The following is a 72,089-nucleotide window of genomic DNA, read 5'->3' on the forward strand; positions in this document are numbered from 1 at the left end:
GGTGGAGTTCCCGCAGAGTGAAAAAGCATACTTAGATTGCCGATATGGTTGTCGAGCATGTCGACGACCGTCGAAGTACAAAGACGACCCGTCGAAAGGCAAGCCGAGCTGGAACAGGATTGGGATTGATTATTCTGTGTTTGACTTGTATAAATACCTGTTTAGGTTTTATTTTTCAGACATCTAGAGTTTTAGACTTGTAGTAATTACTTTTGAGTTATTATTGCTTTTGAAGATTTCCAGACAATTACATTCATTAATTTCAAGTTTGATTCGTAAGTTCAATACAAAACTTCAATTATGCAATCTTCAATCTTTTATTGTTTTCTTGTTGCCATGAGTAGCTAAACACCTTTACTAAGGTTGTGAACCCAAGGATGGGTGTATTGTGATTGGGGATCGTGAAAGATATACACATAATGGATTGTTAGGGTTTATTTGTTCTTCGTTTTCATCATATAGTTAGTGGTTGCAAACATTAGCTAACGCCATAAACTTTAGTTTATTTGGGAAAATAGCTAGGGTTAGGTAAGAACAAATAACAAGAACTCACGGCTTTAAACCTTGTTTAATAAATTCACTTAGGAATAAGAGGAATTTACTTGGCATAATTAACCGGTCTTCATGCATACTTTCTTATCTTTGGAAAAAGCATAAAAAGAAATAATCTTTTCTTATTGGGAAATAGTTCAGATTCACATAGAGGTTAAGTGCATCCATACAAACAGTCCATTAGAAGTATATCAAGATCGATACCCATGATCATATACTTTATCTGACGGGGACACAACCTTGGCTCTTTTTACCCATATCTTTACAACTTTAAATTTCCAGTCACTTTAAATTAGTCCACAAACCAAAACAACTATAAAACCCTTTTCTAGAATACACCAGGACCGCAAGATTAGTATAATACTTGTTTAGCAAACTTTTCACGCCATATTCTCTGTGGGATTCGACCCCAACCTCGTTGGGTTACTATATTTGACAACGTCCGCGTTATACCATTAATAGGTGTAATTTGAGCGTATCAACTAGCTCCCTTTTATCTGGCTGCACATAAGATAAGCTACCCATGGATTTGTGGCTAAGGGCATCGGCTACTACGTTTGCTTTCCCGGGATGATACAAGATGCTAATATCATAATCTTTCAATAACTCCAACCATCGCCTTTGACCCAAATTTAACTCCTTTTGCTTGAAAATATACTGGAGACTCTTATGGTCTGTCTAAATATCAACATAAACGCTATACAAGTAATGCCTCCACATCTTCAATGCATGAATCACCGCGGCTAACTCTAGATCACGGGTCAGGTAGTTCTTCTCATGCTTCATCAACTGCCTTGAATACACAACCTAACCCAACACTTGAAGCATCACAATAGATAACATAGCCTTCCGATCCCTCCGGAAGTATCAGAACCGAGGCCGAAGTCAATCTATTCTTCAGCTCCTGAAAATTGCGCTCACATGCATCCGTCCATTGGAACTTAGCTGATTTCTGAGTCAACTTCATCAGTGGTGCAGAAATGGATGAAAATCCCTCTACAAATCTCTTGTAATAACCTGCCAAGCCTAGAAAACTACGAACTTCCGTGGGTGTTGTAGGTCTCGGCCAAGCCTTTACGGCTTCAATCCTCTGCGTATCTACCCAGATTCCGTCAGCTGAAATAATATGCCACAGAAAAGTCACAGAATTCAATCAGAACTCACATTTAGAGAACTTTTCATATAGCTCATAGGCCTGAAGAACTCTAAGGATGGCACGTGAATGATCTGCATGTTCCGTTTCTGATCTAGAGTATACCAGAATATCGTCGATAAACACAATCATAAACAGATCTAAGAAGGGTCTGAATACGCTATTCATCAGATCCATAAATATCGTCGGTACATTCGTCAACCCAAACGACATTACACGAAACTCGAAGTGACCATATCTAGTTCTGTAAGCTATCTTCGGAATGTCTTTCTCTCTAACTCTCACCTGGTGATAACCTGATCTTAAAGCTATCTTTGAGAACCATTTAGCACCCTACAACTGATCAAATAAATCATCAATCCTCGGAAGTGGATACTTATTCTTTATTGTCACCTTATTTAGCTGTCTATAATCAATACACATCCGCAAGGAGCCATCTTTCTTCCTCACAAATAACGCTGGTGCTCCCCACGGTGACGTACTAGGCCTAATAAAATCTTTCTCAAGCAAGTCCTTCAACTGCTCCTTTAACTCCCTCAACTCAGCAGTCGCCATTCTATAATGAGGAATAGATATTGGCTTAGTATCTGGTAGTACATCAATGGTAAAATCAATCTCCCGCTCTGGTGGAAGACCTGGAAGCTCGTCCGGGAATACATCTGGAAACTCATTAACTACTGGAACTGACTGAAGAGTCAGCGGCTTTGCTTATGTATCCTGAACCCAGACTAAATGATAAATACAACCCTTGGCAATCATCTTCCTTGCCATGAGATAGGAAATAAACCTACCTCTTGGCGATGCTGTATTACCCTTCCACTCTATAACTGGCTTTCCTGAAAACTGAAATAGAACCATCTACGTTCTACAATCAACATCAGCATAACAAGAAGCTAACAAGTCCATTCCATATCTAACTCAATCAGATCTGCCATAGTATGTCGATCACAGATCAACATCAAAATCTTCAATATCTAACTCAATCAGATCTACCATAGTGTGTCGATCACAGATTATAACCACACAATTTCTATATACCAGTCTAGCTGTCACTGGGTCACCAACGGGGGTAGACACCTCAAAAGGTTTAATTGACTCGGGTTTCACCCCAAACCGACCAGTAATAAAAAAAGTAACATACGACAATGTAGAACCTGCTCTGATACCACTTTTGTCACAACCCAATCGGAGGGCCATGACGGGTACCCGGAGCTAACCTACCGAGCACCACATGATATACATGCATCACATAATCATACCTAAGTCGGCCACAATGTTAACTTATAGATATCATCATAAATTGTAAGGGACATGAGCCTAAGAGATATATGCATATATATATATATATATATATTTATATATATATATACGTCATCAAACTGTGCCCATATATATACAAGCCGACAAGGCTGTCAAAATGATATGACAAAATATGGACCGAGAAGGTCATAGGACATCTAACTGTACGAATCTGTCTACGAGCCTCTACATAGGGTACACAATATAATAAGGACAGGACAGGACCCCGCCATGCCCATATATACACAAAAGAATTGTATCAACTGAACTGCAGCTCTGGAACAAGTGGAGTGCTCCTGTACAAACACTGAGAAAGTAGCCTAAAGGTCTGATCCATCTCCATGTCTACCTGCAGGCATGAACGTAGCGTCCACAAACAAAAAGGACGTCAGTACGAATAATGTACTGAGTATGTAAGGCATGAATAACAACATAATAAAGATATGAAAGAAATATGAGATAAGAGAAATAACATGTACATCTGAATGCCTCTTAAGGCGGATGACATGCATGCTTTCTTTAAAAAAAACATTTTTCATACACATATATATATATATAACACCGTACCCGGCCATATAGGCTCGGTGTTATTCATACCCGGCCATAATAGGCTCAGTGTTATACTTACCCAACTGCAGTGGTGTGCGCAATAGGTGTCATACTCGGACGACTATCGGTGTCAGAAAATAGCTACACAATATATATAAGCATGCATGAGAGCCAAGGAAACGTTATGACTCTATCGGAGTGACGTAAGGTCAGTAACCTCCGATTATCATTATGGAACTATCATCATCAGCGTATCTCACCTTGAAGGAACAATAACCATAAGATGAGATTAACAACAATAAACAAGATCAATAACTATAAACAAGATCAATAATCATGAGACAAGAATCCATAATATCATAAGAACATCAAGTGACATGAGCTTCTAGTATTTCTCGGAATAGAATCACTTTGGACATCATTTGTATAAGTTTTGTATCAATATGACCATGCCTTAAGAAAGAAAGGGACAGCCTTAACATACCACGTCGTCTACTTAACCACTCGACGTCTATCTTCCCGACCTCGCAAATCTACATTCAAGATGATTCATACTTTGGTTAAGTCATGGAAAATCTTATAAGGTCAAACCAAATTAATTGGTGAGCTAATGAAAATCGGACAACATTTCCATTGTATCATCTACTTCCACCAAATCCAAAACAACTTCCAAACCCACAATAAAATTTCAACACAACACCTTATACATTTTCTCCAATTTCTTTTCCTCAAATCTTAGCATAATTACCAAATAAACTCATAAGCATGAAACAAAGATGAAATCTTACCTCAAAATTCAAGAACACTTCAATTCCAAAGTCACTTCATCTTAAAATACCCTCCAAAGCTTTTACAAGAAGAAGAGACAAGTTTAAACCTCACTTTGAAACCCTCACTACTTTAATCTTCACTTTGATTTTTGATTTAGACTTGGAGACGTGTTTGAATATGTTTGGAGAGGTCTATAGAGCTTTCTTGAACTTAAGGTTATGTTTAAAATGATTAACATGAACAGGGTTCGTCATACTTAAAATCAGAAAAATTCCACCGACATTGGAAAATACTGGCTGTATAACATTATACGGCCAACCTTTTGGCCGTATAACATTATACGGTCTGTATAGTTGGTCGTATAATACCACCTCAAATTTTTGCTTCTCTGTAAATATTTAGAATCCTTAAATACGGACCATATTCCAATTATACGGCCCATATCCTATATTTTCCAGAAACAACTTTTGATGAACCTTTCCGCTTTGATTCACTTATTCTTCAATCCTTCCATAACTTACCAAACATGAACTTAAACACTTATAAGCATAATGTAAGCCTATCCAACCTCATATACCTTCGAAGACAAATCCCGGTGTCCAAAACTAAGATAACTTACATACGACGATTCTAAATGTATAGAACCACAAGGTATAACATTCCACTCAAGAGATGAAAGGTAAAATAATTTTTTACCTAAAACTTCTTCGTTAATATGTGATATATTTTCTTGATTATAAAATTTTATTAAATTCTTGAAATAGAGGGGGCAATGAAAGGAGAAAAATACTCATCATGAAAAATGTGATTTCTGCATCTTTGGGAATGCTTTAACAAGAGTGTTACAAGTGCATCTATCATAAGTATTAGAATAATTCACATGTTATTATTTTCATATGATTTGATGATTTTTGGTTCGAACATAGATGCTATCAAAGAATCTATAAAAATAAAAATAAACTTGTTGAGTTGCCCTTTTGACCAACACATGGTATGTTTAAATTCAAATATCTATAGAGGACATGCTCGAGGGTCAAAACAAATCTAGATCCACCACTCCGTTTGAATTTCTTATAGTTAAATTTAACACACACACAAAAAAAATAAAATCAGAGTATGTGAAGTATGCCCTTGTTCATTCAAATCATCATTCTCCCTCCAAGCTAGAAGAATTAGTCAGGGAGAGTTTTGATTACTTCACATTGTAACAGGATAAAACCAAGCTAATTAAAACAAGTAGGAGTAATAAAAGTCCATTCTTATTAAAAAATTTGAAGAGTAGACAAACTTGAACAACATTTCCATGTTCCAAATAAGTTAGCCTAGACAATTAATGAATATCTAGTCAATGGTCCATGGAAGTGACGAGAAAATATTATCTAATATCTCAAAAAGAATTATTTTGTGCAAGACAATTATTTTCACTCCTTCAATAGACCACCATTATTTCTCATCAGTGTTTTAAAAGGCGTTTTCGGGGCGAGCCCTGGGGCGGGGCGTACCAAAAATGCCCCGGGGCGATGGGTCGGGGCGAAAGTCTCCAAAGGCGTACGCCCAGCAGTTCGGGGTGTACGCCCGAGCGTTTGGGGTGAGTTTTTTTTGTTGGGGCGTGTTGGGGCGTAAGCCCAGAAAACTTCTTCAAACTAAAACGAAATTTGTTAAATAAGTCCTTAATATAATGCCCAAATTCTCAAAAGTCAACATATAATTACTCAAATGCTATAAAAAGGAACTGGAACATTAAATTTAAAAGTCAAGAACTTTTTTTTATTGCTAGAATGCCTAATATATATTCTTTTCCAATTATTTATTTTGTCTTCTACTATCTCAAAAAAATAACGAGCAGTCACTTGTACTTGTAAGTAGCATATAACATATTGTTCTAATTAGTTTTTTTGTGGGGGTGGAGCATATATATATATATATATATATATATATATATATATATATATATCACTTATTTATAGTTTTCTTCAATTTTTTACGCTATTTCACCTATTTAAAAGTATTTATTATAATTATATCATTTTATAAAATACTAAAAATTAAAACCCCATGGGGTTTACGCCCCGTGCCTCGGGGCTTACGCCTCACTGAGGCAGACGTAAAACGCCCCGCCTTAAGCCCTCACTGTTTCTCATTCAATTCTTTGAACGTTTAATTTGACCAAATGCAACAGAATAATATCCACTATTAATTGTCTGTAATATTCTTAATTATCTTTTGCCTTTACTCCTTATTGGCATTTAAATGATTTTGTCTGTTGGATATATTTTTTCGTTGGACTACTACTATATATTGGGAAGTCTTCTTCCACACAAGGATAGTGATAAAAAAGAACCATATTCCTTCTTCTTCTCATTTTCTTTTGCTGGGTTTTCTACTTTGTAAAATCTTTATTAGATTCTGGCTCCTAGTTTTGTATAAAAGAGTTTGTTGAATCCTGGGGAAACACCCATATTAGGTGAAATATCCTTAAGGACAACGTCTTAATTGGCATGCCTCAAGCTTTCAAAAATTTCCTGCAAGGTTCGAGATCAAGTATTTTCCGTAAGATTTCCAACAATCTTAAGGATATTTCTCAACTATGTTCTTACGGGGAATATCAATTACGAACGGACGGTAACATCTTTCACTTAACTTGTTTTTGTGTAACATTATATCTAAGTACCAGGTATGCTTAATTGAACTAATATATCCTCAATATTAATTATTTCATGCTTATTCTCGTGAGAATATAATAGGTGGATAAACTTTAGCCTCAAGATGATACATGTAATCTCCTTCTAATTTTAGTAGTGTCCGGGGTTGTACGTTATTTACTGATGTGGATTTACATAGCAGTTTATTATTTGAGTTTGGGAATTGTTAAAGTCACGCAGAAAAAAAAAGAATAAGAAGAAGATTACCGTTTTTTTGATCTGTTTAGTGATACAAGAAAGTATTCTTTAAATTAACTTTTGATTATCATATATAACTGTTAGACAACATTTCTGTATACTTTCACTATGATTTTGATAGTCAAGCATAATTAAACTTGAATTAGAAATGAGTTACAAGAATGGGTAAGAAAGTGATTCATTCTTGGACCAAAATGTGTAGTTAATTAAGGGGCGACTTAGCCGTTCTTTTTTACAAAGGTATATATATTTTGTTTCCATGTAATTATCAGTTATGGCTAATTCAAGATGATTATTATTTTGGGTGTAGCAAATCAAGTCATTATACCCATACATGTAGAGAAGATTCGAGAAATGATAATCTCGCTAAGTAAAAGTAAATTTGATTAAGCGGGTGATATAATTATTGTGGTCATTTCGCACGCGAATTTTGTGGCTAATGTGAGACACTGGGCGTTGGATGACTTTGATCCTACTAATTTGTGCTAATAAATAATTTTGTGTTTTACACCCAAGTTGAAGAAGAAGAATGATTTAATTATTTATCTTGGTGATTCAAGAACTTGAGTAGTCCCTGAAAAAGTTCTTCTTAAACTCATATTTGAAAAAAAAATGGAGTGAAAGTTTTATTTGAGTATGATAAGGTTGTGTCAACCAAAATAATATTTTTGTGAGCAATATTGTAACCATAATTTATTTGTGTTTACTATGTTTTTAATTTAAATGACAAAAATATAAGTAATATTGATACATACTTTTCTCATATTGCTTTCTTAAAATATTTGTTGATGATGACATAGTGTGAATAAATTTTACATAATTATTTGGGTGAAGTTATATTATTAGATTGTTATTTATAAGATGAAATATTTTTATAAGTCATGAAAATATTATCTCCATACCTTAAAACAATTTAAATTGTGGGGGTCATGGTATCTTATTAGAGTTATGTTGAGAAAGTTGTTTTAAAAAAGTGATAATATTTTATGTGATCTTATTGTTCAAAATGTTTTTGAAAATAAAGTTTTGGAAAGAAGCCATCGATGATGAGATCAATTCTAATTTTGAAAAAATAATATTTGAGAGGTATCATGAATTATGTATTAAATGATTTTTTCCCTGTATTAGAGAGATACAATGATGATAACTAGATCTTTGATTCAGATGAGACAAATTCAATAGAAACTATGTGTTCACCTTTTGTGGGTGTGAAATAACATATAAATCAGTCAAGGAAAGCATAGTTACTATATAGATAATGATATTTGAATTGAGGCTTTGGAGTTGGCTGGTTATAACGCTGAATGGTTTAGAAACTAATTAACGAGTATTCAAATTGAAGCAAAATCAACTTTGTTTGAGACATATTGTGAAAAGAGCAGCTGCTGTGAGATGTGATAATTTCTATATTTATGTGAAGTCTCAGGTGAATTTTGCCGATTCACAAGACTAAAAGAAACATCGAGGGGAATGAGACTTTTGTCATTCAAGAAGATTAACAATGATGATAACCCATGTGATTGGAGATCTCATGAATTAGGTTCATATGGGTAATAACAAGTCATTAATTGATCAAAAGTGCACTATTAAATTATGCCTCTTCCTATGGTGTGTGAATATAGTGCAAAACTGCAAGGCAAAGTGAGGTTGAGCTATAAACTCTTAATCCATTATCATATCATTTATAGGTGGTGTACTGCTCTGCAGAATACACTTGATGGGTGGACCTATATGAGTGTGAAGTGGTGCCGCTCTTATGAAATTGTGACTGATTTCTAGAGCACTCAGGAATACCAGGACACACGCATGACCTCTTAGGACAAAACCGCGATAACGACAAAGATTGTGCGAGTATAATGTGATAAAATAAGAACCTGAGCTTACAAAAGAGTTCTTGGTTCATAGAAGTTTCAAACTTCACCAATTATTTTGTAAGTTTAATCTTATTTTATCTAGGTCTGGTTCATAGTCTACGCGACATCAGATTCTACGCATTGTATTCATATGTGAAAACTCAGCAAAACTTCTTATTTTATTCTATTTCTTAATATTCTTTTTGAGATATGTGGGGGATTGTTGAGAAAATATTATCTAATATCTCAAAAAGAATTATTTTGTGCAAGGCAATTATTTTCACTCCTTCAATAGACCACCATTATTTCTCATTCAATTCTTTGAACGTTTAATTTGACCAAATGCAACAGAATAGTATCCACTATTAATTGCCTTTAATATTCTTAATTGTCTTTTGCCTTTACTCCTTATTGGCATTTAAATGATTTTGTCTGTTGGATATATTTTCCCGTTGGACTACTACTATACATATTGGGAAGTCTTCTTCCACACAAGGACGGTGGTAAAAAGAACCATATTCCTTCTTCTTCTCATTTTCTTTTGCTGAGTTTTCTACATTGTGACATTTTTGTTAAATTCTGGCTCCTAGTTTAATATTAGAAGAGCTTGTTGAATTCTGGGATACACCCATTCCGGGTGAAATATCCTTAAGGACAGTGTCTTAATTGACATTCCTCAAGCTTTCAAGAATTTCCTGCAAGGTTCGTGATCAAGTATTTTCCGACAAGATTCGTGATCAAGTATTTTCCGTAAGATTTCCAACAGGAAGTTGGTCACAAGAACTTTCAGCTTTTATCAATTGTATAAAACTGTTGAAAATTCTCAAATGATTGATCGGACTCAGATTTTATTGGTAATATTCTTGCTATAATTATAACCATAAGCATTCACGTTGCCCGTTGAACAATAGACCTTATTGCATCTATAGACTTCAGGTTAAGAAATAGGAGATTGGCCTTTCATGTTACCCTCTCCTTTTGAGAATGATAGAGGGGTGGATCAATTATCCATCGAGTATTGAACTGTTTGCCAATAGGTCTAGCACTATTATAAAAAAAAAAGTATTACCTTTTTTTTTTCCTTTAATTTTGTAAAGAACAATTATAATAAAGTGCAGTGGTTCATCTATTAAATGTTCAAATGATTTACAACAACAACTAGCCAATGGATCCTGGCTTGATAGCCTTGCACGCTAATTCATCTTATGTTGTTTATTAGGAAAGCACATGAGTGCAGCTTCCACCCTAAACAACGCAAAATTGAAGTTACTTGAGAGAGAAACAAATACGTTGACTTGAATAACCTTTATTTATTGTTGAAGTATGAGCTCTTTATTAAGTTCATAGTGATTCAGTTGACTTCATCGCCATCATTTTTCCCGTAAAAAGCCTCAAACAAGCTGTAACCATTTTCCCCGTAAAATGCAAATGTTCTTCCTCATTTTTTTCTTCCTAATCAGCCAGTCTTTCCAAGAAAATTTACAATTTTCAAGCGCGGAACAGTCCGTATTGCTAAAATTGAAACAACACTGGAGCAGTTCGGAGTTTCTCCAATCATGGAATTTAAATTCTTCAGCATGCAATTGGTCAGGAGTTTCTTGCATCGATGACAAGGTAGTGACAGAGCTACATCTTGGAGGAAAGAAAATTACCGGAACAATTCCATCAATAATATGTCAACTCAACAACCTTACTTTCATTGATCTCTCCAACAACAACATTTCAGGAACTATACCAGTAAGCCTGAAAGATTGCTCAATGCTACAACATTTGGACTTGTCCAATAATTCTTTGAGAGACCGGATTCCAGGTGAGTTGTTCGGGATGGAACAATTACTCTATTTGTATCTTAATGGTAACATGTTGTCTGGTGAGATGCCAAAGCAAATATCAGAATCCGAACTAAAATATCTTAATCTCTCTGAGAACTACCTGAACGGTTCGATACCAAAAGATATTGGGAACTTGAAAAATCTTGCGAAATTGGACCTGTCACATAATTCTCTAAGTGGTTCAATTACAAATCAGTTGTTTCAGTTGCATCATTTGCGACACCTGTCACTAAGTTCCAATTACTTGTCCGGTGTGATACCTAATGAAATGGACTTGTTTAGTTTGTATGACATGGATCTTTCTCATAACCAATTGACTGGTTCTATACCAAAGGGATTTTGGGATTTACCTGGATTGCATACTCTTGATTTGTCTAATAATCAATTATCAGGAGACATTGCGGAAAATATAGAACATCTTAGGCCTAGAAATACTTTAAGGCTTTGTTCCAACAAATTCTCAGGGAGAATTTCTGCTGAATTTGTTAAGCTAACACATGAAGAGAATTGCTTTGACGAGTCGAATCTTTGTACTACATCCAAGAACTTATCTATCTCTGGCCTACCAAGCTGCTCCTCTGGTGGTGAGGTTGGAAATATTTCGAGATCAAAACACTTGATTATTATAATTCCTGTTGTAGGTGTTGTAATAGCTATACAGCTAATATGGATCTTTTACATGGTCAGAAAGCATTGGGGGAAAAAGGAGTGCATATATATGCAATTAGCATGGATCTTTTCGTTGATCAGAAAGCGTAGTTCAAAAACAAAGAAGCAGAATGTCAAAGATGACTTGAAGTTTATTTCATTTCAAAAGTTGAAGGTGACTATGGAAGATATTTTGTCTAGCTTGAAAGACGAAAACATCATAGGTAATGGAGGATCAGGTAAGGTCTATCGAGTTGTGATTGACCAAACAGGCAATACTTATGCTGTTAAAAGCATAGGGCATGGACAAAAAACAGGTGGAAGACCCCAAAAGGAGTTCCTGGCAGAAGTTAGAATACTTGGTAGCATTCGACACAACAACATTGTCAAGCTCATGTGTTGCATATCAAGTGCAGATAGAAAGCTTCTAGTCTATGAATACTTTGAAAAACAAAGCCTGGACAAGTGGCTTCACAGAAAGAAACGAGCAGTATCATCTAGTCAAAGTAGTACCCCGGCCCTGGATTGGCGAAGGAGATTAAATATAGCCGTCGGTGCAGCTCAAGGACTCTGCTATATGCACCATCATTGCACTCGACCCATCATTCATAGAGACATAAAGTCCAGCAATATCCTTCTGGACTCCGAATTCAATGCAAAAATAGCAGATTTTGGACTAGCAAAAATACTAGCCAGGCGGGATGATGATCCTGAGACGGCTTCTCCTATTGCTGGAACATTTGGTTACATTGCACCAGGTATATTAATTACAGTTCAACCGTCTAGTTTCACCTCTTGAATTTTTCAAAGAAATTTGTCCAATTCTAATATATTAAATTTTAATTTTTGGCCCTAACAGAGTATGCCTCAACATTCAAAGTGAATGTAAAGACTGATATATATAGCTATGGAGTGGTGCTTTTAGAATTGACAACAGGGAGAGAAGCCATTAGCCGGGATGAGCAAATCAATCTAGCACAATGGGCTCTACAGCGTTACAGAGAGGGGAATTCCATTCTCGAGGCCCTTGATGAAGAAGTCATGGAAATAAGTAATTTGGAACAAATGAGAAGTGTTTTTAAACTAGGAGTGATGTGTACTGGAGCATCACCATCTGGTAGGCCATCAATGAAAGAGGTTTGCGATGTTCTCCAAAGCTGTTGAGACCCCAATTTTTGAGGGAGTAGCATGTGTAGTTCTTATATTGACAAACATAGTTGTAATTTGTAAACAAAATAGGATGCAAAAGCCATGTGGTAACTATATATATCTTCCAGCGCTATGCACTCTTCACAGTCCTATGCTTTGTAAACTTCACTGATATACTAACGGAACAGGACATTTGTATCAGACAGATCAATATATAGCCCCCTCAGCTACATATTTGAAATTAAAACTAGTGAGACTTCTGGAGTTTAATATTCCTTTGAGAGTGACATACTTTCTTACTACAATTCATCAAATTAGGCGGGGAATCAGCATTCTCATAGTTTATCATGTCAGATGTATATTTGGTCCAAGATAGTATTGTTTCTGATGTAAGTGCAGATCAATTTATCCACAAGGTATGCAATTCAAAACATGGATTTCTTTTCTATGATTTCATCATTTAGAATTATGTTGGGCAGCCTAGTAATCATCATATCTCATATTATATGAAAAGTAGGACGAATCTAAGGCCAAAGTTGAATTACCAAAATGCTCTTAAAAAATTGAAAGACCATTGTTACGTCCCGTATTTTTATACATTGGGACAACCCGGATTAACTATGACAATTAAGGGCCAAGACTATTTCGGGATTTGAAGTCGGGACTTTTGACCATTTGATTTTATTTTGAGACATAAGTTGAATATGAAATTGAGGGCATTGGACACTTAGGAAAAATTGGGACCACAATTCATAAAATTGGAATTTAAAAATCTTGCACCAAAAGCCATGGTGGCCGTGTGGACTTGAAATGGTCCCACACATTGTGTGGCCAATTTTAATTGGTCCAACACATGTGTGGGCCATAAACAAAGGGAGATATTTGTGGATACTTAAAAAAAACAAGACTAAGTCATCTTTCTCATTTCCCACTTCTACACTTAAAGAAAAATAACAAGACTTGGAGAGCCTCCACTCCCCCATGGTTCTCGGCCACAACCAAGAAAAATCAAGTCCCATTTTTGCCTCTCTAAAATTATTTCTTTGGTATAAACCCACTATTTGAAGGTCCCTAAGTAGCGTGGAAGTATTGTTTGGGTCATTCAACCACTCATTTTGCCCATTTGCAAACCCTAGCCTATTGGTGGATTAGAGAATAAAGGTGAGTTCTAATCTTGTTTTTGGAGTTATAAATGTTGTATGCATATTGTAGTATGCTAAAATGGATAAAAATCATGAAATATGAAATGTTGAAGTTGGGTCTTGTGTTGGGTGTGTTGACCGTGTGAAGTATATGTGTGTGGTGTGGTATTGGGTTGATGAATTAATTGCTTGTAGCATATTGATTGTCGTAGAGTGGAGAAGAGAATAAAAATCATCGATACATGTATATGTGTAGTGTAGCCGTGTATATAGCCTCCAAATGGTAGCAAAGAATGAATTAATATCGCTTACCGTCGTAATGGTTGTTGTGATGATTTGTATGTTGGAAATGAGAGTTAAATGTCCCGAATTGATATAGTAAGCGTTGCAGACTGATTTGGAGAACTTTGTGCATTTAATGCAATCCTTATATATGAGAACCATTAACATATGAATATGTGTAGTGTGAACGAATGTGAGTCATAGATTATGCCGAATATCGCATTATTATCGCTTAAGCGCTTTCGTGTCGTCGTTACGAATTCTAGTTTGGAATTGAGCATTTAATGACTTAAGATTGATGTTGAGATTGTACGGGTTGATTTGAGGGTTATTGTGCATTGATGTAATTTGTATATTTTATGAAAATGGTATCGTTATATTGTGAATTGTGATACAAAACATGAATTGAAAGTCGGAAGTGTGCCCAGTGGGCTGCTCACGGGTAGGGGCTGTTTTCGGCCAAAAATTTGGAGAAATTGTGGATTGTTGGAAAAATTATGTGAATTGTTTAGAATGTTCTCGAATGTTGTTAGTATGAGTTTGGGTTAATAATCGAATGTACGAACGATATTGTGGCTTGAAAGTAAGCCATTGAATTGAATAATTGGAAAGTTGTCGAATGGTGTAAAAGAGAGCTACTTGTCACGACCCAACCCCGTGGGCCGCGACTGGTACCCTAACTGGGTACCCGTACATACCTACCCGTCCGACTTTCGAATCATACGGATTTTTTTTTTTTTTAAAACAGAAGTTATAGAAGTAGGCCGATACAAATACGGCACGCGCGCAAACATATATATACATACCTGAACATACAGACATTTACAGATAAGCCTATAAGACTAACATACAGACGAAACCCGTAACCCACACATCTATCCACAGGCCTCTACAGACATACAGAATCATATGACGGGACAGGGCCCCGCCGTACCCAGAATATCCATACATACAGAGTATACAGAAGACAGGAGATATATACCAAAAATATACGCTCCGGATCAAAGGAGCTCTTCAAAACAGCTGAATCAGAAGCCTACGCTGGCGGCGTATCACCTGGCGCTTCTGTACCTGCGGGCATGTAGCGCAGCCCCCGAAGAACGGGAGTCAGTACGAAAAATGTACCAAGTATGTAAAGCAGAAACATAACAGATATCAGCTTAGTCCGAACCGGAGTCACAGAAATATAACGGACAAAACCATAAATCAGACTGACGGACAGAGTCATGATCCAGACAGACATACAGAATCGTGTTCCATACAAATAAATTGAATTATGGTTCGGACAGACAGACGGAATCATAATACGGACAGACGAGCAGAATCAGAATCCATACGGACATACAGACCTAGTCGTAATTCAGACGGACAGACAGAAGTATGTCGAACAGAATTATGCATGCAGAGTAGTACAGAGTCATACAGAATCATACAGAGGCATGTGCTTATATAAATATAGATAGCACACGCATACATTCATACAGATCCCGGCCCTGTCTGGGGGCGCGGTAACAGAACCCGGCCCTCTTAGTACGGGACGCGGTGGACAGACAGAATCAGATCAGATCATATGCCATCCTGGCCGCCATCCCCATACACAAATCATAATATCATACAGACATACAGATCCCGGCCCGTACGCCGAGGGACGCAGTGAACAATGCAGAGAAATATGCACGATAACAGAACCTGGCCCGGGTCGCAGTGAAAGAATGCATTGGGACAGACACGAACCGATAAATGAGAAACTACTTACATACAGACTCAATCAAACTGAAGGGTGCCAAACGGCGAGCCAAAATCAGAATATCCAGATAGTATGCATAGTACGCGCCTATGTCCTAGTTGGGAAGGCACGACAGATTATTATCAGAATCGGATTCTCAGATGTTCAAAAATCCTTTGTATAAATTACACAAAAATAGCCATATTATACACAAAATAATAGTCCAGAAGTTTTTAGAGAAAATCGGACCAAAACGGAAGTATTTAAAATTTTACAGAAGATATCGGGCCTTGTGGGCCCGCCTCGGACCAACTCGAGGCTACATAGGTAAATTATTGCTAATAGACCTTATGAGGTCGTCCATAGTCGTTTGGGAGTGTTCCGACTCCGTTTAGGGAAGTTTTGTACAAAAATTCACTTTAAAGGCAATTTGTAAGAAAATAGCTTCAATTGAATTGAAGGAATTGGAGCGGTTTTCCGTCTCGAATTCCGGGGAACGGAGTCGTACTTAAGGCTCGCGGCCGAGCCTACCACATCCAGAACATGCCTAGGAACATAGGGAAATGCTTCACATACCTCGATGGCGCCTTATGCTCGCTTGGCGTCAATCCAAATTTCGTCCAAAATCTGGAAATGGTCAAGTTTACCATTTGTTAGTTTCATTCTTTCCATATTCCAACTTTACACATACTTGCCTACCGAAGATTCGGCAGCATTTCCTCTGTATATACGACATCCCCGAGACTTAGCTCGGCTCAATTCATCAACACAACAACCCAGGAATGACATCAAAACATCAATGGACATTAAACATACACTAAGGCATCATTAGCCATCTTTCGACATAACGAAACATTTTTCGTTTCAAACTTGCATTTCCAAACCAAACTTATTATTTTCATATTCATTATCCATCAAAGTCATTACGACATACATCAGAGGCATCCATACCATTTTCACATAATATTCATAAGATACACAACATTCAAACTTTCCATTAAGTCACTACTTTTCCAATCTTTTCCTAACTTTCAACATACAAGTTCATTATACATTTCCATCCTCCAAATTCATCAACAATAATCATAATTTGCCTCTTGATACATTCTTTTCCATTTTTACATAAATCATAACAAAGTTGCATACTTTCCTACAACAACTTGATAACCATTTTTCCAAAACAATAAAGATTGTTATCTTTCCATTCACTTCACCATAACATACTTAACATACAAACAAGATCAAATTCATACTCCATCAACACATAACAATACCACACGGCCACCTCCTACATTCTTCAATTTTCACTAATTCATTCCACTTCCATTTCTAATAAAATTTCCACCATACTATAACTAAATTACAACATGAATTCAAATCATCCAAGACATGTAATACATGTGCATGTATTCGGCCAACATGCATATTTTTCCACACACAAAATTTCCATGTTTTTCATTCATTCACACATACCACAACATACATATACCATTTATAACATAACAAAATCATTAAATCCTCACCTTTCTTCAAGTTCTTCACTTGGAGGATAGAATTGCTTTCTTGCCACAATACTTATACCAACTTGTAGAGGGCTTTGCACTTGGTAATATTCCCACAAGAACTTGATTTTTAAACCAAAGATTAGGCCTCAAAAAAAAAATTTCTTTCTTTTTCTCCTTCAAACCCGAAATGCCTCTTTCTCTTCCTCTCAATTCTTTTTTTCTTGAAGCTTCTTTGGATAAACATGTATTATTACCTCTTTATATTAACTAGTCATGTGACTAATCACATGACTTATGGCCATGGATTTTGGGCCAATATGGCCGGTTGGGCCTCCAAGTTTGGGCCTTGTTCTCTTTTTTTTTTTTTTTGAGTCCAACTTGGCTAATTTTGTAATTTATGGAACAAGTTTCCAAAATTCCAATTTTGCCCTTGGCCACCTTTCGTAATTCCACACCATTGAATTCATAACCTACACATTCATATCAAGTAAGGTCCAATTGTGGCCTTATTCATCACACGTCAATTTGTCTTGGATCTTTTTGAATAAGCGAAAATGTCGGATGTAACACTACTATTATTATTTTGCCTTTCGAATTGATTATCGATGTTGCTAGGTTGGTTATTGTGGTTGTTGTTGTTGATTTTGAGCGAGTTAAATTCTCGGGATGGCCTATTTACAGGGGAAATGCTGCCGAATTTTCTGTAGAATTTAATGTTAGTTGGAATAAATGGCTTAAGTGCCTATGTTTAATATTGGATATTCGTTGGCATATTTGTAGACCTTGGGGAGCCCGAGGCGTAGATTGGAATTTACTTTAGATTGGCCATCTTGGAGTGCGTACGAGGTATGTAAAGCAACCTCCCTTCTTTTTGGCATGTCTTAGTTTTACATAGGCTAGATTAGAGCCTTAAGGAAATTCCAAATCCGAAATCCGAGCATGATATGATCTATATATGTTCCTTGGCACTCTTATGTATGATTTGATGAAATATGAACCTTTATGTATTTGAAATAATCGCTTTCCGAACTTTGCGCAAAAAGGTTTCACTTTAAAGAACTTCGAAATTTCTGAATGCCATACATTTCACATAAATGCTCGGATTGCTCCAATATTTTTATAAAAGTTTGCATTATGTATGATACGTATGTTTTCCATAGGCGGGCCCGACTTGGGTAAATACCCGTCCGTGGGTCCCGCGACTTTCCTTTATGTAATTCAGAGAATCTTTGAAAGAATTTGGTATGATTATTATTCCGATTTCAAATATGATCATTTTACTTATGTTTGAATTTATGATAATGATTTTATGCATATGACTACTCACGACTCTACTCGTGCATTCTGTTATTCCTTTCGCCGAGTCCCGGGCCGGTTCTGTTGTCGTGCGCATTTTGATATACTCCGGAGTTATGCTGTGTTTATGGTTCACCGAGCTACTCGCAAAAGAGGGTCGGGTTCCACCTATATTTGGTGTTATGCTGTGTATGGCGTTATGTTGTGATGTGATATGTGACGGGGATACGGAGATTTGAAACTTTCTGGTGTTATGCTGTGTTATAGCGCCATCGACGGGTGGGCGACCATATTCTTCTGTACCCTATGCATTACTTACATATTTTTGAAAGTAAGCAAATTTTGATATGTTGGATTTGCACTTATGTTTGGTACTTCCATTTCGTTTATGTCTCAGATTTGCTTTCTGTATATTCTGCTTTGCATACTCAGTACATATTTCGTACTGACCCCCTTTCTTCGGGGGCTGCGTTTCATGCCCGCAGGTACAGATGCACAGTTTGGTGATCTACCCATTTAGGACACCCTCTTCTGCTGTTTGGAGTGCTCTTCTCATTTCAGAGCACACATTTTGGTATATATTCGTTCGCTATGTATATATGTATTTGTTCAGGGGCACGGCGGGGCCCTGTCCCGCCATATGATTCGGTTTGTCTGTTTAGAGGTCTGTAGACGTATTTGTGGGTGTGTGTGCCTACTTCCGTACGGATGTGTTTGCATGACTCTATTCGTTATGGCAGCCTCGTCGGCGTGCATTTTGTATATGTTTGTGGCAGCCTTGTCGGCGTGCATTTGTATATGCGTTTTGGGCCGTTGTGCCATTTGACAGCCTTGTCGGCTTTTGACATATTTGATAGCCTTGCCGGCTTTTTGATATATGTGCATATGTTCGGCGATGTATATTCCGCTGCCTCTTCTGATTCTGATATAATCTTTTGTACACGCAATCGCGCAAGATAATATTCGTTCTCAACTCTGTTTAAAAATGATGATTTAGTTTGTATGTCCGTTTGGGTGCCCAAGTAGGGCACCAGTCGCGGCCCACGGGGCTGGGTCGTGACAGAAGTGGTATCAGAGCGGTTTGTCCTTGGGATGTCTACAGGCCGTGTCTAGTAGAGTCTTGTTTATCGGTGTGTTGTGCACCACATCGATAAACATGAGGCTACAGGGCATTTAGGATGTTTCCTTTCTTTGAATCTTAGATCGTGCGATAGAGCCATCCGTAGGAAATGAATCTTTTTCTGCTAACCTTTAATTTCAGCTGAGGACGGTATCGACGTAAGAAAGTGACCGATGATATTGGAAGCTATACCGTACACAGGTAAGAAATGGTATGAAAGATGTATGTCGGTGAAGCTATTTGAAGTATGACGGAAATATAAAGTTGAAGATTGAAAAGAAAAATAAATAGGAAGATGTCACCGGTGCCGTTTGAGTTGGGCACGTGAGGTAAGTCTCGACATCTGTGTACTTTTGTTTGCAATTGTTAGCCCTGTGTGGCTACGATATGATATATAAATACGTATATGTGTTGGCCCTGTGAGGCATGGTTGGTATTTCCTGTGTACAGGTTTTGGGATAGTAAGAAATACAGAGGAACTTCTGCCCAAATTTTGCTAGAAATATAAAGAGAGAAAATGAGATATAAGTTCTTAACATGTTTTGAAAGTCGATACCGATAGGGTGAATCTGTTATGTTGGATTAAAGTTAAGAGGTACCCTCCATGGCATTCGTAAGAAGCATTATCCTTGATTGGGAAATTTTATTCCGAGAAAGCATATATGAGTAGCAAATTCGTAATTTATCTAAATGAATCAGAATATGTTCCAACCACATGTTGCTTCAGAAAAGCTTATATGAAAGGCAAAAATGTCCAACGATTAAGTTTCGATTCATTTGAAGAATACTAAATGTATAACAGGCAGTTGGGAATTGAATGATTCGCTTACGACTCAAATATATATATATATATATATATATATATATATATATATATATATATATGGAGGTAATTATGTGAATTAAGTACCAACGGATTTCGCGATGTTCGTCGGATTTTAGTGTTCTTTTGCTGGTGGTTGGAGAATGCCTTGCAGTAATATTTTATCAGCCTTCATCGACTAATTGGAGATGGAATTTGTAGAATAAAAACTTAAATTTGTGGGCTGTTTAAAATTATATATGTATATGCATGAGGAGAAAAATATTGAGGATTTACAGGGGGCGACACGGTGACTATATAGTCAGAAAAGTAAAAGAATTCTCTCTAGATCGGGGTGGGACCCGCTACGAGAACGTTTTGAAAGTTGTTAAGACCCCGATTTGCCTTAAATTACGTGATAAAAGTCGTGCGAGGAAATTGATGCAATTATACCGGTCTTAACGTGTCTAAATGCATTAAAGTTGTAAGGTTAAGCGTGCCAGGGCCAGAGCAATTCTGGGATGGGTGACCCCCTGGGAAATGTACAAAAAATTTCGCAAATATGGACATAAGAGACAAATAGGAAATTTGGAGTAACCAAAAAGGAAATTAGAGTATGTGGAGTGATTAGAAACTTTATAAAGGTCGCGTGGGCTGAGACGGATTAGATTAGTGAAAAAGGGAGAAAGAGCAACGCAACTCCAGAATTAGAATGAGTTTGGACAGATGATTGAAGACGCTTTGTAAAAGAAATGCTAGTGATATATATATATATATATATGTATAGGACTCCCCATTATGACTATGTCGATCGCTTAGTGAACCTTAATAGTCAGCGTTATAATATATGGGAGACATTAACAGAATAGAATTTATGAGACAAAGTGAAAGGTATGATACAGATGTTACGAGATAAACAGATATTGGTTTTGCTATGGGTTGAGATTGGAAGATGCTAATACGACGATATTTTGGAAGGAAAAGAGAATAATTGAGTGGAAGGTAAAGAGATCAAAGTGTTAGCAAAAGTGAACCGTAAGAAACGTAATTAAGCAGAGCTTCTAAAAGAGTCGACGGGCAAAACACGAAATTACTTGCGAAAAACGAACTGGAATGTAATAATGCAGGGCAAAATGCAGGGCAAAAGAAAAAAAAACCTATGGCATGGAATGATGAATCATGCGAATATTAAGTAATTTGACTATCGAGAAAATAGAACGACGGATAAGGAACGAGTATGAAGGAAGGATATGATTATTAAAGGATAAATTGCTATATTAATTAAATTATTCGAGTGCCAGCTATCAGATAAGATTTGTACTTTATGAATGAGAATTTCATCACTTCGTAATTTTGTTAAGATCTCGTACGAAGGTAATCAAGTTATAGATTATAAAGGAAAAACATGGATACGGTATAAGCACAACCCCAAAAGAGGGGGAGCGGAGGAAAGTGAAGTAAAATAAGTAGAAATAGAAACAATTGACACACAGAAGATTAAAGCGATCAAAAGTTGGCCTAGGTCTTCGACATAGACCGAAATACGCGGTTTTTGGGGATTAGCCAGGTATTACAGAAAAGTGGTGAAGGACTTTGCTTCTATTACGGCACTATTAACGAAGTTAACTCAAAAGGCCGTGAAATTTCAGTGAACCGGTACGTGTGAATACAGTTTCCAGTACCGGAGGAAAAATTAATTTCAACTCCAGTCTAGCTCTTCCTGAAGGGCCAGCCGGGTATGTTACTTATTATGGTGCTTTTGGTATTGGGATAGATTATGAATTAGAGCAGCACAGTCAAGTTATGGCCTAAGCTCCCTGGCAGTTCAAATCGCACGAAGGAAATTATCCCATACATAATCTGGAATTAGCCGCGGCGATTCATGTTTTGAGAATGTGGCGGCATTACTTACATGGGGTCTACGCTGGTATTTATACGGACCATAAGAGCCCTAGTATATTTTTAAGCAAAAGGGAGCTAAATCTGCGGCATAAATGGCTTGAATTATTGAAAGATTATGATGTCGATATTCTATATCATCCCGGAAAAGCAAATGTGGTAGCTAATGCACTTAGCCGTAAATCCATGGGTAGTTTGACTGATGTACAGTTTGATGAGAAAGAATTGGTTCGTGGAAATTTATCAGTTAGCTAGCCTTGGAGTCCGTTTGGTCGATTCTGGAGATATTGGGATTTTGTTCGAGAAGTTGCTGAATCGTCGATTATAGAAAAGGTAAAACAGCATCAGTTTGAGGATCCTATCCTTGTACAATACAAAGATACGACCTTTGATAAAGAAAAGACTTAGTTTGAAATTTCGTCTGAAAGGGATATTATTATACGGAGGCAGATTATGTGTGCCTGACGTTGCAGGGTTGTGATGATCAATTATGGGCGAAGCACTTAATGTTCGACATTCTGTTCATTCTGAATCCACAAAAATGTATCATGATCTAAAATATTTATGCTGATGGGATGGTATGAAAAAGGGACACTGCAGAGTTCGCTGGCCAATGTCCAAATTGTCAGTAAGTCAAGATCGAGTATCAAGGGCCCGACTGGTTGCTTCAGGAATTAGAAACTTCAGTTTAGGAACGAGGAACGATTCGCATGAACTTCATTATAGGCTTACCGCGCACTCAACGCGGATACGATTCTATTCGGAGTATTGTTGATAGATTAATGAAATCAGCCCATTTTCTTCCAGTCAGGACTACTTGTTCGGCTGAAGGTTATGACAGAGTGTATATTAATGAGATAATAAGACTTCACGGGATTCCTATATCTATTATAACCGACTGAGGTGCTCAGTTTACGGCTAACTTCTGAAGATTGTCCCAGGAAGGACTGGAGACTCAGATGGGTCATAGCACAATATTTCATCCTCAGTCCGACGGACAGGCCGAGTGTGCTATTCAGATACCGGAAGATATGCTATGGGCCTGTGTTATTGATTTTAGAGGTTGTTGGGGTGATCATTGTCGCTAAGTGAATTTGTTTATAATAAAAATCGTTATCACTCCAGTATTCAGATGGCACCATATGAGGCTTTGTATGGCAGGAAAAGCAGATCTTTGATTGGTTGGTTTGTCGTGGGTGAGATTCAGTTAATTGGTCCAGATGTGATCCAGCAAGCAGTCGATAAAGTGAAACTGATTCGAGAGCGACTATTAGCGGCCCCGAGTCGACAGAAATCTTATGTTGATAAACGACGTCGACCGTTAGAGTTCCAGATTGGCGATAGGGTGTTTCTGAAAGAGTCACCTATGAAAGGCGTTATGAGATTTGGCAAGAAAGGAAAGCTCAGTCCGAGATATATTGGACCTTATCAGATTGTTCGCAAAATAGGCAATGTGGCCTATGAGTTGGATTTGCCAGCTGATTTGGGAGCGGTACACCCGGTATCCCATGTTCCTATGCTTCGTAAATATATTGGTGACCCTTCCAGAATTTTTCCTACAGACGATATACAGGTCACCGAGGAGCTATTTTATGAAGAGCAACCTATAGCCATATTGGATCGTCAGGTAAGAAAGTTGCGGAATAAAGATGTGGCTTCTGTTAAAGTACTGTGGCGGAATAATAATAACCGCGAGGAATTAACCTGGAAGGCTGAGGAGCAGATGATGAAAAAAAAAATATCCTCATCTATTTTCGGCACCTTCAGGTAATCCAAATTCTTTGTTTGATTATGTTGATTTGTGATCGATTTGTATATGATGGATATAAAAGAAACTCCCCCGAATTTGAGTAAGATTAGTAGCATTAATCCAACATTCGAGGACGAATGTTCCTAAGGGGGAGAGGATGTTACGTCCCGTATTTTTATACATTGGGATAACCCGGATTAACTCTGACAATTAAGGGCCAAGACTATTTCGGGATTTGAAGTCGGGACTTTTGACCATTTGATTTTATTTTGAGACATAAGTTGAATATGAAATTGAGGGCATTGGACACTTAGGAAAAATTGGGACCACAATTCATAAAATTGGAATTTAAAAATCTTTCACCAAAAGCCATGGTGGCCGTGTGGACTTGAAATGGTCCCACACATTTTGTGGCCAATTTTAATTGGTCCAACACATGTGTGGGCCATAAACAAAGGGAGATATTTGTGGATACTTAAAAAAAAGAAGACTAAGTCATCTTTCTCATTTCCCACTTCTACACTTAAAGAAAAATAACAAGACTTGGAGAGCCTCCACTCCCCCATGGTTCTCGGCCACAACCAAGAAAAATCAAGTCCCATTTTTGCCTCTCTAAAATTATTTCTTTGGTATAAACCCACTATTTGGAGGTCCCTAAGTAGCATGGAAGTATTGTTTGGGTCATTCAACCACTCATTTTGCCCATTTGCAAACCCTAGCCTATTGGTGGATTAGAGAATAAAGGTGAGTTCTAATCTTGTTTTTGGAGTTATAAATGTTGTATGCATATTGTAGTATGCTAAAATGGATAAAAATCATGAAATATGAAATGTTGAAGTTGGGTCTTGTGTTGGGTGTGTTGACCGTGTGAAGTATATGTGTGTGGTGTGGTATTGGGTTGATGAATTAATTGCTTGTAGCATATTGATTGTCGTAGAGTGGAGAAGAGAATAAAAATCATCGATACATGTATATGTGTAGTGTAGCCGTGTATATAGCCTCTAAATGGTAGCAAAGAATGAATTAATATCGCTTAGCGTCGTAATGGTTGTTGTGATGATTTGTATGTTGGAAATGAGAGTTAAATGTCCCGAATTGATATAGTAAGCGTTGCGGACTGATTTGGAGAACTTTGTGCATTTAATGCAATCCTTATATATGAGAACCATTAACATATGAATATGTGTAGTGTGAACGAATGTGAGTCATAGATTATGCCGAATATCACATTATTATCGCTTAAGCGCTTTCGTGTCGTCGTTACGAATTCTAGTTTGGAATTGAGCATTTAATGACTTAAGATTGATGTTGAGATTGTACGGGTTGATTTGAGGGTTATTGTGCGTTGATGTAATTTGTATATTTTATGAAAATGGTATCGTTATATTGTGAATTGTGATACAAAACATGAATTGAAAGTCGGAAGTGTGCCCAGTGGGCTGCTCACGGGTAGGGTCTGTTTTCGGCCAAAAATTTGGAGAAATTGTGGATTGTTGGAAAAATTATGTGAATTGTTTAGAATGTTCTCGAATGTTGTTTGTATGAGTTTGGGTTAATAATCGAATGTACGAACGATATTGTGGCTTGAAAGTAAGCCATTGAATTGAATAATTGGAAAGTTGTCGAATGGTGTAAAAGAGAGCTACTATTATTATTTTGCCTTTCGAATTGATTATCGATGTTGCTAGGTTGGTTATTGTGGTTGTTGTTGTTGATTTTGAGCGAGTTAAATTCTCGGGATGGCCTATTTACAGGGGAAATGCTGTCGAATTTTCTGTAGAATTTAATGTTAGTTGGAATAAATGGCTTAAGTGCCTATGTTTAATATTGGATATTCGTTGGCATATTTGTAGACCTTGGGGAGCCCGAGGCGTAGATTGGAATTTACTTTAGATTGGCCATCTTGGAGTGCGTACGAGGTATGTAAAGCAACCTCCCTTCTTTTTGGCATGTCTTAGTTTTACATAGGCTAGATTAGAGCCTTAAGGAAATTCCAAATCCGAAATCCGAGCACTTCCATTTCGTTTATGTCTCAGATTTGCTTGCTGTATATTCTGCTTTGCATACTCAGTACATATTTCGTACTGACCCCCTTTCTTCGGGGGTTGCGTTTCATGCCCGCAGGTACAGATGCACAGTTTGGTGATCTACCCATTTAAGACACCCTCTTCTGCTGTTTGGAGTGCTCTTCTCATTTCAGAGCACACATTTTGGTATATATTCGTTCGCTATGTATATATGTATTTGTTCAGGGGCACGGCGGGGCCCTGTCCCGCCATATGATTCGGTTTGTCTGTTTAGAGGTCTGTAGACGTATTTGTGGGTGTGTGTGCCTACTTCCGTACGGATGTGTTTGCATGACTCTATTCGTTATGGCAGCCTCGTCGGCGTGCATTTTGTATATGTTTGTGGCAGCCTTGTCGGCGTGCATTTGTATATGCGTTTTGGGCCGTTGTGCCATTTGACAGCCTTGTCGGCTTTTGACATATTTGATAGCCTTTCCGGCTTTTTGATATATGTGCATATGTTCGGCGATGTATATTCCGCTGCCTCTTCTGATTCTGATATAATGTTTTGTACACGCAATCGCGCAAGATAATATTCGTTCTCAACTCTGTTTAAAAATGATGATTTAGTTTGTATGTCCGTTTGGGTGCCCAAGTAGGGCACCAGTCGCGGCCCACGGGGCTGGGTCGTGACAACCATTTTATCCTTTCATTGAAATTTATACGTGTACATATTTTGGTGCTAAAACGTAAATGTGCCTTTCAATAAATGATAAAGTAAATAGTAAAATGTAAAAGATGAATCCATCCATTGCATACGTGGGAACATGTTCCAAAAGGTCATGCTTTCATTGTTCAAATACCAGAAGGTATACAATTCTTTTCATCTTCCACTATCTATTGCAAATCAACTTTTTCTATCACCCTCCTTTCATTATTTTATTTCCAGTTTTATTATTTTGATGTACTAACATTTCACCTTTGGACAATATTTTGGGATACAAAAAACTCAAAGGTGGATTAAACATTTGTGACCGAATTAGTAGAAGAAAGATTAAGTAATCATCCTTTTAATATTGCAACGTACTGTTTATCGGATGCCTTGTTCCTTTTCCTCATTTTTTTCTATTTATATGTGCTAATATAACAATGAATGACTCAATAATTACTACTCCACTTAAATTGTCTTTATTACACATTCAATTTTTCTATTTATGTGTTATACACTAAAAACACTCGAGAGTCATTTATGAATTGCATTCTTTTAACTACACCTTCATCCCTTACTCTTCTTTCTCCATCTTTTTATCAGTTTAGAAAGTCAAGAAATCCCCATCAGTAATTCTCTGAAAGTCTGAATAATTCCACCTTAAATGATATTGTAACCAAAAAAAAAAAAAATCCACTTTAAATTCAGAATTTGAAGCAACTACAACCTGTCGTTTCCTAATCAAAAAACCCAAAGGTCATATCATGAATTTTACCACATACTATTTGCAAGTCTATGAAAAAGCAAATCCAACAGGACTTGGAAGCTAATGGGAGATCCGTACTTGTTACCTTCTTTGATCTATGTAATTCGAGTTTTCAGCAGGTTTGTTGTACAATTACTTACCTACTTCTATAGATGGTTAAATTTTTTTAGCAGGTTCGTTGTACATTGTTATTTAATTTTTTTTATAAAGCTAACACCATCTTACATGAACAAAATGCTAACTTTCTACACAAGGCTCTGGCATCTCACCGCAATAAGATTAGTGAAATATTTTACCATATGTTCTATCCGGTATTTCAAAATTACTTATAGTTCACCACTTTTTATTGGATAATCTTTAACAAATTGTGTTTACGTGTATCAAATTGGTATTCTCAATACAGAGAATCCTACAGATATTATCATCCCAAGCAAAATTCTCAAATCGTGAATGCTCCGAGAATAGTTCCAGGTATCTTTCTTGAAACATTCAATACTTCCTATTCGATATTTTACTGTTAATCAAGTGATTTATGAAATCAATGGGTTAGTAGTATGCATGATGAGATAGTTAAGATTTTGTACTGTGATTGAATACTTACATTGGCTATTTTGTATGATGCAGATCTACTAAGAATTGAGTACATATCTCATCTTAGTGTGAGGGAAAACAAACTGTATTGTAGATAGCATCTATGGTATTTTTTTTACTTTTAGGATTTAAAGAGTTTGTTTAGGTGGTTCCTTAGCATATCTTATTCTTGTGTAATATCTTATTCTTCATTTCATACTATTATTGTTGCTTCATTTGCTTTGTCTATCTTGCTATTTAACTGTCGTTAATTTCCTTTCAATCCTGCTTTGATTACTTATTTTGACTCGAGGGTATATCGGAAACAGCCTCTCTACCCAAAAGGTAGGAGTAAGGTCTAGGTACATTCTACCCTCCCAGATCCCACTTGTAGGATTACACTAGGCATCTTGTTGTTGTATATTTCAAAAAATTGTACTAATTGACATGAAATACATGAGCAACGCACGTGTCCAGACTCTAGTATATTAAAATTGTGGGGCATTTATTTAGTAAACTAATGATTTACAACACGTGTGGCAGGCTAGCTAGACTTCAAAATATGACAACTTGTCAAAGATTCTGGATTGCCAGTCTGTTATATAATTTCCTTCTTGTGTTGTTTATTAGGAAAGAACTGAGCAACTTCCACTCTGAAGAAGATAAAGTTACTTGAAAGAGAAATAGGTTGACTTAAAATGACTTTACTGGCCAAAGAGGAAGGTCTGAGTGCAGCTTAGAATTTCTTCAATGAGAAAGTAATTGCTCTTCACTAGCACATGGCAAATTTGAGATTCTCTAAGAGCCTAGCTTGTGGCATGCTTGTCCAAAATCAAGAGAAACCAACGAAACTAACAGTTTACTTGGTTCTGTTTATCCTTTATACTTGGATCTTTGTCAAATTCATCATGACTTGATTGACTTCACTTTCAAATGAAAAGAAGCACAAGTGGAAGTATCAATATGCTCAAAGAAAGCTCTTGCCACTCTTTCCTTAAAATGCAAATCTTCTTCCTTATGTTTTTCATCTTAATTAGCCTGTCTTTCCAAGAAATTTTACAATTTCCAAGCACGGAACATTCCATCTTACTAAGCTTGAAACAGCACTGGAGCGATTCGAAGTTCCTCCAGTCATGGGATTTGAAATTTTCGCCATGTGGTTGGTCTGGAGTGACATGCATCTATGGCATTAGCATCGTGAAGCTAGATCTTGAAGAAAAGAGGATTACTGGAACAATTCCATCAACAATATGCCAACTCAAGAACCTTACCGTGATTGATCTCTCCAACAACAACATATCTGGGGCCATACCAGCTAGCCTGAGGGACTGCTCAAAGCTACAGCATTTGGACCTGTCCAACAATTCTTCGACAGGCCAAATTCCAGGTGAGTTGTGTGGCTTAAATTTTTTTAGTCAATTTGCATCTCAATTGGTAACATCATGTCTGGTGAGTTCAGCAGGGGCAGAGCCAGACACAAAGGTAGGGGTTCAGTTGAACTCAATAACTTTGGTTCAAACTGTGTATTTATCTTAAGAAATTCATTTAGTATGTAGAAATTATTAATTTAGAACCCAGTAACTTAAAAGGACTACAATTCGCCGGATTCAATTTTTAGCATCCCAACTGAACTTTTTCTGTCTTTCTGAGAACAACTTGAACACTCCATACCAAAAGATATTGGGAACTTGCACAACTTTGTCAATTTGAGCCTGTCAAATAAAATTTCTTAACTAGTTTCAATTTACAGGTCACTTGTTCCAATTGCAGTATTTGCATCACTTGTCACTAAGTCACAACCACTTGTCGGGTGCGATACCTGATGCAATAAACTTGGTTAGTTTGTCTGATATGGATCTTTCTCATAACCAATTGAGTGGATCTATACCGAAGGGACTTGGTGATTTACCTAGATTGTATGTTTTGGATTTATCTCATAATCAGTTATCAGGAAACATTTCGGAGAATTTAGATCATCTTAGGCGGCGTATAAAGACCCTTAGGCTTTGCTCCAACAAATTCAAAGGGAGAAGCTCTGTTGAATTTTTGAGGCTAACGTTTGAAGAGAATTGCTTTGATGAATCCAACCTTTGTTCCAATAACTCTTTCCCTGGCTTACCAAGCTGTTCTTCTGGTGATAAGGTTCTAAAATTTATGAGAGAAAAACACTTCATTATCATAATTCCTGCTGTAGGTGTTGGAGTAGCTATACAGTTAGTATGGATCTTTTATATGGTCAGAAAGCATTGCTCGAAAATGAAGAACCAAAATTCCAAAGAGGACTTGAGGTTCATTACATTTCACAAGCTTAAGTTAACTAAGGAGGACATTGTATCTAGCTTGAAAGACGAAAATGTAATTGGACATGGAGGATCAGGGAAGGTCTACCGGATGGCGATCAATCAAACTGGAGACACCTTTGCTGTCAAAAGCATAGGGCATGACAAAAGATTAGGTGAAAAATTCCCAAAGGATTTTCTGGCAGAAATTCGAATAATTGGTCTCATTCGACACAGAAACATTGTCAAGCTCTTTTGCTGCATCTCTAGCACAGACAAAAACCTTCTAGTCTATGAATACTTTGAGAAACAAAGCCTGGACAAATGGCTACGGAGAAAGAAAAGAGCAGTATCACCAGGTCAAAGTAGCATCCCATCCCTGGATTGGTGCAGCTCAAGGACTCTGCTACATGCACCAAGATTGCACTCGACCCATCATTCATAGAGACATTAAATCATGCAATATCCTTCTGGACTCAGAATTCAATGCAAAAATAGCAGATTTTGGACTAGCCAAAATACTAGCCAGGCAAAATGATGATCCTGAAACAGCTTCTGCTGTTGCTGGAACTTTTGGTTACATTGCCCCAGGTACATGTCATTCAAATGTGTATTTCCACCTCTTGAACATTTCATCCAGATTTTTTTTCATATTCTAATTACATTAAATTTTAATGTGTGACAGAGTATGCCTCGACATTCAAAGTGAATGTGAAGACAGATATCTATAGCTTTGGAGTGGTGCTATTAGAACTGACAACGGGGAGAGAACCCATTATCCAGGATGAGCAAATGAATCTAGCACAATGGGCTGAAAAGCGTTACAGAGGGAAATTCTATCGCGGGTGCTCTTGATGAAGAAATCATGGAAGCAAGTAATTTGGAACAAATGACAAGTGTTTTTAAATTAGGACTGATGTGCACTGTAGCATCACCATCTGGTAGGCCATCAATGAAGGACGTTTGCTACATTCTTCAAAGCTGCAGAGACCCCACTCTTTGAGGGTGTAGTCTTAAATCAACAAACATAGTTGTAATTTGTAAATATAAAATAGAATCAGAAATCCATGATGATAACAATATCTTACAGAGATATATACTATCAGTCCTGTGCTCTATACCCAACTTGTTTGGGATCGAGGCATAGTTGTTATAGTTTTTGTTGTTGTATCAGTCCTATGCTTTCCGGGTATTCAACTTCACTGATATACTAATAGAACTGTCAATTTAGTTGAACTGACCAAAAGCTCTCACATATCTGAAACTAGAACTAGTTCAAGACAACCTTAATAAGACTACAGCTGAAGTGATTTCCATTTCAACTTTATAGATATTCATATATGGTTTGAGATAATCCTTAAGAAACTCTTAAACTCACCTTCAACTGGTTTGCAAACTGCTGAGGATAGTCCAAAAGCAGAATGCTTTGGAAGAAACTAGCTGGAGTTAATGAAGAAAGACTAAAACCAGGTGTGTCATTTGGCATGAGATTTTTTTCACAGCCATTTGACACACTCAAACTGCATTAGCATTTTTTAGTATAGCCAGATTCTACTTCTTATTTCCATATTATAGAATGAAGATTATTAAACCATCATCACTTTATTCCACCGATTTCTCTAAAACAATTTGCTTGGAAGGTAGCGATAAACTTACAAGGGTCCATAATGAAGAATCTGCAGACCCTATTTCATGAAACCCGGCTAAAAGCTAAGCTGCTTGTGCAAATAAGTCCTAATTTGTGTTTGGCTAAATTTTTTGGAAAGTCGCCTCCACTATCTAAGTTGTGTTTGGCCAAACCAAAATGGTGCACACCTATTTAAAGTGTTCAAACTTTTACACAATCAGGTTACTTAAAAATTAACGTGCTCCCCTCCTCTATCGTGAGCATGCGGGAATAACTATAAGAAAAACAAAAGAAGATCTATTATCTATTGTGTAAATAATTATACATTGTCAGTGCATATATTAAAAAACTAGAAAATATATACATCTAGAGTGAAGATTTTGCTAGAGTAAATTGTACAAGGAAATGGAACTTATGCCAATTTTAAAAATTATAGTTAGATTGGGCTTTAAACCATTGGACCAAAGACCATGAGAAGGCCCCATCTCCAAGAGCAATTTTTGTGCGGATTGTTCTTCAAAAGCACTGGTATTTAATTTTTGTCCCTCAAATTTGAAATCTTTAGTATTTGTTCTTTGCCGAAAAATCCATGAGTTCCGGGTTCGAAACCACCTCCCCCTCCCCCCCCCCCCCCCCCACTAGACAAAAATAAAAATAAAAATTCATAAGGCAGAGGTTTGGATTCGCTAGGCAGAGTTTGCCTGCAAACTATGCCTGATGGCTTGCAAAACTATGTCTGAGGCCTACCTTTGGCTTGCAAAATTATGCCTGAGGGCTAACTTTGGCTTGCAAAACAATGACTGAGGCCTAGCTTTGGCTTACAAAACTTTGCCTGCAGGAGAATTTGCAGACAAACTATGCCTGATGGCTTGCAAAACTATGCCTGAGGCCTAACTTTGGCTGAGGCCTAACTTTGGCTTGCAAAACTCTGCCTGCATTCAAAATTTTGCCTGAGACCTAACCTTTGCCCAAATAGGCTTAATGTTGCTACAAAACTCTGTCTTGCGAATTATTATTTTTTTGACTAAGCTGGGGTTCAAACTCCAAACCTCATGATATTAGGCAAAGGACAAAAATTAAAGGCCACTAATTTGCTGGGCAAAAGTTAAAGACCACCCCAAAATAAGGGCATTCATGCCAATTGCCCTAAATACGACCCATTAACTGGCTATGAATTCCAGGAGTGTTAAATGACTATAGCATAATGGCAGGTCCCTATATTCATCACTTCAATTCAAGTTCTTTTATCTTTTTTCCACCTTTGCTAACATTAGAGTAAGAAACAAAGAGATGCAAATTCAGGATTCGAAATTTATGGATTCATAATTCTAGCCCCTTTGAGTTATTAGATTCTAAGTTAGTATTAATATTTTGTATATTTATTAAATAAATTTCTTAAGACAAATAGAAATAGGATGACCCAAATCTACTAAGTTTGGTCGAATATTGTATCTTCAATTGTGCTTTGTGCATCCGCCCCCGCTCTCTTATCGAAAACTATATAATCATTTCTCAGAGATTCCATTCACTCATAAATGAATAAATACATAAGATAAAAGTTCTTTTCATGAGTTCCAAGTTGTTCCTTTTCTACAACTTTATAACACCCTTTCTCTTCAACCCACAGTTGACCTTGTAATTTTAACTTAAAAGCTATTATGAGATCTGTTTCTTTTCTTGTTAATTTATAAATATCATCTGTCCTTAAAATAGGATGAAAAAGGAATCTCGAGGAGTTCAAGTGGTAGAGTCTCCGATCCTTTAATATATATATATATATATACATTATGATTGAATTCTGATTCTCCAATATTAAACAGAAAAAGAAAAAAAAATATTCTAAACGGCAAAATGAATAGGAGACTCAATTATTGAAGAAATTTGCAGAAATTAACAAGCTAGATGGACATTTTCGGAAACAGATTCCTTTTGTATTTCTTCTCTGCTCTATTACAAACTATGACTATGTATTTATACATGTAACTGGGACCTAAGTGTAAATAAATAAATATTAAAGAAAAACCTACAGCTAAGCAATTGTAACAGAAATATGTACACCTATTCTATATTCTAGAAGCATCTGAGGATAAGAATATTCCTATACTATGTATGTATTTTGTTGTATCTGTACAAAACTAAATGAGAAAGTGACAGAATAGGCCCAAAGGTAAGAAATCAGCTAGTTCAGTAAATGAATTTACTTTGGCCCAGCGAACTAATGACCCGTGCCCAAACATATTTCATTAGAGCTGACACCTTTTGAACCTTGGATTCAACGAATAGATATGTCCTCTGTTCTTCCTTTTTCCTCATTGTAATTTTGGATTCTTGTACTGCCAACATCCCCCCTCAACTAGGAGTTCGGTGATCGGACTCCTAACTTGCCAATAAAATGACGGTGTAGAGGTCCAACAAGAGCTTTCGTGAAGAGATCTGCTATTTGAGAAGACGAAGGGACAAAAGATAAAGAAATAAGCCCATCTAAGAGTTTTTCACGAACAAAGTGACAATCAAGTTCGATATGTTTCGTTCGTTCGTGAAAAACGGGATTTTTAGCAATATGTATGGCTGCTTGGTTGTCACAGTGAAGATCTACTGGAAGAGAAGGTGAAATAGACAGATCTGAGAGTAAGCGAACAACCCAAGTAATTTCTCCCACCAATCGTCGCATGGAACGATATTCAGCTTCAGCCGAGGACAAAGAGACAATAGTTTGTTTCTTGGATTTCCAAGAAATGGGGCAATCACCTAAACTGAGGTAGAAACCACTCACTGATCTTCGTGTATCTGAGCAAGCAGCCCAATCGGCATCGCAAAAGACTTTGATTTGAAAAGAAGATGAAGAATTGAAGAAAAGACCAAGATTTGGATCTTTCTTCAAGTACCTGAGAGTGTGATAAGCTGCTTGCAAATGGCCTGTGTATGGAGCTTGCATATATTGACTCAGAGTTTGAACCGCATACGAAAGACCTGGTCTTGTATGAGTTAAGAAATTGAGTTTCCCCAAAAGTCGTCGATAAAAAGTGGCATCAGTTAAAAGAGTTCCTGAATTTGACTTCAGTTTGATGGAAGGATCAAGAGGTGTAGATGCGGTGCGAGAACCAATGTTTGGATACTCAGGGAGCAAATCAAGAGTGAATTTGCGTTGTGTCACAATCAATCCATCCGATTCAGGTAAAATCTCCATACCCAGAAAATAAATTGCTCTACCTAAATCTTTAATCCGAAATTTTGTATTAAGAAAGTATTTTAGCTCACGAATGTCCTTGTGATTGTTGCCTGTCAATAGGATATCATCAACGTAAACCCCAATGATAGTGATGAGAGTTCCCTGAGACTTAGTAAACAGGGAGTAGTCGTTGAGGGAATGTGCAAATCCCCTGGTTCCCAAAGCTGTTGACAGTCGTGAATACCATTGGCGTGAGGCCTGCTTTAATCCACAAAGTGGCTTACGAAGCCTACAGACATGAGAAGATGAAGATGGTTCAACACCTATAGGAAATCTCATATAGACTTCCCCATCTAGGTCGCCATGGAGAAAGGTGTTGTTGACGTCTAACTGAAAAAGATCCCACCTTTGCTTGGTTGCAATGCTAAGAAGACGACGGACTGTCGTCATTTTAACCACCAGAGAGTAAGTTTCATTATAATCTATACCCTCTCGTTGAATATCCCCTCTTACAACCAATCGTGCTTTTAATCTTTCTAAACTTCCATCTGATCTCAACTTGATCTTGTATACCCATTTGCAGGGTAAAGGCTTTTTACCAGGAGGAAGAACTACAACTTCCCAAGTGGAGTTACTTTTAAGTGCATCAAGTTCCTGTTCCATTGCCATCCTCCATCCTGGATGAGAACTGGCGTGTTGGTAAGAAGAAGGTTCTTTTATGTTCAAGACATTATTAATAGCATGTTGATTTGCTGTACTTAGTGCAGAATAAGAATAACAATGCAAAGGTACAGTAGGAGGATCAGAAGTAACAATTTTAGAAACTGAGTTACAAATATAATCAGAAAGATAATGGGGAGTGGTCACAATTCTGGTTAATTTGTGCAAAACCTGTACTTCAGGAGACACAACCTGCGAAGGAGAAAAATTTGTAGTATCAAAATAGGATTGTTGAGAAGAAGTAGGATTTGATGTTCCTCGGAGAGGAGGAGGAGGAGAAGGATTCATGACTGGAGAGTGGGGCATATCAGAATCTATGTGGTTTGTAGTAGATTTAAGTGAAGAATTAGGATAAATGGGCTCCGTAGAAGGAAAAGATGCTGGAAATAATTTAGCCATAGGCTGAGAGTGATTAAAAAGAAAAATGAGTTCATGGAACTTTAGATTTCTAGTAACAAAGATCTGATTTGTTTTCAGATTTAAGACCTTGTAACCTTTCTTTCCAAAAGGATATCCCAGAAAAACACAAGGGATGGCTCTAGGTGCCAATTTGTCTCTATTAGCTGATAGGGTAGATGCGAAACATAAACATCCAAAAAACCTCAACCTAGTATAATCAGGTTTCTTCCCAAAAATAATTTCATAAGGGGTTCGGTTATTCAAGACTTTAGAAGGCAAGAGATTTATCAAATGTGTAGCTGTTAAAAGACTTTCCCCCCAATATTTGGTAAGAAGATGTGACCGGAAAAGCAAAGCCCTGCTTACCTCAAGTAGATGTTTGTGTTTTCTCTCAACTGCCCTATTTTGTTGTGGGGTAGCAACACAAGATGTTTGATGTATGATCCCCTTAGATATGAAAAGATCTGATTCTAAATTTCCTGTCCCTAGTTCATAAGCATTATCAGACCTTATGATTTTCACTTTCTTGGAAAAATACCTTTCTGTATAGGCTAAAAAGGATTTAAGGACTGAAATACATTAGACTTTGTAGACAAAAGGTATGTCGATGTTCCTCTAAAGAAATCATCCACAATGGTCAAAAAATATTTCTCTCCCTTATAGGTAGGAATCTTGTAAGGTCCCCAAGTATCAATGTGAAGTAACTCAAAATAGTGTGTAGAAGAAATTGTACTGGGAGAAAAAGGAAGTTTAGCTTGTCTTGCCATAGGACAAACATCACAAGGGAATTCATGTTCTTGTTTGTTAGAAATCATCAAACCTTTAATATTGTGCATAGCATGATAAGGTAGATGACCTAATCTAAAATGCCAAAGCTTGTTTGAGACCGAATTAACAAAACTGGAATTTATTTCATTGATAGGAAACTTGGATAACAAAACAGGACAAACTACATTGTCTAAATCTGATTCTACAACTTGAACATTTGAGACATCAGATAAAACTGTAGGAATACATTTAGGAGTAACCGAAACAGACCTAGAAACAGAAAACTTGGAGGAATTGATGGAAAAGGAAGTGTCATCCTTGAGTACATAGAGTCCTGCAGCACAATCACCAAACTTCTCACTCATCTTCAAGTTGGAAAGGTCCTGAAAGAAACAACCAAACTTAGTGAAAAGAACACCAAAATCAGTTTGATCACAAAACTGGCTAACAAAGAGTAGGTTGTGCTGAAATGAAGGGACATAGAGAACATTCTCTAAGTGTATCTTACTGGACAAAATAACAGACCCAACTTGTCTAACTAGAACCTTATAGGAATTTGGGAGAGTCACAGATATGGGGCTAGAAAGGATTTTTATGTTATGCAATAAAGATTTGTCATGAGTCATATGTTGGGAAGCTCCTGAATCAATTATCCAGGAGTCTTTGAACATAGTGCTTGAACAATTTGAAAAAATATGTAAAGCAACCAAAATACCAGCCAAATTGGCACAAGCTTCATGATAATCCCTTGAATGTATTGACTGAAACATGTGTTCCAAATGATCACATTGCTTCTTTGTGAAAGCTTGGGAGTTGAACAAATCAAAGACTGTTTTTGCTGCAACAGATTTTGTTCTATAACCTGTAGCTTCTTCTGCTTCTACTACATTTGCTTTGGCATTTTGATTCCTTTTGACCTTGGGATTAGTGAATTTGAAGTCATCTGGGTAACCGATCAACCTGTAGCATTTTTCCCTCATATGATTGGTCCTCTTGCAGTAAGTACAAAATAGGTTGTCTTCCCAGCATTTGTTTGTGTATTACCCCTGAAACCAGAACTTCCCCTTGCTTCTCCCCACTTTTTAGAGGCTTGATTCGAAGAATTATAACCAACAGTAGAATTAAAAGCCGAGGATTCAATAGAAACCTGGTTACTTGAGTGCACTTCCTTTTGAGATTCCTGGTGTAACACAATAGAATAAGCCTGTGCTGCAATAGGCAGTGGTTTCTTTATCAGTATGTTGCCTTTTGTTGCTGAATAACCTTCATTTAGACCCATCAAGAACTGTATTAACTTCATGTCCTCATTGTTTTTGTGGTTATGTGCTTTTGCTCCACATTTGCACTCACATGTGCATGTCATATAGGTATTTAATACCTTTAACTGATCCCAAATCCTTTTCAACTTAGTAAAATATGATGCAACATCACTGGTTCCTTGACTGATGTTATTTAGCTCTCTTTGCAGCTGGAATAATTTGGAACCATCAGGCTAGCCATACCTCTCTTCTAATTCACTCCATAACTCAGCTGCTGTTTGAGAGTAAATAACACTTTCAGAGATGTCTTTACTTAATGAGTTCAATAGCCAAGCAATGACCATGTCATTGCACATCTGCTATTGTCCATACAAAGGTGAGGACTCAGTTGGAATTTCAGTTTTAGAATTTATAAAACTTAATTTGTTTTTAGCTGAAAGGAGTATTAAAACCCCTCGCTTCCAGTTTCCATAGCTTGTTCCATCAAAAGTAACATTTATCAGATTCATACCAGGTGAATCTGATGCTGTTAAATGATATGGATGAGTAGAATCAACAACTTGGTTTGTTGATATTGAATCTGGAAAGGTTGGAACAATTTTTGGATCAACTGGTAGACTCATTATGATACTGATCTTTCAAGAATGAAAGCAGATTTAGAAAAGAAAATGAAGCTGGAAGAAAACGAGAGAAGAACAAGACACCCTCTAGCTTGAATGCTCTGATACCATGAAGAAATTTGCAGAAATTAACAAGCTAGATGGACATTTTCGGAAACAGACTCCTTTTGTATTTCTTCTATGCTCTATTACAAACTATGACTATGTATTTATACATGTAATTGGGACCTAAGTGTAAATAAATAAATTGTAAAGAAAAACCTACAACTAAGCAATTGTAACAGAAATATGTACACCTATTCTATATTCTAGAAGCATTTGAGGATAAGAATATTCCTATACTATGTATGTATTTTGTTGTATCTGTACAAAGCTAAATGAGAAAGTGACAGAATAGGCCCAAAGGTAAGAAATCAGCCTAGTTCAGTAAATGAATTTACTTTGGCCCAACGAACTAATGACCCAGGCCCAAACGTATTTCATTAGAGCTGACACCTTTTGAACCTTGTATTCAACGAACAGATATGTCCTCTGTTCTTCCTTCTTCCTCATTGTAATTTAGGATTCTTGTAATGTCAACAATTATGAAGGTTTCAAGAAAATGATTTTCCTTTCTAATCTTTGAACATTCTTGAAGATCCACATTTTACCTTGCTGACCTATGGTTTTAGTAGAGCATCTATCCATTCTTGTGGGCTCCTAACTACCCATTTGTTTATTTGGACAAAGAATTCAAAGGCTCTCATAGTCGTTTTACAAATGATGAAAGAGTGTTTCTAACTTTATAGATGCACCCAAGATCAAATATATGTAGGGGTAATATTTGGGTTTGACTACTAGTATAGCACTGAATCAGATAGCCAACAATTGTTCTAAGTAATAACGTCTTATACACGCCCCGCTCCAAATTTACAGCCACTTTAGCTCAAAAAATTATCTCACATAATTATTATTATTTTAAAAAAACTTATATTAAAATTGGCAATTATTTGACATGATATTTAAGAAGAAGAAGAAACTAATCTATTGTTATTGATAAGAATAATTTAGTAAAGGCTAAATATCTAAATAATCCTTTAAACTTGACACGTTTTGTAAGATAGACATTTAAACTTTGTCAATAGCTAGATAAACACTTAAACTTGGCCCAAACCTATCTTATGAATGAGGTGACAAATCTTTTGTTTTGGACGACCTGTGAGCGTTTGACCAACTTAGATTACGATTTTTTTTTTGTTTTTTCCCCTCAAGATTTCTTATGTATATAGAGCCTGTTTGGATGGGCTTAAAAAAAGCAGCTTATAAGCTAAAAAAAATAAGTTGGGGTAGGCAAACTTATTTTTTTGGCTTATAAGCTGTTTTCAGCTTATAAGCTGCTTTAGATAAGCTAAGCCAAACGGGCTCAATTAATTTTTTGGGCTTATTTTAAGCACAAAATGGCTTTAAGCTGGCCAGCCAAACACTCAAAAAAACTGAAAACAGCTTATAGGCAACTTATAAGCCAATCCAAACGGGCTCATAATTAGATTTTTACTCCATGTGGATCCCACAATTTCAACTCCTCCTTCACTGATTCTTTCACATTCATTTCCTTCGACTCATTGCTTCATGTTGTCCTTTTTTACAGACCAACTTTCTTTTCATAATTAAGTTACTAGTATATCAGAAAAAAAACATAAAAAAAATTAAGTAAGCTAATATTATGGAAAAAAACCCAATATAATTATATGATTATTCCAATAAATCTTGACATACTTTTAATGTGTATATTGTAAGTAACTTGATACTTTATATAACAGTATCATACTTTTAATGTGTATATCGTAAGTAACTTGATACTTTATATAACAGTATCAATTATTTAATTGTAATTTCTAATCATGTAGTGTCCACCAATTATTAATCTCATCTAGTTTGAATTGAATTTGTCCTGAAATAAAACTGTTGTTAAACTTTATAACCATTAATCAAGATTAATACTACTAGTAATTAAAGGGAGTAACTAGACTATTAGTGAAAAAAAGGGTACATGGTTGGGTCAAGGGTAAATAGGGAAAAGTATTAGAAGGAATATATTGGAGAGGAGTTACCCGTGTGTGGAGAAGGTTAATGGAGGATCGCGGCTTTTTGGATGGGAAGATAGAAAAGAAGGCAGGGATGGGAAATTATTTTGTTCCTTGTATATATTTCTTAAATATGTATTATAGTTATACTTGTCCTTTTTAAAAAAAAAAAAAATTACATGCATGAGTCGTTTTATAATTAGTCCATTGAACACATTAGACCAAAGTGTGTTTCATACATTTGACCTTATACTGCTAGACATACTAATAATACAGGTGCTTAAAAGACACATTTAGGACAAATTCAAGTGTCTATTTGGTTATTGGCAAAGTTTAAGTGTTTATCTGATAAAAGATGTCAAGTTTAAGGGGCTATCTAGGTAGTTAGCTTTTAGTAAACTATATCTTGTATTATTTTTTTTTTCAATGATCGTGGAAAGGGAGAAATGGTTTTTTAGTCCTTTACAATTTTTTTTAGTTTTATGACCCTTTTATAAGAGATCTTCATCTTTTACACATAAGAAATATGAAGAGGGCCAGAGATCCTATTTTCTCTAGTGAAAATAGTTATAATGCATGGGTCGGAGGAGTAAATTTCCTAATGACCTTTGAACAATTTTCTAAAAGGGTATAGAGCAGATTAAAGGTAACATGCAAATCTACATAGAGTATCTCTCCTTTTTATCAGACTGAATGCTTGATTCAAAGGAGTCTGCTCTTTTACTTCTTTGGTTTTTTGCGTAAACTATAGTTTGTTGCATGTGTGAACTCATGCAAATTAACTTATATGGAAATACCGAAAAAACAAAAATGTAAATAGATTTTCAATTCTAATAAGTAAAACAGGCTTTATATATAGTGACCCAACTAAAGTAAAAACTTCATGAATTGTACGTTTTTCCTATTTCTACAGTTTTGTCACTCTCTTTTTTCTTGTGTTAACCCACTATGACTATGTCTTTGTAATTTTCATAGTCATAGATTACTCTTAAGAATTCTATTTTTCTCTTCTATTGTCTAAAACTAGGCATTTAAGAGAGCTCAATGGTAATATTTATTCATGTCAGATATTTACATCAAATTATGTAAATTTATTTAGTTAAATGATTTAATTAGGTGAAAATACATGCTAATTAACTATAATTAAGTGTTAAAGTTCTACGTGCAAACATGTCATGAAATTATTGACTTAATATAAATATCGGGTGCAGATATATTTTTACCGAGTTAAAGTGGCAAACTTCAGATCCTAAACCAATAGAGAGAGAATTTCAAACCCCATTGTGGATCGTGTTATTTTATTTCACCAAACATAGTTTCAAATTCCATTGTGGATCATCTTATTTTATTTCACCAAACACCAACCCAACCCCCCCCCCCCCCCCCCACCCAAAATAAAAAAAAAAAGAAAAAAAAAAAAGAGAAGATTATCAAGTGGCAAAGTGAATTGAAGATGCAATTATGAAGGTTCTTATAAAATGCTTTTTCCCTTCTTATCTAATAACCCTGTGTCTTCCTAGTCTTGAAAAAACACATACTTTACCTAGGTAGCCTATGGTTTTAGTAGCATTGATTCATTCTTGTGTGCTGCTAACTACCCATTTATTTTCTCAATGGACAAATAATTCAAAGGGTTTACTACTCTTTTTACCTGTATATGAAAAAGAAGTATTGAAATTAAACTTCGGACATGCACACACAAGATTATGTATATGTTCTGCGAATATTGGGATTATATTTGACTACTATAGTAGCAGTGATCAGATAGCCTTCCATTTATTTGCTACTAGGCAATCATGTCCCATACATAGGGTCTAATGACCTACACTCTATGTAATTGCTCTGATATTTCAATTTGGGTGTGGTTGAATCGCACTGAATTTCGTGAACCTAATTGGATGCTTTGACTATAACCTATGCCAAAAGATATAAGTTAGTTGGGAATATATTAAAAGATATTACTATATTCTTAGTAAAAATTAAGATACTAAATAATATGAAACAAGAAGTTCTTAAAATATCGCAAATGAAGCGAGGGCTCTATAATTTGACATACAAATTTTGTCCAGTACAATTGTAATATTGTTTTCCGGTGAAAACGGGTAATCAGTTAGAGATTTGTATTTTAAGGGTTTGAAAACAAGTGGGTCATATCCAATCCCGGAAACTCTCCTTTCGGGTTGATATTCGTGATTATAAGAGTTAGATTGAAAGAACCGAGCCTAAGAAATGATAAAATCAAGCAAAACAGATATGTATTCGGAAATAATTCATATGTCTGGAATATAGTCTAGATGTACATTTCTTGAGAGAAAAAAAAAATAAGAGATAGGTTACAAGAGATGAGACGAAGATGACTTACCTTACATGATGAGCTGCCTATATAGAAATCATAACAAGACTTTTCAACCCCAGTGTACGGGTGATGTGACGTGAGGTTGCTGTCATACCCCCTTTTAACCGGGTTGAATTAGGAGTACAACATATTGGTGATTCCTATTCGTTTTATTTTAAGGAGTCGCCACCTAATTAATTTAACGGTGAATTAGAACACCTAGAGGTTAACTAAGGCAAAGTTAAAACTAAACCTCCGTTAATAGTCTGCTTAACCAATGTGATTCCAGGTAAGGGCTCTATATTATCCTAAAGGGAAGGGGTTAGGCATCCTTTAGAATCCATTAACTACGGTTGTCCGGCCAAACTTAGGTTAATTAATTAAATTAAATACAGTGCTTAAATTTAAAAATGGCTTACAAATATTGTTAAAGTTTTAAAAGAAATTAATGTTAGCTAAAAAAAAACAAGATTTACAAAAATAGAATAATTTATATAAAAAGGGAAACTTTAAAGGCTATTTTTTGAAATAAGACTTATAAAGATTGTTAAGGCTTCCAATGAAAGTATGATAGTGCTATTTAAAATATAATAAATTTTAAGAGAAGATTTTGTAGATGTGAACTTTAGATAGAAATTATATTATGTAAAAAAGAAGCCTAGACTTGTTTTTAATATGATGAAAAGGGGCATGAGTTTTCTCTTTTTTATTGACTCTATTTAACTATATTTGGCTAAATATATTTATAATCTAATCAATCTAAAATATTTATAGAATGTAGTTGGATTAATATTTACATATTAGTGGCACGTTGAATATTTAATCATGATTCCTTAGCTCAAAATATATAGTCATGCTCTTTTGAAAATCAATTGTTCTAATGAAGACAAATACTATAAATTTTAATGTAAAAATGAAAGAGAGTGAAACGTATGGCATTAATTATCAGTTCAACTACCCATTACTAAACTAAACCCCACTAGTTTGTTAAGGTTCATCTAATTTAAGAAAATAAAGCAAGATAAAGGGTTAATTGCATAATACAAGTTAAATGCACCAAATAAAATAAAAGGGGTAAATAAATATCGAATGGGCCAGCCCATTTGGGAACTGCCGGACCTATTTGCTGTTGGGCTTCGGCCCAACAAATTCTTTATATTGACTGTTGCGGCTGTTTTTGTCTATTGGGCTTTGGCCCAGAATTTTGTATTTTCCATTTTTTGCTGTGGACAAGGATGGACCGAGAGAAGATCTCGTTGGGCCTTTAGCCCGACACCTAATGCGGAAGAAGAACGAGTCCCTCGGGCTCGTGTGCAATGATCATGCATAAAATGAAAAGAAAAGGATTAATACATGATCAATAAGTAAGCTTAAACATATAAAATGCAAACTTAAAACAAATCAATAAATTATGTATACATACTACGTATGTCTATGATGTGAAAGCATATGGAATTTCGAACAAGTATAGAAAACACAACGTACTTTAGGATTGTAATATATATATATATATATATATAAAAGCTTAACATAACACTTAAAACAGCCATTGATTCGGTTAGAGATTTGTCTATATTTTATCTAAAACTTAAGGCCAAAGCATAATTAGAAGTGAAAGTGCAATGCACTCACTGATTTAAAAGCAAACAGAGGAGTGATTTTCGACCAATTGTTCATTTAATCACTTAGCAAGCTTAATTTCCATTATTCTCCAACATCTAAAACTCGTTTTTAACCTGAAACATGTACTTATTTACTGAACTGCTAAATTACTATCGAGAGTAAACACAAAGGAAAGGCATGCTTTACTTCTCTTGAATCTATACTTGTGATCACATATAAAACAAAAGCTTAAACTTCCTATAAGAATAGGAGAAAACAGCCCCAAACACACATAATCCAAACTGAACAGAAACATAACAAACTTCAAAAGATAAGAGCAACAGAGGGCTCGAACCAACAATCGACGACCACCACTGGTGCATTCTACATTATAGTGATTTGTAGGCTTAAATGAACTATTAAAGGCACATACATTCTACATTACAGTGAAATATGAAACGATGTTAATACACTTAAAAGAGTATTGATACATGAGTCTGAATTTTAAAATGGTAACAGAGGAAATGTATGTGGATCAGCAAAAGAGAAAAAAGAAAAATCACACACCGTACTTCCGTTATATCTAACGATGAAATCAGAATCACGATTATTGCCATTCGGAGAAACTTGTACTCTTTGTTAAAAGATCATATGATAAAATCTGTTTTAAAACTTAGAGGTACATTTTAAAACCTTTTATGTAAGAGGGATGCTCTTTTTAATTTAGATAACACACTGGTAAAGAATATCAAAATGGGTCAGCAATTTTGTCTTTTAATAACACCCAACTGGAATGTAATTTCCTCACAAATGCTTACAAAATAGATTCGGAAAACACAAAAATACCAACAAACAAATTCAGAAAAAAGACTATGAGCATGCTTATTTAGAGTCACTGTCCAGTTCGAGCTAATTAGGAACCATATCCAACAACGATCTAAATTAAATGATGTGTCCAGACAACAAGGGAACAAAGAGATTGGACTTAAAACAAGCCTCAGGAAACAACAGTGTCTTGACCACGCTATTATTCCACTCAACTGCCTAAAACTTTACGCAAAGCGGTTCCAAATTAACAAGAAAGAATACTGAATTAATACACATACATGCTTGGTTGGACCAGTTGACTTATCACAGATTCACATAAAAAGCAATACTTGGACTAACACAGAATCTTAACATGTTTGCAGAAATCACTCAAACATACTGTCTCTATTCAATCCAATAAATCAAACCTTAAAAACATTTTTATATCTTATCAAGATTATGTGAATCTTGTTTCAGACAACAATGAACTTCTGCCTACAACTGAACCATATAGCGATACTTCACGGGTCAAACAAAGACTCTAAGGGCCCCTACTGAACTTAAAAAAAATGAAAAATAATTGGCAATACTAGTACCATTAAAGAGTCAATAAGAATCATGATTCAGCTAACAAAACTAACATAACATTCTCAAGCTATTCCAATATCAAACAAGACCTATGGACTATACTAATAACATGTTAAATCATTCTAACTTCATTTAAACAAGTTATAGGCGACTGAAACTAATTAAAACTGAGCATAAGCCAGTGTCAATGAACTTCCGAGGGTTATGCTAACCTACAACAGACTTAAGCAATTAAAACATCTAAGATAAGCCCAGGTCATGATACTTGAACACATGAAACCATAAACTTAACAGCGTGATTCAAAATCAAGCATATAGAGCAATAATGGGTTTGAGCTACCCTGTTAACAGAAAACTAAACATACGAAGATCTACTTAGGCAGGCTGAGATGCAAATCCAAACTACACATGATTAGATCAAAAACCTAACCAAAATAAACTTGTTCGAACTAACTAATCATAAAAGGTTAATGCACACCAACGTGATTAACAGACCATCTAGTCTAAACTAACATATGATTAATCCAATGACATACCAGCAAACAATGGTAAACTTAAAACACAAGGTTAATCTAAACTTGCGTATAAAACTAACATATGTACAAAATTAAACTAACAGAACTGAACACGCGTAATTCAACCAGAATAACTACCAACGAAACTAAAATATAACTAGCAGACAAATTAACAAATAGTTTAAAGAATTCAAACGATTGCTAAAATAACTTAAAGGGAGGAAGTCTACCTTCTTCAGGTGCAGCGAAGTGGGTGCGAATCTTCGATCTACACTCAAACACTTTGAAATTCGAACTTGCGTATGCTCGGATTCGAACGAACACCCACAGCAAAAACAGAACAGGATCTAATATTTGTGACGATATCGAGCAAATCAAAAGCCGATGTTTTAAAGGGGAACTGGAACAATTAAAGACTTGTATTTTCAAGGGAAATTTGGTGATTCAAGAACTTTGATTCTTAGGGGATTTCTCCGATTCCAAGGCCTGTCCTTTTTCGACTCCACTCACAACCATTTATAGGTCTATTGTTTTTTAGCTTTTGTGTTGAAGAAAGAGAGAGGAAGCGGGGGACAACGAGAAGTGGAGGCGACAGAGGAGCGTGGGGGATAGAGGGAAGTGGGCGTGGGGTGTGCGGCGTGGTGGATGACGATGAAAGAGGGGGAGAAGAGAGAGAAGGGAGTGGGGAACAGGGGAAAGTGGGGAACAGAGGGAAGTGGAAGGGAGCGGCTTGGGGGACAGAAAGAAGTGGGGGGAAGAGGAGCGGGAGAGAGGGAGACAGGGAGCGCGAAAGAGGCGAAAGGAGAGAGAAGGGAGTGGGGGGGAGGCGACTGATGAAGATGAGGGAAATGAGGGAAACCCTTTTTCCCTTGTTAAATGCGAATTGGGCCGGGTTGTGGGTTAATGGACTGGGTCAATTTTCTTTTGGGCTGAATTGGCTGAAAATGTGGACTGGGCGGATGGAAATAATGGGTTAACTGATTTGGGCTGGTTGTTTTAAAATATTGGGATGGATAGAAGAAATAGTTTGACTTCTAAATTTACATACGAGACTCATTTTAAATCATATACTGAGTGTGCTAAAATATCCCCTAATATAAAGTATGTGTTGATTAGTATTTAGATGAAAATAAAATGACGTCGTAATAGCCGTGCGATAATATATTTGAAATTCAACAGTAAGTAAATGCTATTATTAAATTACGCGAAGACAAATGCAATGCGTGTGCATAAGCTGGTAAAATGCCAAAATAGATAACAATTGTGAATTAAATAATAATAATAATAATAATAATAGCTAGTAACTGTAATAGAATAGTGAAACGCTGGTATTGATAAGAGGCTAATAATTATAGTAAAATATAAATATATTTTAATTTTCCAAAAAATATTAGAAGCGTAAATAGGTATTTCGGAGGAGAGGCGGGACAAAATTGGGTGTCAACAGTTGCCCCCAATGTTAGCATTAGTCAGTGGCTCTTTGATCTAGAATAGCGGATATGCCCCGGATCATGAGAGAGACTTGTCGGTGTACGTATACCGCACCTCCGTTAGCAAGGGTAGCCTTAGCCAAGTCATGAAGGACTGTGGCTGGAAGGATATCGAGGTGCTCCTCCCAACCAAGGAAAAGAACATTACTTCCCATCAACCTGACTACTCTTTCGTTTATACCTATCCTTTCTCCTTCAGGATCAGTGACCACATCGATCTCGTGATTTTGGAATTTTGCCGAAAATACCAAGTATGTTTGGCCCAGGTCGGACCAGCGATCTAGAGAACAGTGGCATGCCTCAGGTACCTCTCTGCGCAAGTCTAGGAGGATTTTACTCTCTCCCACCTGATCCATCTCTACCTCCGAATATCTTCAGGGTCGGGGTCCTCCTATTAGCCAGATGTGGTTAGAACGCAATAATTATGAGCATTGATGATGATTTTGGTCGGGGATGGACAAAGAGATGTGTCATCATCGCCACCGCGGATCTAGTCAAGCCCTCGGAGGCTCCCATACCCGAACAATGGAATCATAAACGTAAGTGCTATTAACCCCCTTGCCCTCTCTAAGCTACGTCTTTATGTTCGATCATTGATTTTATTCTTCTCAATTCTTACAGCCGGCCCGTGGACGCCGAACTTGATATCAGATCTACCAAGATGGGTTTAAAAAATCATTAACTTCTCCTCCCCCAGCATCAAGGTGTGGAAAGAAATTTCAAACAAGAAAAAACCGAAGGGGAAAGAACCACGGGCTCCCCCCGGGCGTAGCCGTCCAACAAGCGCAACAAGCTGCATATGTATCCTTCCAGGGGTGAGAGATCAACAGTTCTCCCAGCTGCATATTTGAAACTAAAACTAGTTGAGACAAGATATATCGGCTTCAGCCAAGTTTTTTTTTAACTTAAATCTATAAATAGATCAAAGCATTACATATATGGTTTAAGATGTAAATGAACATGGAAATCATTTCTCGAAAGAAACCAGGTTTTTTATTCTTTTATCAAGAGCATCAATAAGCGGATTACCCTATCTAACAAGCCACTTCCAATTAACAGTCAACCATTTAGTTAAAACTTTCCTTCTCTTTTACATCAATCACTAACTAACCAAACAATCTCCCTTTTAGTTAGTGACTGATGTATTCATTTATGATTTATGCATATAGTAGATCTATTTTGAGCAAAAAGTTCACTATTTGTATAAACGTTTCAAGACCTTGTCGAAATTGATGGTAAGATTAGATTCTACTGAATCACAATTCCTTTATGACAAAACGGAAAACTTTATGCACGTATATTGTACCAACTTCGCAACGTGTTCAACGGTGTACTTAGCACCCTATTATAGTCTTGTGCTACCTCTTGAATCATAAATACTTACAAAAAAATTCATCCCAAACTTTGATTAAAGCGGCACCACTTCTCAAGTTTATTTAGGTGAAGATTTTAGCCAAGTCCTTAACTTGGATTTCTTTAGTTCTTTATCTGAACTTTGCATTTTAGAGGGTTAAAAATAAATTTCAGATAAAAATATACATGAAAATTTATTTAAAAACTCTGGTTGACTTACTTAGATTACAAATTTTATTGAGTCGCTCTTGCATAAAAACATACTCCGTAACCAAGACCATTCCAATTCGTGGCTCCTAAGGAATTCAGTGATGCATTTTTTGATAGGAGCACAAACAATTTTGAGAACCTATGTCATCAGCTAGGCAAGAAGGCAGAATTGTCCCATTTTTGTACTTTTTCCTCTCTTGTATAGTAATGCAGTAATTGTCACGTCCCAAAATACCCCTTAGACGTGACTGGCACCCAACACACACCACCAGCCAGGCGAACCAAAATTTTCATATCTTAACCATAAATTCACAGCATTTAATAACTTAAATAAGTACCCAAATAATATGATAATTAATTACGGATAACTAGTGTCTCAGAATATTAATCAATTACTCTTGCCCAAATCTCACACTAGACCATGGAGCATCTAAGAGAATTGCAAAACACTCGGGTTTAAAAACCCCAAAAGAAAAGACATTAATAAATAAATGATAACGACACTTTTGGCAGCCTCTACGAACAAAGCGACGGCTCACCTCAACTAATAGATCAACTCCAGCAAACTCGTCAACTACTAGCTTCGTCGTCACCTATAGTGTCTGCATGGACATGCAGGTAAGGAGTGAGCTATATGTAAATATAACCCAGTAAGATCCTCGACCCGCCACTTTAAATACCCCTGGAACAAGGGTTAGAAAATACAAACACACAACAAGCACAAAAATATTATGCACATAAATATCTTATTATATAATAGCAACCAAGGTCCAAACCACTGTTTATCAAATATATTATATATCTCAACACAATTTACACTATGAACCGTCACAAGTGGCAGTTAAAGAATTAGTCAACACTATGAATCCACGGCAACATACACAATGTGTCAAATATGTCAGGAAGCATACACAATGCTAAGGGAAGCATACACAATGCCCTAATATCATCAGAAAGCATACACAATGCCCCAATATCATCAAGCATACACAATGCTAAGGGAAGCATACACAATGCCCCAATATAATCAAGAAGCATACACAATGCTAAGGGAAGCATACACAATGCCCCCAATATCATGGCTCACAGCTATATCACATCACAAAATAATTTATAAAGAGAGTTTTGGATTATTTGAAAATAAAGTATATGCGGTTGGCCTTAAGGACCACCGATTCTACCAAGCACACGCTCGCCCAAACACATGGACCAGGCAGACAAAACATATTTTTAAAACGAGTTTTGAAAAGCAAGTGCCCAAAGCTTAAAGTCTCACTTACCTCAAATTTACAATTCAAGCACACTTCCCAATAAATCAAAACTGCATTCTCGAGTCTCCAGATTGCCTCATACTACACAAAAAATGGATTTAGAATGGTCAAAACCCTTAGGGTAAACCACTTCTATATTTTTAGAGGCTTAAACGGTTAAAGTCAAATTTTAAAGGACAAAAACGCCCTCTGGTCAATGTGTTCAAAACCCGACAAGACATATGTTTTAGGGAAGCTTTCGACAAGACGATTCCAACAATATATAGAAGTCTAAAATTTGATGTTGTTTGCCCCTTGAAATAAATAATTTAGGTTGAAAAACCCCAGGGCTAAACTTTCTCAATTCCTCAAAATTTCCCTAGGTTTTCACCATAAAAATTCACCCATAATAACATAATAAACTTAAATAAAAGATCAGAGGCATTACCTTGATGATTTGGGTTGAAAATCCTTATTTTTCTCCCCTCTTTTTCTTCCCTTCTTTTCTTTTCTTGCACTACGTTTCCCTTTTTGTGTTCTATCTCTGTTTTCTGATTTTTGTTTCTCACGTTTAGATCATCAGACTTTAAACTCCTTTTGTTTTTTTTCCCCCTTGTTTGGCTTGGCCCATTTCTTTCTTTTCCTTTTCTTTTCAATAATACTTAATTCCCTTTTGATAAATTATAAATTAACCCCCCATTAAAATTGGGGTTGTTACAGTAATAAAAGTGCAAAATATAAACGACACGTATATTTTCTACTGGTTCAGATTCAATGTGAATCCTAGTCCTGTCCCCTTGGGTTGCAAGGATGTTCTCTGCAGCTCTTTGTAAATGGTTTGGTACAATGGTTTGTTTGAATGGAGCTCATGCGTCTACACTCAAACACTCGTAATCTTTTTGATACAATGCCTCACAAACTATACTATATCTCTCCTTTCCTTTTTGTTTACACTATATCACTCAAGAATACAATGTTTGTGAAAAGTAAAGCAGAGAGCTTGAGAGTATGAGACGAATGTATGTTTTTCTTCGTTTCTAGAGTCTTGAATATATAGTTTTCAAATCAACTAGACGTTAGATTCTTTTTCAGCAGAGATGTCAACATTGATCCTTGTAAATTAGGAATATTGAGGATCCTAATTTCCAAGAATAAAGCAAGAGCTCATTAAGTCTTGTAACGTTGCTTTCCTTCTATGGTATCACCCTAGTTGGCAAATACTTGTTTCCTTGTGCGTCATTGATAGGTAATAAATGTTGTACAACTGCCTTCCTTATGCGCCATTTTCCTTGTTGGAGTGGTACTTGTTTCCTTGTATAGCAGATTTGATTTAATGCTTGAATCTCCATGATTGTGCTGATTTGATTGATTGAGTAAAGTCTGATTCTTGTTCCAAAAATACGTAGTAGCTTATTTTCTTTGTGCCTTGAATTACTTTCCTTATGCAGCCGACTTGGGCTTGTACTCCTATCCAGCCGACTGAACTCTTTTTATTCATTGGATTTGTCTGTCCAATGCGTTTGGTTGATTCTTTTAGTACAGTACCTACACAACAATTTGTCATCATTAAAATCATAACACTAACAATCTCCCCCTTTTTGATGATGACAAAAAAATACTCAAAGTGAGTGTAAGTGTAGTCAACTTCCCTGTTTAACTTGTCGATTCCATTCCATGAATAATGTTCCCCATGAATAGTTGAGTAGTGGACTTCTCCCCCTGAATAGTTGACTCATCCAGACTGGACTTTTTCTCCCCCTTTGGAATCAATCAAAAAGAGAAACACATAACAAACCCAAAATAATAACAACACATAGAATGGAGTGATAAGAGGGTTAGATCATATGGCTGAGCAAACACACACAAACTATAGTCTAGTTCAGGTAAGGATAAAAAAACAAAAAGAACATAGTCAAGATGGACTTATGTCCAAAACCAAAAGATTGTCTTAAACAAACAGGGCATAACATAACTAATCCTGCTCCCCTTCAGATTGTTGCTCCTGCTGTTGCTCCTGCTGCTGCTGAGCAAAGGGCCGAAGGAAGTACGCTAAGGTGTTAACCATAACATCCTTCATGGCATCCAGAGTTGCAGTCAACTTAGCAGGAAGACCATCAACACTACCTTGCAGTTTGGTAACCAACTTACCTGCTTCCCTTAAGCCACCATCAATCTTTAGACGCAGTCAAGCAACATCAGCACTTACTTCCTTAGAGACATCCCTGACCTTTTCCATATGAAAATGAGTGGACACAAGGAGATCTTTGCGGGAGTCAAGTTTGTCATCAAGGACTGAGAGCTTAGCAGTAATATCAGAAGAGTGATCAGATGGAAGGTTCGAGGAGAAAGGTTTGGATTGTTGAAAAAACAGAAGGACAGGGGTTTTCAGGTTCCCTATCCATATCCTTTTTGAGAACCCATGCATCATCCATGCAGACATATCCCATACTGACAAATGCTCTAGAGTCATAACATTGCTTAATAAAGATAGGAGGGTGGCCATCAAGATTAACATTATGGGCTTCTATAATGCGAGTAATGAGCATACCATAGGGCAAATTAGTAGGATCGGAAGCAGATTCTAACTTTTGGTTCATAACTAGGGAGGAGAGGTGAAGCTTACGTTTTTTTAACCAGAAAATAAGTAAGGAGAGTATCACGCTGAGTAAGGGTCGACAAAGAGCCCACACGAGGCATGATGGTAGTAGCAACAATGTGAGTAAGTACACGGGTTTCAAAAGACAATTTTTTGGGGTCTAAGTGAAGGGGCAGGGAACTAGTTGAGTCAAGAGAAATAGACCGCTTAGCCTCTTCATAAGGGACCTCAAAATCAGGCGGCCATAAATTACGAGATAAAGCAGAAAAACCAGAACTTTTGATATTAAACATTTCATCAAAGCCAGAGTTGTCAAACAAAATACGAGTGCCAAAAACAAAGGTTTCAAGTTCATCATCCTTTGTAGCTCTAAGATTAGCATAAAACATGTGAATATGATGTTCATAAACTCGGGGAGGTGCATAGAAGAAAAGATTTACCCAACCTTGAGAGTAAAAAAACTGTTGAATATGACAATGCAATGACGAGATGACATCAAAGTCCACAATTCGACCATGAGAAAAAGATTTACCTTTAAGGGAGTGAAATAGATTAGAGTTTGGGGTGGACCAGAAGTTTCGACAGTCAAGAAAGGCATTTTCATAATCGAACTTAAATTTCTTGGAAGACTCACCACACGCTTCATCTACATGGTCACGTTTACTAGAGGAACGAAGAGACAATGAATTTGTAGAGTTATGAGGAGAAGAATCATAGCCATCAGAGTCTATCTTAACAGGAGATGAGCCTTTGCCTTTATTCTTGTTTCTAGAGCTTTTGCAAGTGGAAAGAGAAGAAGGTTTCTGTGTTTTGGCCATGGTGTGAAGAAGAGAGAAGGGTGGTTGAGTGAAGAGGAATGGAACAGAGGACGGTTTTAATGGAGATTTTGGGAATGGTGAGGAGTCATGGAAGATGAAAGGTTTATGGGGAAAGGGAGACATGGAAAGATAAAGAGACGGTAGGAAAATGAGGGGAAAGGCTAATAATGAATTTTATGAGAAAGCGTGAAATGGGGAAAAGAGGCGGTAATTAATGAACAAAGCAGAGAAGGAAAATTTATTAATTTACCAAAAATAACACAGTTATAAAGGCTTATCAATAATTCCTAAAGATTCTCTAAGCATGCAAAATCTTTCCTCAAGCAAGGGTTTTGAATATAAGCAAGTTGATTTTCAGTGGAAACGAACTGTAATTCAATAGACCCATTAATAACAAGATCTCTAATAAAATGATGTTTAATATCTATATGCTTTGCTCTAGAATGATGCACAGAATTTTTAGACAGACATATAGCACTAGAATTATCACAAAAAATTTTAACAGGCTTGAATAACAGATCATAATCACTTAGTTGATGCACCATCCATAGAAGTTGAGCACAACATTGCCCAACAACAATTTATTCAGCTTCAATAGTAGAAAGAGAAACACATCCTTATTTCTTGCTATGCCAAGAAATTAATGATTTTCCAAGTAGTTGACAGGAACCACTTGTGCTTTTTCTATCATCTTTATCACCTGCAAAGTCAGCATCAAAGAATCCTTCTAGTTTGAAGGGATTAGATTTGGGATACCATAACCCATAGGAAATTGTTCCAAGTAAATATTTAATTATTCATTTTACAGCACTGAGATGAGATTCCCTAGGAGTTGACTGAAAACGAGCACATTTGCAAACACTAAACATGATGTCTGGTTGACTAGCAGTGAGGTACAGTAAAGAGCCTATCATTCCTCTATATTTAGTCTCATCAACTGCTTTACTTGTATCATCTTTGTCAATCTAGCATGTGGGACTCATAGGAGTTTTCATCGCTTTAGCATCACTTAGACCAAATTTGTGAACAAGCTCCTTTGTATACTTACTTTGACAAATGAGTATTCCTTTGTCGGATTGATGGATTTGAAGTCCCAAGAAAAATATTAGTTCGCCTATCATACTCATTTCAATTTCGCTTTGCATGAGATCAGAAAATTCCTTGCACAAAGAAGGGTTAAAGCTTCCAAAATTAATATCATCAACATAAATCTGTATCATTAGATTTCCAGAGGAAGATCTTTTAATAAAAAGTGTTGTATCAATCTGTCCTCTAGAAAATCCATGTTCCACTAGGAAGGTGCTTATTCGATCATACCAAGCTCTAAAAGCTTGTTTAAGACCATATAACGCCTTACTTAGTTTGAACACATGATATAGAAATTTAGGATTTTCAAAACCAGGCGGCTGTTATACAAAGACTTCTTCTTCAATGAATCCATTTAAGAAAGCATTTTTAACATCCATTTGAAATAGTTTAAAACCTTTAAAGGAAGCATAAGCAATCAGAATTCGAATAGATTCTAACCGTGCAACAGGAGCGAATATTTCATCATAGTCGACTCATTCCTATTGTGAGTAGCCTTGGGCAACCAGTCATGCTTTGTTTCTCACAACTTTGCCTGCTTCATTTGACTTGTTTCTGAAAACCGATTTTGTTCTTATTATTGAACCTTTTTCAGGCCTGGGAACTAGATTCCATACTTTGTCCTTGTCAAACTGGTCCGGTTCTTTCATCGCCTTAATCCAATGATCATCCTTTAAGGTCTCATCTACTTTCTTTGGCTCGAATTGAGATATAAGTGCCAAATTTACATTATTTTTACAAGATGCTCGAGTCTTCATTCCTTCATTTATTTCTCCAATGACAAACTTTTTAGGATAATCAGGCTCACTTCTCCATTCGTTTGGAACAGGTCCAATTGTAAAGATTAGTCGACTCTTCAGCAGAGGTAGTTTCTCTTAATGAGAAATTCTGATCAGTTGAAGGAGTAGTCATAGTGATTGAAGGCTGGCAAACTGTTACACCTTGGAAAAGCTTCCTTTGTTGCTCAAATGAATGAACTAGTGAGGAGTACGAGTATACGATATTTCCATGAGTAAGAAATGACAATTGATGGCCTTAAGTAAGATTTGAAAGGCAATCGCAATAAGAGATAGGTTATGCTCCATAATGACTAATTATAGGTTCTGAAAATGTGAAAAGTTGCAGATTTGCATTTTGGCCAGTTGGACGTAAAATGAAATACGGACCGTAAAGTGGTATACGGCCCGTAAACTGCCATGTCATATTTTGACTTCCAAAACTTCAACTTTCTGTCAAATGTTCAAATGGTTAAATACGACTTGGAATACGGACCGTAAATTGAAATACGACCCGTAAACTGCGATCGTAAATCACCATGATCCCCAGCATACTTTCTGGTTCTGTTATGCTTAAATACGACCACAAAATACGGCCCGTAAACTGGGTTTACGACCACTGTGCACTTTCGACGACTGCTCATTTCAGATCAGATTTTGGGTTATTAAAAAGGGGACCAAGTTTATTATTTCATTTCATTTCACTTCTACATGACACCCCTTCTCTCTAAAACATCTCTCTACATAAATTCCACAATAATTCAAGGATATTTGGTGATCAACAACATAAACTAACTGAATCAAGTATAAGAAAACTCATTAAGGATCATACAAGTCAAGAAATCTCATTGGAGATAAACTAGGGTTTTGCTCAAGTAGAGTATTATCAACCAAGGCTTGTTCCTACGACATCTAAGGTAAGAATTATGATGTTTCTATGTTGTTTAAGGTATTTAAGAGTTGAAATACTTGGATTGTAGAGAGGTATGGCAAAATGGGTCATGAATGTGGAATAGTGCCATTTTGAGAAATAGTTTGAATTGAGATTATGAGTCTTGATGTATTGTAATGTAAATGTGTTATAAATCATGTTGAGAACATGAGATGAGCAATGTACGTGAATGGACATAGTCGTGTGTTATAGCCATGGATATGAGTAATTGAAAGCAAATTAAGAAATGTGGATAACGCGGATGAATAATGACTATTGCTATGGTATTGGGAATGTATTATTGACGTTTGGGAATTGATATACGTTATGGAGGAATGTCGTATAAATAAAGCAGATGTTGTCCAATTTTCTCTAGCTTTAGTCGTATATGCTAACTATCGATTCTAATGATAATATGACTTTAATGAAGGTAGAAACGCTAGCATTGGAGGTGAACGCGCAAGTGTAAAATAGTGAACGGAAAAGATATGTAAGGCTAACCCTTATTTCATAAGGCATGGTTCTTTGGCCAAATTTCTAACTCTTCTATGAGACTATGATGCCCTTCAAATGACTTGATCTCCCGAGCTAGTAATCTCATGATTCTTGATACGCCACGATTGTACTAAATCCCTCGTATGACGAGTAAGCCGATAAAGATAAATGTGATGAATGACGATGATAGTATAACGATGTTGGTGACGATGATGATAATGATGTAAATAGTAAAGATGCTTATGAGCTATTATGTATATGTGTCTATGTATGACTATTATGGAACCCCGAGCTTATAAGGCCGGGTAAGATATGTAAATAAGTGTGTATATGATTACGTAACGCTCGCACACCTCTGCAGATGGTACGGATAACCCTGACGCCTTGGTAGGGCCAGGTAGATGTAACCCTGAAGCCTTGGTAGGGCCAGGTATGAGTAACCTTGAGCCTTAGTTGGCCAAGTATGTATGAAACACCGATCCTGCATGGTCGGGTATGCTATGTAAATGCTATGTATATGATATGATTATGTATATGATATGAATACGAATATGATACGATATGAATGTGGATAAGGGTATGTATACGAATACGAGTACAAATATGGAACGGATACGATTTGGATGTAAGTACACAAACACGCACTAGAAATGGAAAGCCCTATGAAAGGCAAGTAAGTGCCTATGACGATGATATCACCATCTCCCATCTTGTGCTATTTCTTATGTTGCTTATTATGCTTCTACATTGATATTGATCATGCTTTACATACTCAGTACATTCTTCGTACTGACGTCCTTTTGTTTGTGGACGCTGCGTCATGCCCGCAGGTGCACAGGGAGACAGGCTCGATCCATAGCGATATTCTCAGAGACTACATAGCAGAGCTCCATTTCATTCGGAGCCATAGCCTTTGGGTGCTTATTCTTTTGTGTATATAATTATGGGCATAGCGGGGTCCTGTCCCGCTTATGTGATATGTTATACTCTCCTTAGAGGCTCGTAGACATGTGTATATGGTTAGATATGTCTGGCCTTGTCGACCTATATTTTGTATATCGTTTTGATAGCCTCGTCGGCTCATGTACATTGATGTGGCATAGATGCCAATGATGATATAAAAGCATTGTTGTCCAATGGGACTAGTACGATGAATGAATAGAAATATATGTTTAATTGTACGGCTCACCTAGACGTAAGTGAAGTGTAAGCCAAGGGGTGCCCGGGTGGGCTAGCACCGGGCGCTCGTCGCGGCCTTCTAGACGGGTCGTGACAAAAGTGATATCAGAGCAGTTCAGTCTTAGGGTGTGTCTACGAGTCGTGTCTAGTAGAGTCTTGGTTATGGGTGTGTTGCGCGCCACACTTATAAACAAGAAGTTGCGGACATTTTAGGAATAAATGACCTTCTTTCTTCATAAGAGTCGTGCGATAGAGCTATGATATAAGAAATTCGTGTCCCTTAATCGTGTGTTGTGTATTTCAGAAATTCCTGTAAAGAGAAAGGCTACAACATCCCAAAAGGGCAAGACGGTGGCAGGAAAACGGGCTGAAAAAGCACCGCCACCGGTAGTAGAGGAAAGTGAGTCCCAGAGTGCGCCTCAATCTCAATCCTTCCGTTCAGTACCTATATTAGAGGAGCGTGAGGAAGCCTCAGCCCCAGCTCCTCCACCAGATGCTTCAGGCCAAGATGTGAAAGAGGCCATACATTTGCTTACGCAGTTGGTTGCTGCTCAGACTCAGCAGCAAAGTACAGGGCAAGGTGACAGGGCTGTTAGTGCAAGGGCCCGTGACTTCATCACTTTGAACCCTCCGGAATTCTTTAGGTCAAAGCTAGAGGAGGACCCTTAGGACTTCATTGATGGTATGTTGAGGACGCTTCCATTGATACATGTTTCGGACACCGACTCGGTGGAGTTAGCTTCGTATAGATTGAGAGATGTCTCGATCCAATGGTATACGGTTTGGATGGCTTCACGGGGAGCCAATGCACCTCCCCTGGTACGGCAAGAGTTTGTTGATGCTTTCATCCGACACTATATGCCTCCAGAAGTTCGGCAAGCTAGGGCCGATAAATTCTTGAATTTGAGGCAAGGTAGCATGAGTGCTCTAGAGTATAGCCTCCGCTTCAATTGTTTGGCTAGATATGCCTCAGCTATGGTAGCGGATATGGGTGACAGAGTACACCGATTTGTTAAAGGCTTAGGGCCACATTTGATGGATAGGTGCTTGACTGCGTCCCTTCAGGATAATATGGATATTGCACGCATTCAGGCACATGCTCAGAACTTAGAAGAAAGTTTACAGCAGCAGAGAAGTGAATGCGAGTAGGATAGGGGTCATAGCAAGAGGGCCAGATCTTCAGGCCCAATGAGTGAGTTCAGAGGTGGGCACAGACAGCAGATTTCCAGGCACTCGGGCTATTCTATGATGAGTGCACCTCCACAGTTTTCAGGCCAGAGATTCAATAGACTTCCTCGTTCCGGATCGAGTCAAAGCTATTCGGGGTCTCAATTTAGAGATGATGCGGGTCAGGTGAGGCCACCCGTACCACAATGTTCCCACTGTGGGAAGTTGGATTGGGGTCGATGCCGAATGGGCTCAGATGTTTGCTATTCATGTGGTCGACCAGGCCATATTATGCGTGATTGCCCCTCAGTTCATGGTAGAGGTAGGACCCAGCCTTCAGGGTCGGTAGCCGGATCTTCAGCATCTGTATGCCCTATGGGGCCAGGTTCACATGCGCCGGTAGTCCATGGTAAAGGCAGAGGGAGAGTTCCCGGTTCTAGTGGTCCGCAGCACCGTGTCTATTCTTTGGCTGGACGCCAAGATCTTGAGTCTTCTCCTGACGTGGTCACAGGTATATTATCGGTATTTTCTCATGATGTATATGCTTTGATTGATCCGGGCTCCACATTGTCATATGTTACTCCGTATGTTGCGGGTCGATTTAGAGTCGAGCCGGAATCGATTAAACCTTTTAAGGTGTCTACACCCGTTGGTGAATCGGTAATAGCTAGCCGAGTATATATAAATTGTATAATTGTGATTTATGATCGTCGTACCATGATTGATTTGCATGAGTTAGAAATGGTGGATTTTGATGTTATTATGGGCATGGATTGGTTGGCTTCTTTCTATGCCAACGTTGATTATAGAATGAAAATGGTTCGTTTCCAATTTCTGGGAGAACCAGTCCTAGAATGGAAAGGGAATACGGCGTCACCAAAAGGTAGGTTTATTTCCTATCTGAAGGCAAGGAAAATGATCACAAAAGGGTGTATCTATCATCTAGTTCGGGTTCAATATGTAGAAGATGAATCGTCGACTCTTCAGTCAGTTCCCGTAGTAAATGAATTTCCGGATGTGTTCCCGGAAGAGCTTCCAGGCCTCTCTCCCGAGCGGGAGATTGATTTTGCCATTGATGTGTTGCCAGACACTAAGCCTATATCCATTCCTCCTTATAGAATGGCTCCCGCAGAATTGAAAGAGTTGAAGGAGCAATTGAAAGACTTGCTTGAAAAAGGCTTTATTAGGCCTAGTTCATCCCCATGGGGAGCACCCGTATTGTTTGTCCGAAAGAAAGATGGCTCTTTGAGGATGTGCATTGATTATCGGCAATTGAATAAGGTGACGATTAAGAATAAATATCCTCTCCAGAGGATTGATGATTTATTTGATCAATTGCAAGGTGCCAAGTGGTTTTCAAAGATTGATTTGAGGTCCGGGTATCATCAAGTGAGAGTTAGGGAGAAAGATATCCCTAAGACAGCCTTTAGAACAAGATATGGTCATTTTGAGTTCCGGATGATGTCATTTGGGCTAACTAATGCGCCGGCGGCATTCATGGATCTGATGAATAATGTGTTCAGGCCTTTTCTGGATTTATTTGTGATCGTATTTATCGACGACATCTTGGTATATTCTAGATCTGAGGCAGAACATGCGGATTATTTGCGTACTGTCCTCGGAGTTCTTCGAACTCGAGAGCTGTTTGTGAAGTTTTCCAAATGTGAGTTTTGGTTGAACTCAGTGGCATTTCTGGGGCATATTGTGGCAGCTGACGGTATTCGAGTGGATAGTCAAAAGATTGAGGCCGTGAAAACTTGGCCAAGGCCCACAACTCCTACGGAGGTTCGTAGTTTTCTGGGCTTAGCAGGTTATTACAGGAGATTCATTGAAGGTTTTTCTTCTATTTCTGCACCACTCACAAAGTTGACCCAGAAGTCAGCAAAGTTTCAATGGACAAATGCTTGTGAGCGTAGCTTCCAAGAGTAAAAAGTAGATTGACTTCCGCCCCAGTCTTGACACTTCCAGAGGGATTAGAAGGATATGTTGTTTATTGCGATGCTTCAGGCATTGGGCTAGGCTGTGTATTGATGCAACATGGCAAAGTATGCGTATGCTTCAAGGCAATTGCGGAAACATGAGCAGAATTATCCAACCCATGATTTAGAATTGGCCGCAGTGGTTCATGCGTTAAAGATATGGAGACATTATTTATATGGTGTCCATGTGGATATTTATACAGATCATAAGAGTCTACAGTATATCTTCAAGCATAAAGAGCTGAATTTACGGCAACGACGATGGTTGGAATTGCTAAAAGATTATGATGTTGATATCTTGTATCACCCCGGAAAGGCAAATGTTGTAGCTGATGCTCTTAGCCGCAGATCTATGGGAAGTTTGTGTGATGTACGACCCGAGAGGAGAGAAATGACTCGTGAGCTCCAGCAGTTAGCTAGCCTAGGAGTTCGAGTAGCGGACTCAGGTAGCAAGGGAACTACTATCCAGAATTCTGCAGTTTCGTCGCTAGTAGCAGAAGTGAAAGAGCGGCAATACGAAGATTCCATACTAAGGCAGTACAGGGATACACTCCCCTAGAAAGAGGAGTCATCATTTGAGCTTTCAGGAGACGGAGTTCTCCGATGTCGAGGCTGTGATGCCCTATTTTTAACGGGTTAAAACTAGTTCACAACTTATGACTATGTTTCCTCTGATTTTGTAAATTTTCAGAGTCGCCACCTAATTTTAGGAAATATTAGGAAACCACTTGTAAAAATGTAAACTCTATTTTTAGTCTCTGAAACCTGTGAGATTCTAGGTAAGGGTTTTATTTACTCCGAGGGGAAGGTATTAAGCATCCCTCAGAGCCTATCCGAAGACAGTCTTTAAACTTAGTTTAATTAATACTAGAGGGGGATTATCTAATTATTTATTATCACCTATTTAAAGAATTGCGGAAAAGAAACTACTCTCTCAAAACTATTTGTATATAAAAAAAAAGTTTTTAAAGTAAATATAACTATGTGAGTAAATGCATATGAAGGAAATAGTTAATGCTGATGTATGTATGAAGAGAATATGTGGGACATTTATTTTATATAAGAATAATATGGATAATATAGAATAAGAGGATATATGTATGTATATATATATATATATATATAAGAAAATAACGTGTATACGTGATATGTATATCATGGGTGACTAAAAATAATTATTGATGACATGATAGTATATAGATGCATAAAAACGACCAAGGGAATTAATGGAAATAAGATAGTATATGTATACTACGTGTTAAAATATAGTGTGTAGGCATACTCATTGTAAAGTTATATGTACTAGGGATGTATATTATTTACAAAAAAAGTACAGGTGTATTTTCTGAGGGTAGGTATAAATATGATTATTGTATATAAGAACAGTATATATAATGTAGAGTATGAAAATGTATATTTTTTATGAGAAAATAATATATACATGAAATATATTTATCGTATGTAAAAAAAAAAAAAAATATATATATATATATAGTATAAAAGATATACTTTTAGAAATAGCCATGAAAAAATATAATAATATGTATAAGTACCGTGATATAGATAAGTACACGCATAATGAAAAAATTGATCGAAAAAATAAGATAGTATATGTGTATTAAAATAAGTAAGTACCTTATAATTCTTGAAAATACTTGAACCACTATACTTGGGTCCTAATATGATTTCCTTGTATTAAACTTGCGAAAATAAAAGTGCAAAAAGAACAAATTCTAAAAATATGTTTTGGGTCACTAAAGTTCTTATTTTATTTTTTACTCTCCAGAACTGGTGTTTTTACCATTTCTAAAAAAAAAATCCATGTGTGGGCCTTTGCATAGAATATGCCTAGCTCTTGCTTGAAACACTTGAAAAAAAAACCATTGTTAGCAAATTCTTTCAAAAGAAGTCTCCAGTTTCACCTTTTAGAAAAATCCAATTTTTTTACATCCTGAAAAAATTGACATCATTTATGTGACTACTCTAATACGCCTAATCCGAATAAATACACTAACTTCAATATCTTAAAAAAGAGCGTAGGGAAGATAATGACTAAACTTACTAATATACTTAAGTCAAGTTACATGTTCAAAACAAAACTACAAAAAATACAAATTCACAAGAGTGTTAGTCAAATAATATAAGTAGCATGTATCAAACAATATGGAGGCTTGAAATTTTGAATAAGGAAGAAGGACGGAGACTCGAGACGTGGACGAGGTGGGACTGCTAGACACGAGCAAGTAAATCTGCTACTGGCCACTCTTTGATATGGGCAGAATCCGAAGTTGCCATAACTCCAAATGCTCCCAAGGGGTACATGTAACAAAAGGAAAAGATAATAAGAATTAGAAACGCAATTGTTAAACATAAGGCAAATATAGAGGTATATGCTTATTCAACTCCCCTATAAACACCTTAAAAGTAAGCACAAAGTGAATGAATCAAATCATAAAAGTCGCGTGGATACCTAGTTAACACGTACACTCTTTTTGTAACTATGTGATGATGAAAAGAGAGAAATCTTTTAACTAATAGATTCAGGAGCATGCCAAGATAGTAGATAAACATCTCACGTAATCTAGTTTTAAACTAAACCGAAGCAACGCATGTTATCATAAAACTGGTGACATTCACTAAAAAACTTATTAGACAATGAAAGAATAATTTATGGACAAAATAAATAAACCAACATATCTAAAATGTAATTAGTTAACTGTGGAAAGGCTCTTGGTAGCACTGTAGCTTTAAATACATAGCACGCTTCGATATGGGACTCGATATTAAACTAGAACACATCAAGTCGATTACGAGACTTCAATCAATTAGTTTCAGTTAGTACATGGTTCAAAGACATCACTGGAAGCTCGTGGTTGTTAAATTCAATTGTCTCAAACAAACAATGGGAAGAATAACTAACACTCAATCTATCAATCAGAAAGGCAGTTGTCTTGTAGTGCGTTTTCACAAATCAGGCTAGAATTAAACAAACAACAATAAACTCCAAGAACAGTGTTTAAAACATTTTAATACAAGCTATTGAAAACATTAAAGCCATAGATCAAATATAATGACTCTTCCATTCATTCAAACATTCAACGGCAAGTTAAAGGCACCGCATGGCTTCTCAATACATGAAATATCACGACAGTTAAGGCGAGTTTTATATCAGTTGCTCAAAAAAAATGAATAGACCTATGACGTGTTTTCTTTTTTAACAGAATAAGCAATAAAGTCCTGAATCTACAACTAAGGTGAGATGGTATATATTCTAGCCTAATCTGCAAAGTTTCCTACCATAGATAGCACAATCATTCAGACAACGGGCTGCAATAAATTCTTATTTTTATGACAGACTGTGGGAAGCGAGGTAACGATGAAAATGTTTCAGCAAAAAAAGCATTTTTCGATAAACAGTAGATTAACTCTAACATCTCTCTTCCTATGTTAGGCAAACAAAGAGTTTGTCTTTTTTTTCAAAGGCAAGAGTTACCTTAAAGTGAACAGGGGTATAAAAATGGCTTTTCCTTCATAGTAACTAATTCTGGATACTAAATTATATAAAATTTAAGGCAGCATGCAACAGAGAACACATCAAGAAAAATAGAACAATGAACTTAATGTCATGGTTTCTACTTTCCAGTTGTACAAGCATAAGTCCAAATTTGCGGCGTATGAAGTAAAACAATAACTTTGGCCTAGAACCTTAGATGCAACACACTAAACAAACATATTCTGATTTCATAACTTCAAGTAAAAAATAAAACGAATCTGCCGAACATGGCATATGCTAATGACCTGTGCGTTTTGTTTATAACCTAAGCAAGACTCGTTCATATTGGCATCTAAATAAATGTGCAGTGACAAGAGGCGATTAGCACCTCAGTAAAGTAATGGCTAGCTCAAGTTTAACCTGTGGACACATTTATGTAACTAGGTGACTTGAACTACAAAAGGGGAAGTTATTTTGACTTCCTACTCACATGAAGTTTTAAACCAAGTAGTTAGCTTATCTTTTTAAAGAGAACGGATTCAACACAAAGGACAGGGACCAGTAGATAAGCACATTGATATTTAAACAGTTACATATTTTCAGTAATCCTACAACTCAACAAAACAAGGAACACAACAAGGCTTAATAGATACTGAAACAAAACAGTAATAACCCCTTATCATCTTTAAACGGAGATTTAGTTATAGATCAAGATTAAGAGATTTATTTATTACTTGATTTAACGCAATATGAACTTAGCAGGGCCTTAATAAACTACTTGTGACAAGGTCATTATCTTGTTCTAGGCTTAATGCAATTCAAAGGAAATAAAGCAATCAACTGAATGTAACACAAGCAGTTCATGTCCTCATGAAGTATTCAGTCCAAGGCAGAACTACAACTTTAACAATAGAAATTCATATCTTTAAACACAGGGAAGAACTTAGGACAAGCTTAATCGCCTTTCCCTAAACACAATTGAAGCTGACACTGCTTTATATGGACTAAACAGATTTCCAAACATTAAAAGGAAGTTTAAACATCTAAAAAGAAATGAAACTGTGCTAATCTATGTGAAACTGAAAACACACAGCAACTGAAGTACTAAAACAAACAAAAAAATTCGTTTCACGTTAATTTACAACAAATGAGGAGAACACATATTCCAGCCAACCAAACCAAGCAAACGACGAGAAATACTTGAACGACTACATTTCTACTTCTTATAAAATTAAAGACGAAGATAGGGCGAATGTGATTACCTTCTCCGTGACAGCGAACTGGGGCTAACGTCGCCGTCGAGTCTCCGAATCCGCTCCAACAGTCCTTGCTCAGCCGAGAACTTGAAAGAAGATTTTGATAACCAAAAAAACTTAAGAGTGAAAAAAATGGAATTTTCTCAGAATTCGAGTTTTAGCAAAAGGAATTTCAAGAAGGGAAAGTTTATGAAAAATAGAAGGGGTTTTTTTCGTGGTTGTTCAACCTTCTTTTTTTTTCCGACTGATCTCCTTAACAGCCCATAGAGGGGCTGTATTTGTCACACCCCATTTTAACCCGGAGTCAAAATTAGGGAGTATGACGTATTGGTGATTCTTGTTCTTTTTGTTTTATTTTAAGGAGTCGCCACCTAATTAATTTAACGATGAATTAGGACATCTAAATGTTAACTAAGGTAAAGTTAAAACTAAACCTCAATTAATAGTCTGCTTAACCAGTGTGATTCTAGGTAAGGGCTCTATATTATCCTAAAGGGAAGGGGTTAGGCATCCTTTAGAATCCGTTAACTTACGGTTATCCGACCAAATTTAGGTTAATTAATTAATGCTAAATAAGACGTTAAACCTTAAGAAAAACAAAAAAGGTTAAGAAATGTTGCTAAGGTTTTTTAAGAAAAATATAAGAATGTTGCTAAGGTTTTTTAAGAAAAATATAAGAATGTTGTTGAAGATAAGATTTAAAGAAAATATAATAATTTGCATGAAAGAAGATTTTCAAATGCCATTTCAAACAAAATTGATAGAAATTGATAAAACTTTAAATAAAAAATGCTATTTAGAATGAGACCTGTAGAAAACGTGATGATTTGCATAAAAGGAAATTTCAAATGCCATTCAAAATAAACTCATGAATGTTGATATGATTTTGAATACTAGTGCTACTTTGCAATAAAACTTGCAAAAGATAATTTACATATGAGTAGACGAAAATGCGAGTTTATGCAGCATTTTCACAAAATACTTGAAATAATTCAAATGGTGAGATGTTCATTGATTTTTAGGAACAAAAATACAAAAATAGCTATTGAAAGTTCTTCATTATTTTTTATTAACTATGCTTAGCTAAAACTATATATATGATTGATTCAAACTTAAAGAGTTATTAATAAAATATACTTGAGTTCATATTTGAGTATTAATGATGTTTTGAAGTGTCTATAATAGTAAAATATGCTTCCCTTTACTTGAATATGCTATTTTAAAAAAAAATTAATTATTCTGATGAAAGATGAATGTTTATAAGCGTTATAAATAATTTTAACATAAAGTAAATAAGGATGAAACCTATGTAATTAATTATTGGTTTATTATCCATTACTAAGACTAAACCTCTCTAACTTCACTAAGGTTCATCTAAATTAAGAAAACAAAACAAAGTAACGGGTTAGTCAAATAATACAAATTAAATGCATAAAAACAAAATAGGGGGTGAAATAAAATTTAATGGGCTCAGCCCACGTTTGAAGGACTGCTGCTCCTGGTGGTGAGAGTGGGCTCAGTCCACGTTTTTAATGCTACGGATCTGCCTGCTATTGGGCTTTGACCCAATAAATTCTGTTTTCTACTTTCTGCTGCGGACAGGATTGATCGGAAAGATTTCGTTGGACTTATAGCCCAACTCCGAATGCGGGAGAAGAACGAGTCCCTCAGATTCGTATGCGATGGTCATGCACAGAAAAAGAAAGGAAAAGAATTAGAATATAATCAAAAGAATAAGGTCGAACATGTAAAGATAGAATTTCAAAACAGATCAAAGATTATGTATATGTTGTGTATATTTAAATATATCTTATGTATACATATTCATAAGGATGTATAGAAGGTCAATATCGGAAAGCTTTCACCCCCGTCTTCCTATCAACGTATTAATGGAGATATACGTATCATATACAATATATATACAATCCCATAATACAATCACACTGGACAGCCGCACAAGCAAATAAAAAGAAGAGTGGGGCAGCAATCAGTTTTCCCAAAAAATCATCAACATTCAATATGATCATTATTTCACTCGGCTAATGCACAGATCCAACCAAGGGAAAATGTTATTTATCCAATCCAAATAGTGGGCATACTAAATTTTAAATCAAAGGTAATGTGAGAGATGAATGATATTCAGGCAGGCAAACTCAATTCTTAAACTAAACAAGCACGGCAACCTCCCTAACATGATACCAATATAAGTTCAAAAGAAAACCAATTCTTACTAGCCCCTTTTTTATAATACATCAAATTCAAATAAGAACAAAATCTTATGATAACCTTTAGTAAGCTTATTATCCATTTAACTGAATACTTACACCAAGCTAACCATGTATAAATCAACTACTACAGTAGCACACTAAAACTATCACATATCTGGATCACATGGATCCTTAAAGCATAAATCTCGGCCTAACAGAGTATTTCTAATTAAACAGAGAGGAAATCAGAACCAGCCCCTCAAACGAACAAAACAAAGGCAGGACCAGCCACTCCACAAACAAAAGAAAACGCAAAGCAGAAGCGGAAGCAGAGTTATGGAGGGTAGAAAAATCAGGATCAGAATCAGCCATACGACTAACAAAAAAGAAAACAACTGAGGCATGCCATTAACTTAGCATTGTATGAAAGAACATAGCACTGATCAGGATAGACTCAGACCTTATTTTAAGTCGATACTTAGGCATACAGGATCACGCTACAAGTTGATATATCATATATCATTGCTAGTTGGCACAATTCATCATGCGCAAGCTCACATGAACACATGAATACCATTAAAATCGAGATTGAACTAGACCAAACTAAGATGCTATTGACTACTAAAAATGAAAATTAGGCCAAACTAAGACATGAACATGCAGACGCCATTACCCTAAAAAGTAGCAGATAGGATACTACTAAAACACTGAACTGAACCTGAACCAACTAGAAACAACCAATATATACGAACGCAAAAATACCTACTAAGCTATTAAACGATATTAAACTAAATATGGGAGAGTTGTTTACATGCTCAAACTAAATTATCATACATAAGCATACTTAACCACATAAATTGACTAACAGAAACTATCAAATTAAACTAACTTAACTAAACTAACCTAACATGTGATATACCTAAACTGCTATAAGCTAAGTAATATACGACTTCTCATAACAAAACATGAATTGAATCAATAGAACAACTAAAAGGTAAGCGTATGCACGTAATTTAGCAAACTGTAGAATAATATATAGAACTAGTCGATGAAGAATGAAACAGGCACTGCGGAACTGATTAGCCTGTGATTAACCCACATTGATACACGACACAGAACCGAACAATCACAGAACTGAAAAAACAGAATCAATCCGAGCTTAAACAGGCATAATACAACTAAAACCACCACAAATAGGAACTAAAACATAATCAACCAAACGAATCACATGAGTAGTTTAAACACTCAAACAATTGCTAAAAATAATTTAAGGGAAGGAAATTTACCTTCTTCGGGTGCAGCGAAGTGAGGCGAAGGTCTCGATATCCCTCGAACGCCACTAAATTCTAAATCGATATCCTCTCGGATTCGAGACAGCCAACAGAAAAAAATGAACAAAAAAAAAACGTTTTCTTTTCGAATCGATACTAGGTAATATTGTGACAGTAAAAAAAATATACTTTGCAGGGGTTTCTTGAACCGAAAAATCGGCTATTTGGGAATTTGTTGAATCAAAAGGGTCCTGTTCTTTGGGGGGTTTCAACGATCTAGCTCCAAAAAATCCCCCTATTTCTTGGGGTAATTTCATGAATCGGAAAAAACCTCCGGGTTCTTGGGGGGTTTCCTAAATCCAAAAAATCCTCCCTAACAGAATCTACTCCACCACTATTTATAGGATTTTTATGCTGAAGAAAGAGAGAGAGAGAGAGAGGAGCGGGGGTAGAGGAAGTGGAGGTGACAGAGGAGCGTGGGGGACAGAAAAAAGTGGGGAACATGAGCGTAGGAGAGACAATCGGAAGTGGGGGGAGCGGTGTGGTTGGAGAGGAAGGAGCGAAAAGAGAGAAAGGGGAGGGGGCGGCTGAGGAGAAGAGGAAAAGAACCCTAGGGGTTCTTTTGTTGAAGAGGGAATTGGACCGGTCCGGACGGGTAATGGGTATGGGCTGGTTTAATGTTTAAAATCTTGGGCTGGGGTGAATTAAAATGGGCTGGTAAATTAGAATGATGCCAGGTAAATTAAAATGTGGACTGGTTTTGTGAATTGGTCCGAAAATAGTATGAGTTGATAGAGCTACTACATTTAAATAAAAGACCTATTTAAATAACTTGTGTTAAAATATTACTTAATATAAAATATGCAATTATTAGTGCTCAGATAAGAAATGGCGTTGTAATAGCCGTGCAATAATATTTCGAAAATCCGCAGTAAATAGAAAACTATTATCTAATTATGCAAAGATGAATGTGATGCATGTGCGTAAGCTGGCAAAAAATGCCGGAATGATAAAAATTGTGAATAATAATAAGAAGAAGAATTATAATAATAGTAATAATAATAATAATAATAATAATAATAATAATAATAATGATAATAATAATAATAATAATAATAATAATAGTAACTGTAATAGAATAATAAAAGGTGGGTATTAATAAGAGGCTAGTAATTATAGTAAAATATAATATATATATATATTTTTTAATTTTCCAAAAATATTAGACGCGTAAAGAGGTATTTCGGATGAGAGGCGGGACAAAATTGGGTGTCAACAACTTATCCCTCTTTGCCCGGTAATGATGAAAAAAGTTGTCGGGCAAAGACGTTGACTCAATAGCCTATTTTGTCCCGGCTAAAGGAAACTTGAGAGGATTATGACCGAACTCCGGTCGATGAGTTGCCTACATATCTCGGGCTGCACAAGAATCAGGTCGAGTGTAGTTCTGGGATAACTACGACACCTGAATGACTAATGAACCCCGATTGACGCGAATCTTG

General features: G+C 36.5%; 2 protein-coding genes across 7 annotated transcripts; both read left to right on the top strand.

Moving 5' to 3' along the window:
- The first annotated feature begins 8,301 nt into the window (after positions 1-8,301).
- On the top strand, positions 8,302-12,976 carry LOC132637392 (receptor protein-tyrosine kinase CEPR1-like). Its single transcript, XM_060354484.1, has 4 exons — positions 8,302-12,315; positions 12,417-12,694; positions 12,797-12,813; positions 12,895-12,976. Exons 1-4 carry the CDS (start codon positions 10,500-10,502, stop codon positions 12,974-12,976), a joined length of 2,193 nt encoding a protein of 730 aa, XP_060210467.1. The 5' UTR covers positions 8,302-10,499.
- Positions 12,977-27,357: 14,381 nt separating this feature from the next.
- On the top strand, positions 27,358-31,713 carry LOC132635834 (receptor-like protein kinase HSL1). Of its 6 annotated transcripts, none has more exons than XM_060352391.1 (6): positions 27,358-27,828; positions 28,113-28,180; positions 28,334-28,406; positions 29,384-29,666; positions 30,030-31,149; positions 31,244-31,713. In XM_060352391.1, exons 3-5 carry the CDS (start codon positions 28,404-28,406, stop codon positions 31,001-31,003), a joined length of 1,260 nt encoding a protein of 419 aa, XP_060208374.1. In that variant the 5' UTR covers positions 27,358-27,828; positions 28,113-28,180; positions 28,334-28,403; the 3' UTR covers positions 31,004-31,149; positions 31,244-31,713. The 6 variants fall into 6 exon arrangements, with proteins under 6 accessions (XP_060208374.1, XP_060208370.1, XP_060208371.1 ...); XM_060352387.1 differs by having other exon boundaries at positions 27,361-27,828; positions 28,910-29,666; XM_060352388.1 differs by having other exon boundaries at positions 27,361-27,828; positions 28,915-29,666.
- The last annotated feature ends 40,376 nt before the right edge of the window (positions 31,714-72,089 follow it).

Source organism: Lycium barbarum, chromosome 4 (genome assembly GCF_019175385.1).
Source record: "Lycium barbarum isolate Lr01 chromosome 4, ASM1917538v2, whole genome shotgun sequence".
Lineage (NCBI taxonomy): Eukaryota > Viridiplantae > Streptophyta > Magnoliopsida > Solanales > Solanaceae > Lycium > Lycium barbarum.

Bases quoted from the DNA above. Each gene is read 5' to 3' on its own strand.
- LOC132637392 (XM_060354484.1), top strand. From the start codon at position 10,500: ATGCAAATGTTCTTCCTCATTTTTTTCTTCCTAATCAGCCAGTCTTTC. The intron at 12,316-12,416 runs GTATATTAATTA...TGGCCCTAACAG, and splicing joins ATTTGGTTACATTGCACCAG to AGTATGCCTCAACATTCAAA.
- LOC132635834 (XM_060352387.1), top strand. From the start codon at position 29,213: ATGAAAAGAAGCACAAGTGGAAGTATCAATATGCTCAAAGAAAGCTCT. The intron at 29,667-30,029 runs GTGAGTTGTGTG...TTCAATTTACAG, and splicing joins TTCGACAGGCCAAATTCCAG to GTCACTTGTTCCAATTGCAG.